The 60,948-nt window shown below is 46.0% G+C and overlaps 1 protein-coding gene and 1 long non-coding RNA gene across 3 annotated transcripts; both read right to left on the bottom strand.

The window, feature by feature from the left end:
- Positions 1-19,842: 19,842 nt before the first annotated feature.
- On the bottom strand, positions 19,843-32,011 carry LOC135578679 (uncharacterized). 2 transcript variants are annotated; one of them, XR_010470707.1, is made up of 3 exons: positions 30,203-32,011; positions 22,570-25,296; positions 19,843-21,908 (listed from the first exon to the last, which is right to left on the bottom strand). It is a non-coding gene; the product is annotated as an uncharacterized LOC135578679 (long non-coding RNA). The 2 variants fall into 2 exon arrangements; XR_010470706.1 differs by having other exon boundaries at positions 31,851-32,010.
- Positions 32,012-39,228: 7,217 nt separating this feature from the next.
- Positions 39,229-59,724, bottom strand: RRM2B (ribonucleotide reductase regulatory TP53 inducible subunit M2B). The gene is made up of 9 exons (XM_065054161.1): positions 59,568-59,724; positions 54,704-54,859; positions 52,990-53,106; positions 51,899-52,032; positions 49,658-49,752; positions 47,231-47,364; positions 43,398-43,502; positions 42,874-42,987; positions 39,229-41,548 (listed from the first exon to the last, which is right to left on the bottom strand). Exons 1-9 carry the CDS (start codon positions 59,619-59,621, stop codon positions 41,396-41,398), a joined length of 1,062 nt encoding a protein of 353 aa, XP_064910233.1. The 5' UTR covers positions 59,622-59,724; the 3' UTR covers positions 39,229-41,395.
- Positions 59,725-60,948: the final 1,224 nt, after the last annotated feature.

Consider the following 60,948-nt stretch of genomic DNA (forward strand, 5'->3'; position numbering starts at 1 on the left):
AATGTTCTGCAGCTCACACTAATCGATCAAAGCCAAATCTTTCAATTTGACCACAAAATACAAAACTTTCCTACCTGTCCCTCTCATTTCTCCTCTTCGGATGTCTTGGTGTGTTAACTTTCAGTCTTTTCCTGCTAGTTTCTTTGTATTAACTAAAGCAGGTATTTTGTTTTTTTAAGACAGCCTAAGCAATGGGTTGCAGATACAGCTCTTGTGTCTGCGTATTTATTATTGCAAGGAGAAGCTGTATACTCAGGGGCATTCCTTTTGTTGCTGGCAACATAATAACATTTGCTTAATTGTGTTTTATTAATGTTAATATACCCAGGGGCTCAGACCCTGCCTGCACATTTTTGTAAATTGAATTAAAGGAAAAATGAATCAGAGTTAAAAGACAGCTGATTAATTTTATTCACTTGCTTAAGGGGGTTCAAGCCAAATGGTCTCCACATCTATTTTTCTCTAGAGAACAGACTTTGTAGCCACGGGGCTAAGAGGAACTTGTCAGTAAGCCATTCTCATTGCCATGTGTCAAGGAGAGCTATTTAAAGCATTAAAAGGAGTGGACATTAGGGAGAGGTGCTCACCCCCTGCTTTGTACAAATGGCAAGGTTATACAGATGCTGTCTCTCTTGCCTGCTCCTGAGATCAGAGGGTTTTCATAAAGCATTTTTTAATGAAGCCTTCAGAACACCCCCCGGAGCATGCTGCTCTAGACAGGCAAGGACACAGGCACAGCACAAACCCATGAAAAAGGGACATTTCAATCCACAGAAAATCGACCTTGTTAGCAGATCTGCCTCAACATCTACTGTAATTTAAAAGCCATTATTGTACCGTTTAGTAGTCTTTCAGCTGGTCATGGTAGAAATCAGTTCTTGAGACAGATTTCTCATTTGGAAATAAACGCAATTAGTTAGAGAAGCCTCTGCTGGATGTATATTTATACAAAGCCTGGGCTGAAATACCAGTATGAATGCAGGGCTGCTCAGTAGAAAACCCACTTTATTTACCAGTTATTCAGAAGAGTCTGGTCTGAAGAGACTCTGTATACAACTGTGTCAGACATTTTTGGCAATCCTCCTTTGATTGATTTCTTCACCTCTTATTCAAAATTGGAAAGTCAGGAAAAATAGCAAGGCAAAAATCTCAAAGAAAGATGTTTGAAACATATGCAAAAGTGGATGGCTTGAGCTCCTCCATCTAAGCAGGAGGCCCAGCAGAGGTCCTCATCATGGCTGGAATGTTATGTCAGGATCAACATCTGAACATTTTTCCATCTGTTTTGTCAGCAAAAGAGTTGGGAAGGAAAATGCCTAATTTGTAAGGGAAGGATTTCCACTCTATCAGGCTCCATCGCCATGAGGTGGGCTAGAGAAGGCTCATAGTCAGCATAGACCATCTCCACCCACATGGCCATGGCCAGTGCCCTCTGTAAAGTGCCACTCAGGTCATCTCGCACTTCACCTCTTGGTTAATGCTGGCACCTCGCCCACCCATCTTCCCACAGCTTAAGACATATGGATAATGAAAATGACCCAGGAGGAGGAAATGCAGAGAGTAAAGGAAACTATTAGTAGGCTCTCCAGATAACCTGTGAGCCTTTTTGTAGGATTTTTCACATCCTGCGTTGCAGATAAACAAGACTTACATGCCACCAGGTCTTGCATGTTGCATGCACTGGGCAAATGCTGCCTACATCGCAGCCTGAGAGATACCTTCATGTGCCACAGGCATAATGAGAAAAGCTGTCCACCAAGTCAACGGACATGTTAAAATATGGGAAACTTGTGGCACAGCTCTACAGCTAGGGCTGGCAAGATCCTCCCTTTTAGTTTCCTTTGTGCACGTCTCACCAACACAACATCCTCCTGGAGTTTTTCACAACACTCGGAGATTCATGGTGTCTACCAAGCCCCAAATAAGGTCTCTGGTCACTAGTAGGTTATGGGTTCGCACACCATCGTGGGCATCCACACTATACCATGGGTATCTCACACATCCAGAAGTATATGATATTAGACAAACTGCAGCCCAAGGCACTTCATTTTGGGCTTCCCTCCAAGCTTTGCCTCTTCTCTTTCACAGTTGTATCTCTATCGCAAAGACAATGCTCAGTTTTATGCTCCTCAGAGTGATCTCCACCAGCACAAGCAGGGGTCAGGGTCACTTGACAAAACTGTTTTATTCGCAGTGGTACTCTGACATTTAATCAGAGCTTTGTTTTCCCTTCGTTGTGAAGAAAACAAATTAAAATGGAGGAATAACAGCCTCTGAATGAAAGAAAAATGCAACTATCACCCATGTTCCTCTCCTTGCAGGATGAAAATCCCCCGAGCACATCACTGCTGGATGGGGAGCAGACCTTCTCCGCCTGCCCCTTGGCCTGCTGCAGGCAGCAGCATGGAGACCTCACAGGGGCCAGCCTTGCAGGGCTCTGAAACCCACAGAAATGTGTGGGATTTGAGGGTGGCTCATACATCCATGTGCTTCTTCCAGGAGGCACCAATGCTTTTCAATACTATTCCATGCTCCAGGCTGGGGGAGGCAGGAGTGGAAGTCGGGGAAGGAGTACTCTGCAGAGGTCACCTCCTATTCATAATTTACTTTATGCCCATTGTCACTAATGCAGTTGTTTTCCTCCATAATATAAAATGCAGAATAAAGACTTATAAGGATAAAAATCCCATTTTCAAAGGTACATCAGAGGCAGTCACTTTTCAGCGAGCACTGCAAAGGAGACAGCTCTGGGCCAGCTGGGCTACCCTCCAGGGCTCCTGGCTGGTGGGCCACGTGGAGCCAGGCTGCCAGTGGACACTGCTCCTTTGACCTCTGTGAGGGATGCTCTTTCTCGCACTCCAGCTGAGCTTGGCCCGTGGTGCCCAACGCCCCACAGGAGCCCACCAGTGGCCTGAGAGAACTTCCCAGGCCCCACTGGAGACCCCTGAGGTGAGGCCTCACTTCTGTAGTTGCCTTGTCAGAAAGAGAGAAATAGCTGTCATTTAAAAATAGGAAAGGAGTTTCTACTAGGCTAGGCACACATCTCTCATTTGCTTGTTTAAATTGCCTCCAGCTGAAGAGGCAGTCCCCTGACATCTCTCAAGAGATAGGAACTTTGTGCTAAGAAGGCCACGTCAGCTGTGGCAGTATTCAAAATGATGTTTTAAAACTAACAGAGATATACTGTCTAATAGGAACAGCCTGAAGCACTCCCACTGCAAAGGAAAAAATGTGTCGTGACGGGTCTACCGTGCACACTTACAATACTAATGTTCCTCAAAGAAAGTGCAAAGCATACACATGCTCACAAGGAATCTGACTCGTCTGCCTAGCACTGCCACAGTCTTCATCAGATCGCACCAGAGCAGTCTTCAGAAGGGACTATCTCATACTTGAGAGATGTTGCTTACAGCAAAGGCTGACAAAATCAAAACAATCAGCAAAACAACTGCCTCCCTAAATTTACATTAACTGAACTGCAATCTTGACAGTGAGTTTTCCAGTCTCACAAGACCACATTCTTTGCAGTTGAGTGCTGTGGAGCTCTCATCCAGAGATACCTCTCTCAGCCAGTACCATCAGTCCAACACATTGTTGCTCCATTAGAAGAACAGAGAAATAGTACAAGATCCAGCTTTAGATGTGCGTGTCTGTGTGACCCCCTAGCAGCATCTCTAATAAAAGTTAAAGAATACGTCCTTGAGGCCCACAAGAACTACAAACAGACTACTAGTTTCCTTCAACTGAAGTACCAAGGTGTACATGTGATCTGGGAGATTATCTGTACTGTAACCGTCATGTGCTTATCACATTAATAATCCACCGTAACATGTGATCTCATAAATTCCTTGGGAAAAACAGTCAGTCTACTCTAGAAAGCACCTCATCTGCTTTGGTATTCTGAGACAATAATATTCTGAAAATATATTTTACCATTATTTTTAAGAATAGGTGTCAAAACTAGATTTTACTTTTATCAATAAAATCTAGGCTCTAGTAAAAATAGTATGGCCCTCACTAAGTAACTATGTACATGCATATTTTAACAGGTCAGTTATGCCAGTAACTAAATTGAAATACAACTATAATTAATGACAAAACATGTTTAGGTTTTCAAAATTTTGCAGACTCAAGAGAACTTCTTAATATCGTTATGAATAAGCCATTGATTTTATTGACTACAGCATATTCTGATGGCTTTCTTCCAGAAACTGGTAAGAAGGAATATCATAGGTCAGGAATAGTTCTCACTGCTTGGTTAAATGTGAGAGTCTAGTTCATGCTTGTCACTGGAAAACGTGTCTTCTACACATTATTAGCGCTCACACTGACCTGTGCTGGCTGTTGGAGGAGAACCCTTCTCACTCTGAAACAGTCTTGACCTTGTACAGGAGTGGTGGCTGACATGAAACAATATGAGTTCTTCTACTTATGCTTCACCACTCTCTTGGAATCAAAATCCTATGTCATCCTCTTCCCTGAAAAATCACTCCTAGGAGGAGATTAATGTTATGGCAAAGAATTAATTTACCTACTTCAGACTTGTCAGTCTCAAGACTGACAAAACATTTTCTAGGGTTGGAGACACACTTATTCAGCTCCAGGATTTACTCCTTGTTTTCCTCAAGACCTACACAGCTTTCAGAAAGCCCCTCATCATAGAGTGATCGTAGCTTCAGGACATCCTGGGTTTCTGTCCAGGCTCAAGCCTTTCCCACTCCACCAAGAATTACCTGTGATGCAACAACTCAGTGCATTATCAGAGTTATAGAGTTTACATTCTTCTTTGCAATGTTATTGGCAGCCTTCACCTGTCTTCAAATACTAGTCTTTCTTTGGCATGCCAAGACGGAGCCTTTGTCTGGCCAGAAAACAGAAAATTTTAATAATTGTTCCAATACTTCATCCATTACGAGGAAACAGTCTCAGCCCTCTGGCACTGTGGGGTTCTAAATTGTTTGTGTGCCTGTTTTGGCCCTGTTACATACCATTCAGCCATACGCATTGGCAATCACAGTTCGCACAAAGACATACAGAAGAACGATGAAAATGGTTCATTACCAGTAGGAGAAAGAGCCTGGGCAGGCTGCTGGCCAAGGAGCACGGGACAGGGAGCACAGACAGGGAGGAGAGACAACCCCTGCTGCTGCTGCTGCTGGGGTGTGCAGGTGAACCTGTGCACCATCTGCAGACACAAAGAAAGGTTGTCACCTAAATTCCACGGCTCAGGCAGGGTATAGCTGGAAACAGAGTCTGGACCTTTCAGCAATGCCTTATCTAAGCTACTAGCCTGTTTTGCATCCCAGACCTGCCAAGTGCTGAATGCTCTCTGCACTTTCTGACCCGCCATATGCTTTGGCACTCAAAAAGAGAACAGCGTATCAACAGCATGAAGACAAAACTGCATTACATATCTGCCAGTCATAAATGTCAACCTTGCGAAATGTTGAGTACCTGTAATTTGCCCTGTATTTAACTGGATCCATGGAAATTCAACATGTCCCTTTAAAGATGTAATAAACCATCAGACAAGTACTTAAATGGACAAATCCAATGTGTTAGTTGGTACCCCAGCTGCTGGTGTTCCACTTAGCTGATGTTCTGAGTATATTGCTCTGTCCTGCTTCTGTAATGCTAATCTGCTGCAGAATACTCCATCTGAAAGTGGGAATTTGGGCCTTTAATGAAATCAGATTGCTTTTTCCAGACATTATCTGAAAAACTCTGATTCCATTGTAAGAACAAGAACCACTGGAAGAAAGCATTTTCACCAAAAAATTTTTTACATGTAGGATTTTCTCCATGAGCTCTGCTCAGGCAAAATAATTCTGTGCTCCATGTAGTAACTATTGTGTAAAAAAATAGGGTTTATCTAATAGATTTGTAAAGGTAGGTATAAAAGCACAGCTGGAGATATCTAACACCACAGCTCTGCGACATGAGGCCATCCACCCCAGCAGGGCACTGAGTGATGCCAAGAGTCATCATCCTTAACTGTTTCATTAATGGTTACAAAGGGAGTGAGGTGTCATTTGGATATCAAAAACAGACAATATTTGCAAGAGAGAACCACAAGGTATTATCAGATGCTTGGAACTGAAAATGCTCAACGGAGACACAGACGTGGAGAGCATCAGGGTCAGAGAAAGGGTAACGTTTTCCACCACACCTACAGCTCTATCCCACAGTAGTTGTCAGTAAAGGCTTGGCCTGTTCTGACAGCACGTAGTTATCCAAAATAGGTTTCTCAAAATTATTATGGCAGAGAACAGCAAAATCCCACCCTGGGAAGAGTTTTGAGTCTCATAAGAACAACCACTGCTACACACATGCATGCCAACATGAAAGTGTAGATGGGGATGGCAGATCATCATCCATGTAAACAAGGTCATAGGCAGGCAGGCCGTCACACTGAGGGTTTCATCTAGCCCAGCTGATGAAAGAGGAACACAATGCAGTGGACAGACCAGTGTATTCATGCTTTGATATGCTGAACTGCAAGCTTCTGGCAATTCAGAAGGCACTTCTGTTGCTTTTCACAGCCTAAGTCACCTCTGTATTTACCGCTGCGTGCTACACGTGTCACTATTCCTACTTCAGCCAGGGTTAAAACCAGAACCATGAAAGAGAAAGAGGTCATTTCCCACTACACACTAAATGTCTGCAGTTAAAAGCTTATGAAACAATTAATAGGTCACTGGTTCCAAGAACAGCTCCAGATCTGACATACACAAACCCTTCCTGATTGTAGCCCTCTGATTCCTGTCAACTCCTGCCCATCATTAAGGAAAAAAAGCCTCCAGACTACAGTTTTCACAAGTCTTTATTGATTTAATAGGATAAATAAATGGTTTTGGTAGGTGCCTTAGGAAGCAGAACTGAATGACAGAGTGATGCTTATGTATGTTAATGAAAAAGCCACCCAAAGGAGAAGTGAAATAAGCCATTGAATGCATTGCCACTCACTCCTTCCCATCATCTTTCAGTTGTGATCTTCTGATCAAGTGTGGCACAGAAGAGGGAATACCTCATGTTCATAATATCAATCTGATTGTTCAGTCCCTGAATCAAATTGATTCTGTTGTACAGAAGAGACGGGGACCCTCACTGGGCAGGTTTCCGACTGGGGTACAGATGGAGCTCAGCTCCTGCCTGGTTTGTCTCGGTGTCACAGGGCAAGGGGACAGGTGGCACATCGCCTCTCCACGCAGACTCTCCCCTTCCCTGCTCTGAAGCAGTGACCCTGGCAGTCAGGCAAGATGCTCTGTTCCTCCCAAAGATACTTTTCACATTTCCTCCCAGCTGAACAATACACCATATGAAATGGCCATAGAGAATGAACTAGTTAGCACCTACAGCGTACTCTGCTGCTCAAAAATAACACATACCCAGGCAGATGTGTATTCTGCTGCGAGGCTTCCTGGAAGGTAACTTTCTTCTGCTTGAACTATGTGTTCAGACAGGTGTAATTCTGATCAGATTCTCAATTTTAGGTAAGATATTAATCAGGATCCTTCTCTAATTTTTTTTTCTTATACTTAAGTGAGGAACCATGATTTGATCTTTTTCTATGTCATGATTATTAATAATATTTTCCTTTCAACCTCTCTACCCCATGTTCACATACATATATTTGCAAAAGAACATGACATCTTTATTCTTTGCTATGGTGGCACACTACCAACAGCAAAAGGAAGCTTTTTCTTGCATTTCCTCTTTCACTTAAAAACCCCCCAAAATCATCCAGAAATCATAACTTTCCTTTTCTCCTTTGTGTTCAAAAGTGTCAGAACAACAACTATATCTGTGGGGCAGTGGAACTCTGTGATGGCAAACAGGCAGAAAATAGTATTTTGGACCCTTCAAATTGAAAGCCCCAGTCCCCATCAGTACTGAAGGTTAAACAGCTTTGAGAATCACTTGGCATCTACTGTAACTTAAAATACTCCATATAGCAAGATGTTAATTAACTTTTCAAAATATACTACCTTGCAAGCTCTGCTCTGTCATTGTCAGCTAAGGACGGCTTCCTGCCTGGCCCTGGGGACTGCAGGCAAGGGAGGAAGGGAGGAAGCTGCCTGCGAGCAAACAGCAGTGCCAGAGCCAAGGTGAGGAGTCAGGCGGCTGCAGTTCCAGCGCACATAGAATGGTTTGGGTGGGAATGGACCTTCAAAGGGCATCTAGTCCCACCCCCTGCAATGAGCAGGAACACCTTCAACCAGATCAGGTTGCTCAGAGCCCTGTCCAGCCTGGACTTGAATGTCACCAGAGATGGGGCATCTAACACCTCTCTGGGCAAACTGTGCCAGTGTTTCACCACCCTCACAGTAGAAAGGTTTCACTATTTCTTCTTCACATCTAGCCTGAATCTCCCCTCTTTTAGTTTAAACCAATCACCCCTTGTCCTATCACAACAAGCCCTGCTAAAAAGTCTGTCCCCATCTTTATTATAAGTCCCCTTTAAGTACTGAAAGGCTGCAATAAGGTCTCCCTGGAGCCTTCTCTTCTCCAGGTTCAACAACCCCAACGCTGTCAGCCTGTCCTAACAGCAGAGCTGTTCTAGCCCTCTGATCATTTTTGTGGCCTCCTCTGGCCCCTCTCCAACAGGTCCATGTCTTTCCTGTGCTGAGAGCTTCAGAAATGGATTCAGGACGCCATGTGGGGTCTCACCAGAGCACAGTAGAGGGGCAGAATCACCTCCCTCAACATGCTGGCCACACTGCTGCTGATGCAGCCCAGGATACAGCTGGTCTGTTGGGCCATCTCAACCTGTTGTTCAATCCTGCTATGTGATACTGGGAGACACCAGGGCAGAGATCAAACCAGTGGATGCTTCTGAAGCATGTGATGGAGGAAAAGCAGGAGGCAGTGGGAGGTAGGAGAAAGACGGGAAAGAGGAGAGAGGCACTGGTGGCTTAATTTCCCCCTTCTCCAAACACGGTTCTGTGGGCAGCAGATGTGCAACACGAGAAAATACCTTAGGCACCTCAGTGCTGGGTGAAGTTAAATTGCCAAGAAAAAGTGAAATGAGGAAAATTAGGTGGGTAGGAAGATGTACCTGGGGAGCAGAAGAGAAGAGGTAGATGTTTGGTGTGAAGACAGAGGGGTCTGTGGCGATGAGCACTGCCTGTCCCACAGTTGCCTGGGCTCCCACTACTGTTACAGCTAAGGATGCGCATGTGCATGGTGCCAGACCAGAGGCTGCAAGAGACAGACTTTGTTGGCTTATTTAGTGTTGAGCATGGGGGAAGGGCTGGTCCTTTTTTTTAGTCATATATGTTCATCCAGCACAGGAAAACAAATAATTTGTCGGAATTCTGGGTCAGCAAGTGAGTAGTTGCACTTCACTGTTAGCTCTGCCTTTTGCATTCCTGCCTACAGCTGTTAATACTATGATGCTTTTACATTATTCATACATTGGTAGGTGCAGAGGTTGAACTTGAAAATAAAGAAGCTAGGAAAGAAAAAGTATTTTTCAAGTTGGCTTCAGAAATATTTTTGTTTAAAATTTTTGTACAGAAGCTTTCTCGTCATTGGGGAGAAAAAAACAATCACACTTTAGAAAACAGTAAGTCACAGTTCAGAGACCCATACACAGATACTTAGATAACATGCAACATGACATTTTAGAATCCAGTCAGCATCCACTCCAAGAAAAAACTGCTGAATACAAAAGTCATGTGTGACAGGATACAATCACTACCTATAGGCAGCCATTGATATTTTTAGTAGTAACTAATGAAAGTCTACCCTTGATGCTACCTCACAGAACAGTCTCCTTATCTAGCCTCAGAGGCATGAGGACCGCAGCTGTCAGGATGCTGCCAAGGCAATTTGCTTGACACAGAGTGAATGTTACACGCCTGCGTGCACAAACACACATGCACCCAAAGAGCTCGCTGGGAGCCCAGGCTTAGCTGCAATTAGGAACAGGAGCAGATTTGCTTGAAATATCTTTATCTTGATGGAAGGATTTAACAGTTTCAACATATCTTCACTACTTTTTTTATCATGCCCTCACACAGATCCTGCTACTGGTCCATCTAGTCCATTAGCCTTTGTCCAGCAAGGTCAACACCAGAGATCATCTCTCAAATGGGCAGCTAGGGGACACCCTGCCCAAAGGGACACTTCCAGAGCTGCAGCAGCTGGTGCAAGGACAAAACCCACAAGAGCTTGGAATTAACAAAATGCAGGCACGTTCACGTACATGTGTGTCGAAACAGGGCAGCGTTTGCTGTGATTTCATAACAACTATTCACGAAAATAATCCAGGCTTCATTTAGGAAGAAAACAAGAGAGCAAAGGGATACCCCAGGACTTCGCTACTCCTTCCCACTTCTCTTCCTTCCTGCTTCTCTTCCTTCCCGCTGTACAGCCCACACTTTGTGGATAGTGTATATAAACCTGAATAAAAAAATACAGACATTTTTCATCAGCAACGCTACAAGTACACAACCAGGTTTGGATCTGTATTTCCCATTATTATTTGGCTATATAATGTATCGTCACATTCCTTTTCACGAAAGCTGGATGCAGTTTGCCTCTCCCTGTGAATTGTTCTTCCATGAACCTTTACTACGTCCTTCTTGTGCAACTCACATTTGAGAAGACCCATTTTCTTCCACAGAAATTTCTCCAACCTTTTAAATAACTTTCATAAGGTCTATTGCAAAAATACCTGAAAATTTTGGTAAGTTTTTTTGGACTACCAGAACTGACTGTAGTATTCAGATGAAGGTATCCCACGAATTTATGGGCTGGTATGATGATCTGGAAGTTTTTTTCACTCTCTAGCATGGCATTTTGCTTACTTTTTTAACCTTGGTTTCACATTTATGGCTAGACCAGATCCAGTTCTATTAGTGGGAGTATTTATAAACTACAGAAGTGACCAAAGTTCCTCCATGGTTATTATTGTTGAGATGGAGTAGAGATAAGGAACCACAATACTCCTTTTGGGACAGTCAGACTGTCATTGCCCTTCCTCCCAGGAGAAGTCCTACATGCCTTCTCCTTTTATCAGAACACCATGATCAGCCATGATCACCCAAAACCTGAATACAAAAGGGGTAAGTTCAGCAGCACAGATGATTGATAGCCAGTTTCTGCTACCTTCAAAAGACAAGAAAAGTCACATTTGGAGTGCAACCTCTGTCACAGACTCCTGCAGCTGCTTCTGCTTAAGAAACAAGGTGAGGAAACACTCATTGTATGGACTCTACCATCCAATGCTCTTTTTTTATGATGCTAGGGTACTGCAGTGATGGACACCTCAGAAATAAAACAAAAATATTATTTTAGAATAAGAAATTACAGAAAGACTCTTAAATCAACTGCTGAATGTACAACATGACAATAGCGCTTCAAGTAAGACTGAAGGAAGAAGTTTCATGTTGAAAGACATAGACAATTAATCCAGTTAAAAACACTGAAATTAAATTGCTTTCAAAATTACATTTTTTTTAAAACCTACATATACTAACAAAGGCTTTTGAGCAATAGGAAAGATATATGTGAAGTTAATGATAATTGTGCTTCATAACTATTCAGAAAATATATGTTTTCTTTTATTTTGTTAGAATGTTGCTAGAAACTGAAAATCAAAATAACCTTCAGATATTTTATTTTCCTGTTTTCCAGATTTTAGATTAAAAAAAATCACAACCACATGACAATCTTTGCAGACATATGCAAGTTTACACTAAATCATCAAAATTAATAGACATTTCTCTTTAATAACATTTTTACTTAACTGATGTTTTGATGGGACTTGCAAATAAAATACCCACTAATTGCCAAGAGCTTAAGCCTGCTCGAGAATAATCAGTGAAATTCAGAGGTCAGCAAGAGGAACACTTGGTGTCCCATCTGCATGTGTCAGAAATGAATCTGTGAGTTTAGCAACTGGTATGACTCTCTAACAACTTCTAGTGAGAGGGGCTGACAGAGATATAAGCCTTGTAGAAAGCCTAAAGTGCTTCACCTTCCTTGAGAGACTGTATTTAGAAGATTCAAGCTGTCAAGGTAAAATTTGAAACTTTTACATTGGGGTAGACAGGACTTACAGCATCAGGAATATTGAAATGTCAGGATTTGAGCACAAATGAACAAGGACAAGGGTGTTTATGTTAGAAAATCACTTGAATAATTTATTGCAGTTTTTTGAAATTTTGGAGTAAAACTGTAAATGTTTCTTATGTTATCGGGTAGTCTTGTTAAAGTGATGAATGCCTTGCAATCTGATTAAAATGACAGCAATTTATACTTCTTAGCATGACTCAGGATCACTTCATATTTTAGCCTGGAAACACAAAGCAGTTTTCATAAAAAACAGCAGGAGCAATACCAAAGATGTTTCCTGTGTTGACTCTTTACAAGAGTTCAATCAAAGATTTAATGAAAAACAGTGGGAACAGGTAAAATTTCATATTCAAATATACCATTATTTATTCAGAAAAAAACAGATCTAAAAACTCGATACGAAGTAGCAGGTAGCTATAATTGGCAAAAAAGTATCTAAAACCCATCTCCCTCTGCTAAGATGTTCAAAAATCAGATGCATACATCAGTCTGAATTAGCCACACATTGCTAGGGACTGGGCTGAAATACTAATGGACACAACATCCCCTGCCTTTGATTCAGGTGACCATTTCAAGTTTAACTCCAGTCTATCCACAGGTTTTAATAAGGTCTGCTACCACATGCCAAAATTACCAGTTTCCCTATCCTCGCCACTACCAGCCACATTCACTGCAGTGCCGCAACAAGGATCCCTGTTTTGGTGGCAGGCCAAACTCATTAGTGGATTGAAACCTTCCAGTAGATCCTGCTTCTAGGTTTGCCTAAAAGCCAATGAACATTTTCTGTGGAGAGCTGCAGTTTTCCATTAGCACTTCAATGCTACTGAAGTTCCCACTGAGACTTCATGTCCACTCCATCTGAAACAACAACCAGAAGGCAAAAGACCACAAGACACTTGCACAGGTTTATATGAAGTAGCATTTCATCTTTAGCAATCAGGATAAGGTATCGGGAAGAGCTATAAAGGGTAGAGGTCAAGACAGATGGAGGAAAAGTCAAGAAAACCAGGAACAGGAGGAAGAAGCTACCCTGCACAGAAAACAGAGTGCTTTGCAGGTGCCTTCCTCAAGGGAACACATATCTCCAAGGCAAAATTCATGACCCCCTAACTGTGCTGCTGAATATTGGTGCACATCTCCAGTAGAATTATCTTGTGCTTAGCTTCCCATTCCAAATGTATCCAACATGATGTCCAGTTAAACTGCACCTTACTGGGTGTTTTTTATATAAACAGCATCAGAGTTAGGCTTTCATTTTTCTGTTTTTCTGAAGTAATAGCCCAGAGCAGCCTATTTTCTCCTGCAAGTAGGACCTCTCAGAGCCGTCTTCCACCATGCTTCCGTCCTGCATCCTCCATCCACCTCCCACAGCCTACTCTCTCTTCTCAGTCTGTCTCCTGGCAATAAATCATTCACCATGTCAACCTGTGAAACCATCTTGCAAACGATGAGCAGAGCTGGACTTAGTGTCACGCTGGAAAGTGGTAATTAGTGCCATCACCTCCCACAGACATCAGTGGAGATGCTGGAAGAAGTGGTGCTGCCACGGGCTGGCGGAGGCACAGGGTGCTTTGCTTCCTCTGTTGCTGGCTTTCTGATGTGGTGCCCTGAGCACCCCCTGTAGTGGCAGAAATGACTGACCATACACAAGCTACCACACTGCACAGAGACAGCCAGAGCTTCCATTACATTGAAGTAGAAGATATCTATAAAACCAGTGGTTGGTGGCCTGTTTTGCAAAAAACACCAGAGGAGATGCACATGGGATGTGGTGAGCAAGCGTGGCAGGAGCAGCCAGCGACAGATCGCTCAATGTGTGGAAAAACAGGACAACAACAATGAAAATAAAGAACAAGCAGATGGAGGAAAGAGGAGAACATTGAGAAATTGCCTGAAATGAAAGACATCAAAGCAAACAAAACTAATGTTAATTTATTAGAGGAAGGTAAGGAGAAAAAGAGGAGAGAGTACACAACTGCGAGAGGAAGCTAACAGCACAAATTGTCAGGAACAAGCAGAAAAGAGTGGAAAGATATAAGACATAAAGATAGGGAACAAGGAAGAATGTAGGAGAAAGCAATGAGTGTGTGGTGCAAAGAGAAAATAGCCTGAATATAGGAGCCATGGACCAGAACAATGTGGGAACAGGTGCTCCAGCTGGGATAATCTCAGCTCTCCTGGAGACCAGATAAATTGTCATGTATGGAGGGAGGGAAGGTGGGCAGAAAAACTGTGTGATAGAGACAAGTCAGTCTATCTCATGGCATGGTAACCTTGAGAAGCATTTCCAAGAAAAAAATGTGTGGAGTGTAGGAGAGAAATAACTTACATTTACAAAACCATGACACATGCTATGAGCCCGGCAGTAAAAGAAGCATCTTATGTGAGTAAACATCAGCCTGTTTAACATCTGCGCTGCTCTGGTACTTTAGATCTCAATGAAAACAGGAACCAAGTCCATACTGGCCATTGCAGTGTAAAACACTCTGATTTTATTGACTGCTGTTTTTCAGGTACCCAGGAGCAAAAAGTCTCCAGCAAGCATAATCTTTTCCACAGAGACGGTCAAGGAAATGCACCAACTGAACAGAAATTACAGGCCAGGACCCCTGAATTTGGGGACTGATTCAGCAGTTAAGTTGCCGTGTTTGGCAGCTCCTCCAAACAGATAGAGTTTAGTATCTCTTCCATGGCATGAAAATCTCCTACAGTGGAAAGGCCTTTTGGGCACAAGAAAACCTTGGAAAATGTTCACACCAAATATTAGACTGATGAGAACTGCATCCTGAGATGATGAGTGAAGACCAGGAAGACAGCCAGGAGGTTGGCCTGTTCCAATTGCAACATGTAGGCAAGGGTCTTTACCATCACTCTGCACCTTGGTCCATATCGCACTTGTTCTTCAACATCAAACACCTCTTCCATGCAGCAGAAGGAAGAGGACCATAGCTGCAGGACCAAGTGGCAGGTATGAGGCTGAGGCTTGGTGACAAGGACTGGTCATGAGGCAGCAGGGCCAAGCAGCAGGACTGGGCAGCGGGAAGAGGGATGTCATGGCACAGGCTGTTGAACAGTGATGAGCATCTGGCTGTGGAGCTGCACCTCAGAGCCTGGTACACCACATCCTAGTAGGACTTTCAAAAAACTTGTGTCTATGGCAGGGGATGGGTTGGTCTTACTTAGTTGTTTGCAGTTCTCCCTTTGTATCAGGGCACAGTGGACCACTGAACAAGGACAGAACCTGATAATGCCAACAGGAGTTCTGGCATTTGCAGTGGTGTCAGTGGGAAACCAGCCTGGATGTTGCTCTGTGACAGACCTCTGCTATACCAGTGGCTGGCCTAGGAAGGCTACCTTTCACTGCTGACCCCCCAGAGGAAGATACACCAGAATCACTCGGTGTTAGCAGCTGTGTTTTCAGAGCTCTGGATCTTCCAGGCAGATGAGATAGGCCTGCGTATCTTGTTTGCTTATCAAGTGCATTACCCAAGAGTTGCTCATCTGGGTGTGGATTTCAAAACAAATGTTTGCAAGATCAGATAGCTCCAAGATATTTATCTGAAGTTCTGCTTCTGTCAGCTGTACTATGTCTTTTTTTTTCTTTTGTTTTACCTATCCAGTTCCTGAGATGGATGTATCTGACTCAGAGCAGTGAGTAGGGCTGTTTTTTTTCCCACAGTGCTCTTGTTGTTACACACGTAATAGGGTCCAAAGTGAGCAGACAGCTCTAGCAGACATCGTAAATCAAGCTCTTCTCAACCCACAGCAGCTCAGATGGTAAGATGCTGATGATCAGTCCAATCAGCCATATCCAAGAAGGAGAGTTCACATTGGAAGACGTGCAGAAAAAGAGCTACCAGAATTGTCAGGAGAGATTGAGAGAGATTTCCTTGTTCAGCTTAAGCAAAATCTGAGAGGTGATAGAGTAGCTTTTTATAAATATCCCTGGAGGAAGTGGAATACCAGGGAGTGGAAAGAGCTGTTTGAATTGAAAGACAGTTTTGTCACAAGAACAAATCGTTATAAATTGGCCACAAATGGATCTAGGATGGGAATTGGGTTTTTAACCACTGGAGGGATGGGGATCTGGAAACAGCAAGACTGTGAGCAGTGGACTGAGGCAAAGAACCTAATCTCATAGCCTGCATGGTTAGGAATATCACTTCTGTCCTTAATTCATCCCAACAATTTAAATTCAAGGAAACTGGGAAGGGGAAGACAAAGCTCTCCCTCTAAATCAGTTGGGGGAAAAAGCCTATCCTCAGACAATATAAATGAAATTAATCTCTGACAAATGGCATGCACTGACAACTCCTCTGTCACAAGGCAGAACTGAAGGAGGCTGTGACCATCTGTTCTTCATGCCCGTGGGAGCATGAAGAGACATGAGATGCAGGCATTTCCCCAGTGGGCACTGCTGTACAAAAACCCAGCCAGAGCCATATGAGACAGTCAGGCACCTTCCACTCACTTTCAAAGCAAAACAGAAACAGCTTCGAAAAACCTGCACATGAAGTGGAAAGCAGGTAACTCTCACTCCCTTTACCCACGGTGTTAAGTCTTTGAAACAGAAAATGCTTGTGAGACACCCAGAGTAGGACTGGCAGGCATGGCTGTGGTTTGCCCAGTTGCACAGAGTGTGGCCATGTCACCGCGATGAGCCCCGAGCTGACCAGAGCCTCAGGACAGACCTGCCTCACCTGTGCTTTGAACAGAGACACCGCAACACCTCTGACATCTCGGGGGATGACTCACCACAAGGCAAAATAACAAATCAGAACCAGGGAAACAGTTGCTGTGTGTAAACAAAAAATAACAACAAATAAAAAACAAGAATTGCTGGAGGAAAAACGTTGAATAAGTAAGATGAGAAGACAAATCTCTCCCAGCTCATTCTGGCCTCGTGGAGGAAGAACCTTGTTTTCTCTCCATTAGCTTTTAGTCCACATGGTCCCTTAAGAAGGTCCCTCGATTCCATAATCTCAGATGCTGACTTGTGGGTCTGCTCTGCCTCGAAGTCCCCCACTCCATGCACACACAGTGATTCCCTGCTCCTCCCTCCTCTCTGCCTGGCCCAAAACACCCCATGCTTCTCCCAGCTGAGCCACCTCTTCCCAGCCCCAGGCATGGAAACTTGACCTGTTCAGCCAGGCTGAGGTAAACAGACACTCCTCTCTGCTGCCCTGCCAGGCCTTCTTAAGTAAAATGTGTAGTACACACTGTCCACAGACAGGTGAGGACATTCCTAACCTGTTTGTCACTCAGATTTATTAACACAAGGACTTGTCCCATGGGCACACAATCTTCCTAAATCAAAGAAACTGAAAGGGTAATGTCAAATAATATGATTTCAGATTAAGAACTTGTTTGACATCTGTTGCATTTAAATATTTTTTCTTCATAATTGCATTCATAATTTCAGAATTAACTATTCTTGCAAAGTTTTTTCACCCCAAGAATAATAAGCTTACATGAAGATACTGATTACTGCTTCCAATCCTTCTGCCAACTGTTCTTGAATTTGCCTTCATTCTTTGTAAATATTTGAAGGGCAGCTATCTCTTTGTAAAGAAAACACTAGGCTTTCCCGGTTTGCCTTGGCTAGGATAACTGTGTTTGTGAATGTAGCTAAACTTCTGTTTTCTGACTATAAAATACCCTCAATATTCGTCCTTCTGCTGATAAACACGTTTTTCTGTACTGGGAAGGACAACAGAAAGAAAATGCCAAAAAAACAACCCACTACAAAGAAGCATCTTTTGCAATATTTCTTAAGTTTCTTATCACTTGCATTATTTTCATTCATTCCTACACCAAAAAGCAACACTGTGTAATTCTGAAGTTGGCAGGAACTGTGCCTGAAGGGTCACAATATGTCTTACCAAACTGGGATGATGACTCTTGATGTATAGCTCCCCATCCGCATTCCAGAAAGACTTGCACAACGGGGAATCCGCCTTAAAAGCAGAGTTTGAAAGCTTACGTGTGTTCTTCCTTCATTCCCCAGAGCCTGACAATGCCCTGGCTGCTCCAACAGCTATTTGTGGTTGATATGAAATTTTAATGCTACTTCCAGCATTGCTATGCAGTGACCACTGTCTGCAGACAGCTAATAAAATCAAGAAACCTACATCAGGCTTGACCTCCTTCATCAAACCACCCTAAATCCAACAGAGAATGGACCCAGTGACCCAGTGGCATGGCATGAGGGACTGAGTATCATGGACTGGACCAGAACGAAGTCCCCATGCAGACCAGGCTGCTTGTTTTGCTCTGCTTTCTGCGAGAAGCACAGGCTCTGCCTGCGATGGGGAGGAACACAAGGGACCCAGATGGTGTGCCCATGTTTGATGCTTCAGGGGAGGAAAGTTCCTGGTTTCAGGTTGGTGCATCCCAAACCATGGAGTCCTATGCCAAGCCCCAGAGCTCTCTGCCCATGCAGCCACCCTGAGCTCCTCCAGCCACGGTCACTTGGGCTGTGTAGACAAGCTGGTGACTTAAAAGGATCAGAAGTTTTGTGAAACATCCTTGAATAGTGTAGGATGTCTGCTGTGAGCTAGAAAATGAATCGGTTCATCTGCTCAGCTTCCACAGCTACCACTTTGCAGAGTCCTTTAGAAAAACAACCCACCATGCTGGGACACCTCCCTGCTGCTCTTTGTAGTAACATACTAGATGTTAAAAGCTTGATTGTGTTAATTCTGGATGTTCCTGTTCTCTTGGAGAACAAAATTGAGTGCCCCATAAGTTGCAGAAAGTATCCTTAAAAGACATGAAATGACAACAGTTCAGTATCATCGGGCAGAGTTCCAGAGATGGTCACACCACAAACATTTCTACAGCTGTCTCTCTGTGCATCTCTCTATGTATCCATGGACAAGATCATAACTAGAGTGTCAGTGACGGATCCGTGTTTGTTCACGTCAGCCTCCAAAGTAGAATAACTACTGCAGCTACATACAGTGCCCTCCTAAAACATCATCAAAACCTGGATGACTTTTATGATGAACAATATATCTAGGGAGAGGGGAACCCAGTTTCTCTCTGGATACTTCCTCTGTAAGATGTAGCGCACCTGTATGTTATTTACATGTTCGACAGCTGAATGTTCCAGGGCTGTTGTGTGGACCCACGATAACCTTAGGAAGAGCCTCAAGCTGACTAACCAAAGCATGGAGAGGAGTCATTCAAGTGTGCAATTTGGTATCTGTGCTTCTCTTGGTAGGATCTCAATTTCTGCACACCTCTGGGAGCAATCCTTTCTCCCCAGAGTCCCCAGGCTGGGAAACATCACCTCTGAATTCTTCCCCAGAGTAGAACATCTCTCTTTCAGTCCTGAATAGAGCTGTGATTTTATTATGCTCTTTCTGGTAGCGTATTGTACCAAGTGAGACAAAAAAGGTTTCATTGGAAGCATCAGATTATCAACATTCTCAGCTGGGTAATCCATTAGGGCATTTCTGTCACCTCTAACAGTGTTCTGCTGCTCCGTACTTGGGTTGTCTGATCAGAGGCTGCAAAACATTAGTGTTTCAAATGGACCTGCTATTTTCAGCCAGTAATGCACCTATCAATCTCTCTTCTATGCTTTTACCTTGCCTTCCACTTTCAGCAAATCCAGTAGCATCTGCGGTTAACACCCACTGGGTTCTGTAATCACTTCTTGAGTGGCGTTCCACTGAAAATGCTGAACAGAAAATGTCCTTGTAAATATTTTAAAAGGGAAAAAGTAGAGTCTACACAAACAGACATGTGGAGCAATAAAGGCTTTTTTATTTTCTTAATCATTACAGTCATAATTAATTTGTAAGTGCAGAGAATGGTCAACATTAGGAGCTAGTTTCGTATGGAATGACCTTTAATTAACAGTACTGGATTTAGTTTTCCAAGTTCCACTCCATCTTTTCTAGCAACCAAATACATATGGGCTAAAGAAAAAAAAAACCTCAGACACAGTACAGCAGTCATTAAATTTTATTGTAGTAGCTTTGAGTGGTTACCATCTAGGGAAGTGGAGATGCTTAATCTAAGAACTGAAATTAATTTGTTTTATATTATACTTCAAACTGGAAAACTACTTTGCCGTACTAAGATTATTATCACATTCCCAGAGCACATATATATGTCACTTTCTGGAAGTCAAAGTTGGAACTGTAAACCACAAAAATCCAGTATTGCTACCACAACTTTTATTACAGGCACATATCTTTATATTCTAGCTATTACTGTTACACCATTAGTTTGTTACTTCCTAAACATCTGCTGTGTGTTCAAGATACAAAAGAAGATGAGGTGTCTGCCTTGGAGGGGCTATACATTTAGGCAGATAATAAATCACACTGGGAATAGAAAGGAAGCATATTTAAGTCTTGTGATGAGGGGAAAGACTGCCTTGCTGTATTTTAGTTACTCTGTTATAATCCACTAGTATAAAAACTATCTTGCATCAAAAGTTAACAGAGGGAGCTATTCCAGAATGCCTTTGAGAAATGGTTATTCATAAATAGGCAGCATGTTAGTTCACTTCTGCAAGCTGCCTCTCGCTTTCTGTGTGTATCTATGTGTATATCTATGCGCATATCTGTGTGTATATGAAAGGAGAATAAGACTTCTTTGTTCACCCGGGACATCCAGAAAGAACAGGAACTGAGTCTAGGAGCCAAAACTTGAACACAAAAGACCAATAACACTCTGCATGTTCTTTAGCTGAAAGCCGATATGTAAGTATTTTTAATTCCTGTACCGAATATCAAGGCTCATGTGTGATGACAGGAGATTTAAAATAAGATTCTGAGCTGGAAGCATGTAAATGTCACAAGGGCTTTAAAAGTGCTGCTCCTCGTCGTGAGGCAGGTAACAGTTAAATGTTTTTTTCCTGTAGTGATTAAGACTTCTCTCTGTCACCCACCTTTATGTAATCCTACTGCTACCCGAGGGGGGCTGCCAGCACAGAACTTCACATAATCACTGCTACAATGCTGGGAAAGTGAATCTGAGGTGTGTGGGCAGAACTGCTATGGAAAGCGTGTAACACAGACACACCGAAGGAGCCGTCACAGGGAGGCAGAGGCGGGTTAATGCAACCAGCACCCCAGAACCCCACAAAGTGCTGGTGAAATCACCTTCTGGCTTCTGCAGCACGGGAAGGCACGTACGATGCTGCAAAGGGCACTTCTTTGCAGTTAAGGTCTGCTTTTAATAACAGCTATTTGTCAAACCAAGAGGAAAGTAAATTGCAAGTAATTTGCATTAGGCTGGAGTTGGGAGAAAAGTTTCACCTACCCAGATGGAGTTATATAAGGCTTGGGTTTTTTCCAGATCATTTGCCAGCTCCAGAAAACAAGTATTATTTAGAAAGGTCTTATTAGCCTTCATTATTAACTTGAGGGCGTTAGATCCTGGGACCACAGTGCCACACAGCCCATGCACCTCCTAAGAGTGCTGCCCAAGTCCTCATCCCCCAAATCAGTGGAAAGGGGTGGCCAAGGATGACTGTTCCACCCACTTCAGGTGGCACATGCTTTAGCTGTGCAACAGCCCCCCAACAGGTCCCCTAGCAGTTTCATTGCTCTTACTTAACAGCAGGGGTCTGATCTGCCTTGCAGCAAAGGTCTCCTCTTGTGTGTCACCTGCTACTTGCAACCCTCAGGAGCACATCAAGATGCATCCTCATAAAGCTTCACGACATCCATCAGGGAGGTTTGCAGTGTCACATTTGCTGTGAAGAAGGATGTCGTCCTGCCCATGGCTATGCCAAAATCCTTCCTTCATTCCCCTCGGCCCGCTACAGAGTTGTTTCGCGTTCCAGCAGAGAAAGGCTTCACCTGTAAGGATGTTGTTATGACAACACTGACATATTTTGAAGCTGGCAAAGCAGCTGTGTGGCAGTTTTCACTTCCCACCTTTCTAAACATTCTCCTTCACTTTTTCGTTCTACCTTAGAGCCAAGGTATGCCGGGTTTCTCAATGACACCTTGTGAGGAGGGAAGCCACAGCCAAGGTGAGCAGGTCTGCCCCATTCCTGGCATGAGTTCTGGTGAAGTGGGCATGATCCACAGCCCACATGTCCATCCCAACACCCCATGCACAGAGATCCTCCCTCCCCTTCATGTTCCACCACAGGAAGAGTTACAGCTTGGCTCCTTCTGCTCCTGTGTGTAACCCCTGTGAAGCAGCTTTCCAGTGGGGCTGGAGAGACCTGCCAGAGAGCGCTGTGACCAAGGAACACTTTAAATCTGGAGCCAAAGCTGACCTCTAAAGGTTTTTATCGCTGCATGTGATGTGCTCAGTAGACTTCAAACTACCACGAGAACTTCTGTGGTTATTTGTCATGTTTGCTTCTCAAGGAAGACAATTTACATTTCTTAAAATGCTGTGGCATAAAGTGTAAATACTCTTAACATTTCCCCTATTATACTGTAATTTTTGCTGTGCATGTCTGAGCATTTTGAGATCTGGTTCTGACCAATGACATTAAGTTCTTACCATGGAACATAGTGGGCTGGGAAGAGCCTGTTTGCGGGTTGTATGTGATGTCTCTGTCATGGACAACAGCAGGTCCTGGAGCTCAGCAGCTACTGAAGGTAGATCACCTTGGGAACATCAAGCTGGAAGAAGAGAGGGAACAGAAGGAAAGCAGAAAAGCTTCTGAAAGCAAAATGAAGAGGCTCAAGGACAGGGTGAGAGTAGGAAAGTAGGGAGGTTTGGGGAGAGGGTCATAGCACAGAAAAGAGAGAGCAGAGCAGGCAAATCATGTTCTGCTTGTCAACCCATCCAGAGACTGAGGGACTTCCAAGAGAAGGACAAGCTGTACCTGCGGGGCACTGAACTGGGGAGAATGTCTTGCTCTGGGTGCTCAATATGCTCTGCCTTCCCAGGAAAGCAACCTCCACAGGTTCAGAAGGTCTGCACAAAGTTGCTTCCTCTGCTCACAATTAGTCTGGCTGCAAAATCTGTTTGAGTGGGGATTTGTCTTCCTTCGTTATCATTTTACCTCCTTTTAGGACTGAATTTTCAGGAGGGGAGGACACCAGGCTAACAATAAATGGTCACTAATCTTGATGATACCCTATTCAAGGGAAAGAGAGAATGTGGTCATGGAGTGGCCTGGGTTCTGAGCCCTACACAGGTAGAAACTGCACATTCTTCCATCAGTCTGGAGCTGATTTATGTTCCTGCAGTTTCTTTCTCCATTCATTACAAAAGCCTCTAAAAAGAAAAAAAAAATAGAAAATGAGTGTTTATGCTTCTCAGTGTGAAAAATCCTCTCTGGCTAAAGGTCAGTGCTGCAAGCAATGGTGACTACAGAGAGGTGCCATGTAGACCGCATGCAGGACTGGTCTGTTAGCAGGCACTCCATGTCTGCTGTCAGGCTCCAACAGCAGCACCCCAGCCCTCCAGGTCAAGCCTAAGCATTCTTCGTTAGTCTTAGCTTTGGCTTGTTTTGAGAATACAAAAATCTGTCTTGATCCAGAGGCTTGGGACACTTCTGAGTGTGCTTTCATCTGCAAACCAAGCAGCAAGAGTTCATGCATTAGTGTGACTTTACAGGAAAACTCTCAGTTAGGTCTGTTCCGTATGTGCTAATTATAATTGGAACTCGCATCTCTGCTAAACTTCAAGTTAGACCTCAAGCAATGATAATGAGGTAAGTACAGAAAACCATTAACAGAGCCAGGAGCTACAGAATATGCAGCCTTTTTTTATACACGGAGTGAGCCATGTGTGTCCAAGTCCCACAGTTAAAACATAAGCACACAAACTGTGCGTGAAAGGGAAGAGAAAAAAATGCAGGTTTACTGAGGAAAAAAAAGAGAAAAAGAAGAGGCCTACAGGTTTTGGGTGGAGCTCTATTTTCTCCCCCCTCCTCCCATGCCAGCTGTGCTCTGGGTGGAAGGACAGAGGAGCTGGTGACACCGTGCAACCTGCATTGCCCTTCAGCCCCTGTCCCCACTGCATCCCTGTCAGCACCTGAAGAAGTCATGGCAGGAGGATGCTGGAAAGCAAAGAATGAATCTGAGGATACAGAGAACTAATAGTACCAGTAAATCCTGGAAAGAACGAGGTAAATACTTAATGCAAAGCACAGGGCTGCCTCCCACCCTCAGCAACTGTATCACACATTATATTGTCTTTATTCATTACTCAGGAGCTATGACATGCAGTAATCTACTTCTTCAGCTTCATTTATGATTTACATGACAGAATCTTATCAAAATAGAACTACCAAGACTGCAAAACAAAGACTTAATTAAAGCTGAGTGTTTCTAATTAAATCCAGCAGGATGAGCATGTTACAATGAATGTCATTTCCAATAGTGTCCCTAAAAATGACAAAACAAAGAGGCTGCAAGGGGCACACCCCATGGAGCACCACCACACATGTTCACATGGTGACTTCCCCGACATCTTCAAAAGCTGCTGGCAAACCACCAGCAGCCTGGCTCCTGGAACAGCATCCCTGAGCCACCACCGCAGCACAGTGGCAATTGTCACAGCTGACACTGTTTAGCAAGAGAAACTGGGTGAAGCAAAAGAGGAAGAAAGAGAAATTAATCTGGGGATGTCTGGCAGCTCCACCTGAATTCAGCAAGGATCTTTTAAAAAAGAAAAATCTGGTTCTCTTTGCGAGGAATTGATGGCTGAGTCAGCATTAGGAAGAATGAGTTAGTGGTCAGTAGGTGATAGCAGCAGTGTGGTAATTTCTGTCTGAAACACCCTAAATGCCCTCAACCCCCAAACAGAACCTCAACAGAGGGCACTAGAAGCTGCTTTCCCTCCCCAGTAAATCACCGATTTTGGAGAAAAGCAGACCAAGGCACCAGGTGCTCCCATAATACCAGCCCTGGCATTAGGACACTTGTAATTATAAAGAAACTCATTCCAGGCAGTTTGACTTTCAGATTCCTTTTTGTCCTCTCTCCCTGTTTAATTTTTTGTCTTTTTCATTGTTTTGGATGGAAATACCCCACCTTTTTCTTCTGTGCCAAAGCTGCTTCTGGTAGCGACCACCAGAGCTCTTGTCTCGAGTGTTGTGGCTGTAGCCCGTGGTGCAGAGCACTGCCGATGCTGGTGGAAGAGGCCAGCTATCCTGAGCAACACGATCTCCAACACTGATCCCCAAGCCTCGTGACTTGTAATGTGTCAAATACTGATGGGCATGGCCGGAAGGCTGGGAAGAACTGCTGAGGCTGCAGGGTTCTCCAACACAACCTACAAGGAAAGGCAAGAGCACCAAGGCTGGTCAGCTTGTTCAGAATATTCTTCAAACATAAAAAGTACAGTGGTAATGAGTTGACTTCTTAACATGTTTTTTTGCCTTCTTAGTGAGGAGAAAGTAAAGGGATTTTTTAAAAGGGTATGGAGGAAGGTTTGCACTAGGCCAGCTAGTGGTGAAGCATTGGACTTCACTGCCCAGGGTGATGGTGTGATCCAGCACTGGAAGCTGCATTATCCTGCTAGGAACAGGCTTGACTATGGTGTCAGGATTGACAGAAGTATGATTCATCCTGCCTTGGCCAAGAAGAATGATTGGGGCAATCTCCTAAGGCCTCTAGCAGTTCTATTCTTCCATGCCTCACAACTGTTACTCTTTCTGCTCCTTTTGCCCAATTAAAATAGTGAGTCCTACTCATCACTGTTCACCTTAAGCTTCTGTATTTCTCCATGCTGTATCCGAACTGCACTATAACCAAGCCTCAGCTGATAACAAATATGCCAGCATACCAGTGGGACATGATGACTCTATGCTGATTTATGCTGTATTTGTACTGCAGAAAAGACTTGCAGCAAGATATTTATAGGAAGTCCATATGTAGAAGAATATTGTTCCACACTGGAAACAGATTGCAGTCCAGAGCTGAAGAAAACATGGAGAAACAGTCTTTATTCACATATCCTATAGCATAATCACCCATAAGGCTGTCAAAGGAGGCTAAACCCTTTTTTTGGTTTTGGCAATCTGTAGGCAGCGACACTGTGCATTGCTACCAGGAAGGCAGGATTTGACTCACAATGGAGCCTGAGGTCAGCAGGGGATGGGAACGTGGGTGCGAACAGGGCTACTTTCTTCAGTTCCCATGATCCTCTCCCCAAAACATGCTGATCCACGGCCTTTAACAGCCATGGCAAATCTGAGGAAGCGGTAACACATTTTGGCATGCCCTCACAGAATTACAGAGTGGCTGGAGTGGGAAGGGACCTCAGGAGGTCATCTGGTCCAAGCCACCTACTCAACCAGGGCCACCCAGTGCAGGCTGCCCTGCACCATGTCCAGCTGAGCTCTTGTTTCTCACATCTTTATTAATAAAACATTTGTTGTTGTTGTTAAGTCTGAGTAAGGTGCTAAACCAATCAAAACATCTGTGGAAGATGTGTGGTGATGAAGATTTAACAAGATCAAAGAGAAAATGCCATAAATACTTTTTTTTTTTTAATCCCAGTCATATAGAATATTCCAGAAATCATCTGATAGGCTGCAAATGAAACAAAAAAGGCACAAACACATATGCAAGTACATAAAATACAATGGAGGGTGCCTTAAATCATATTCAAAACTGACTTTCATTAAGCAGCAACTGAAAACACCATTGATGCAACACTGCAAGTGCTGGGCCTCAGTTTCCCTCAATTGGGTTTGGCCATTTTTTCACCTTTACCTTGCTCCAGACTGCTCTTTTTCAGACCAACAGGCTACATCTGGAAATCACAAGAGTGTCAAGGCACTTTCCCTCAGCTTGTCCTCATTGTCTGGGATGTTAAATTCTTTTAAGACACCCTGGCAGGATCTTCACCTAAACCACACCATGGTCTCCTAAATAAGCGTCACACCTCGGGAGCTAGTGCTGTGGATGCAGCCCCACACCGGAGTGAGATGCCAACAGTGCGGGTCTGGGCTGGCCCATGCCACTTGATCTCGGAGCAGAAAACAGCCATGGGCACATTTAATTTACTAGTGTAGATGTGGACTGAAGGTCTAAGTTGGAATGGATGAGCTTCACAAAGACAACGGGACTTACAAAGGAACACAGTGGATCACAGGGATGAAAAGGTGAGAATTTCTGTGCTTATTTGCCCTGAGCAGTTAATCACAGCATGTTTCCAGAAAATCACATATAACTTTCAAGACAAAAGAGTTCATGCAGTAAGCAAGTTTTGTGGGACATCATGTGAAGCAAACCTTGAAAGCTCCAAAAAATACATTCTTTATGCCACAAAGACCTGGTATGCAAACTATTTACTTTGTGCTGATGCATTTGAAGAGCTTCCCAATGGCCACGGGAAGGGGCTGGTACCAGAGCCCCTGCGGTGCCAGTGAACCTTGGCTCTCAGCTAAACAGCTCCAGCTTCACGCCACCACCCTGCAGCAGCAGTGACTGCCTGTGCTATATGTGCACAAGCTGGTGATGTAGCCAAAACCAAAATTACACACTGTATAATTTCTTTTAGGAGACACAAACCTGCTCTCAATGAAAATTTAATGTTCTGTGACTCACAACTCCACTGAAGTTTATAGAACTCTTCATAGCGGTGACATTTATTAGCAAAGTAACAGGTACAACCTCAGTTATTTAGACTCAGCTAGAATTATCTTAATGAGTCTTCTCAGTTGACCCGGTTAGAATTATCTTAATGAGTCCTCTTGTTAGGAGTTCTTAAATAATCTTATCTTCTCTATACAACAAGAGCAGTTCACACTTACAGACCAAAATAGGTCTCAATCAACCCACAAATTCCAATTATAGACTTTGTGGCTTTGGACACTGCCTTGAGACGAAGCTATTGAATGTTTTATTAGCAAATTGCAGTGATAACCCTACAGTTTTGTTCAAAACCATTTCCTTGTATGTATTTATTTTCCACCATGTTATTTCCTTTAAAATACAAGGTGTAATTTTCTCTCCTCTTTCACAGTCCAAGACTGTTTATCTTTCCTTTCATCTATTTGCACCTCAGAATATTGCTGAAAACAAAAACCTTTTTTTTTTTTCCAGATAGTAATTGACAGAGAATAGCTTTAATTTAATACAACCACAGTAGCATTAGTTATGGGCAAGACAGCCTTAGCAGTGACATGTTCTTAACCAGTACGTTTGCTACAGACTCAGTAGAAACGTGACAAAACCGGGGAAGCTCAAATTTAATCCTATGAAATTGTGTCTAAGACCCTTCTTACTGAACCTTTCTAAATTTCCTGCAAGGAACTCACATTCAGACCAACACTAGACTGCTGAATTGTATTTCTGGACACTTCCAAAGAACCTGGATATCTCTGCCGTATTTTACCCAAGAGGTTACGTTTCAATTAAAACAGGTTTACTTGAAAATTCTTCTTTTTAGTCTGTTGTCAGTAAGATAGCTCAGAAATAACTTAGGTAAAATGAATAATATAGATAAACATTTTTGCTCAGGTTAACTAAAAGATGTTCCTTTAGACATATGTTCTTTTACAAATACGTAAAAATTCTGTGGCTTTTCAAGAAAGATGCTGAAGGGAATGACTTTGCTTGTCCCACGATTTGTGCACTATGTTTTTATACCAACCTCAAAAAGAAGGAACTCTTGGAAGACGAACCATAACAACTTTGAAATTTGTTTCACATGTGTAGAAAATTTATTTGAAGCCTGATGAGAAATTAAATTATGGATGTTAATGCAATTCCATCTTGTTATCCAGTACACAGAGTTCTTCTAAACTTAATAAAACACAGGTATTGAATTTTTTAAAATGGATGTTATTTATTAACAACTAAATTGAGATTTTGCTTTAAGTTACAGTGAAGTGGCTCTGCTACCTTAAAACCCATAATGACAAGAACTACAGCTCTGTATGCATTTTATTTTATTTTATTTTATTTTATTTTAATTTATTTTATTTTATTTTATTTTATTATCTTATTTTATTTTATTTTACCATAATATATTTTCACATGGCTTGGTCTATGTAGATGGTAACGAAGATGACTCAAAAAGCAGAACTAAACTGTCTTGTCCCCAGCCTAAAGGCTGTGAGGAAATGATGAGCTGAAGCAGCCAGTTTCTAACAGTGAGAGACTCCTCTGTTGGTCAACAGCTTCCACTTACCTGAGAACCATTTCAATTGACCAAAGTAAATACACTGCTGCAAACATCCCAACAACGTCAGAACCTCTGTGCGTGCCCACGGTGTCCTCCAGGGTTTGCTTCACCAGGCAGTAATACCAGAGGGAGCGAGTGGGATTGGGAAGGAAAAGGAACACGCAGCACTAGTAAAGACATTGTTTGGAAAAAGGATATTTTGGAAGAAAAGAAGGCACGCTGAGACTGTAATAACAACCATCTGAGAATTCAAATACATAACTACAACATTATAATTTTGTGAAATGACCCTGTAGTGACACACATGATCTTTTAAAAAAGCCTTGTACTGGATTTTCACAATCGAATGGAAGCTCCGCATGAAAGAAATAAAGTCCTCCCAGGAACACCCCCAGCACCCATGGCCTTCTCCCCCAGCTTGCACTGGTCTAGCGAAAGGTAGCCAGGTCCTAGCTGATGTCACTTGTATGCACTTTTTCTCCTTTGATAGCATACTCACATCTCCACCTTCCAAGGGGATGGGAGGACTTGGAGCTTTTGAAATAGAGAAAGCTGACCCATCGCATGCAGAGGGTGTACCAACTCCCCTCCCAGCCCCGGACAAGCAACCCAGAAGACAGAAGCCACTGAAGCCACTCTGCCAAAATGTAGGGAAGAAGATCGCGGAGATCAAGATCAAGAAGAACTGCATCTAACACCATAGCGTGACACACACTCAGCATGCGAAAAAAATCAGTTACAAAGTGGGCTTCCTGGTGCTCAAGTCTATGCAACCTTAAAATAAGTTCTCTGAACACTTTCCACTGTGCAGAGGCAAATCTTCCCGAGCAGTGGGTCTAACAGACCAGATAAGGCAGATATGACAGAGCTAATGAACTGAGATGTTCAGCAGCTAACTGGAGAGAGAGACATAGCCTGGAATGACCCAGGTGAGCGCTGTACTGCAAAAAGAGATTTCATGCTTTTTTTCTTTCTTTCTTGAAAAACAACCTTTGCATTGCATGGCAAACAGGACGAACCCTTCTCCTGAGCAATTACCTACCTCCCAAGCAAAGCCATAAGACACATATAGTAGAAAGAGACTTCCTCCAGGTGCAGCTCCCTGAGAGACATGAGACTGCATTCAAGATCCAGTGCTCCTCAGAAGTGGCTTGCAGCTGCGGATCTATCAAGGGGTTGCTGAAAGGTTAACTGTGACAGCTTTGGAATCATCATCACGAACCACTTCTGGTTTTGGAGGTTCTTCATTGTGAACTGATACATTTTGACACAAGATGTTCATCATCTGCTCTGATTTCCAGCATGACTTAGAACAAAAATTGCAGCCGGGAGGTCTCAAGTCAAGTCCGATATCATGTGGTTACACCTGAGTTGTTCCTCAGGAAGACACTTTCACAGGTTTAAAGACAAGATTTGGTACTGAGCCAATGCCAGACATATGGGAGGTATATCTCCATGTACACAGGGGATGAAACAACTTCAAGAACTGTCCTGCAGCCACCTGCAGTGTTTAACCATCAGCATGCTCGCAGCATGGATACAGCCCCTGCCAGCCCCCTCCCAGCTGGTGCTCTGGTACAACCCAGAGACCAGCATGGACCAGAGCCTGCTCCCGGCAGAGACCAACAAGTCCTACCACCACGGCTTGTGGGGCTGTCTCATGCCCACAGAAGAACAGAAGGACAATGAGCATACTAAACAAACTGTGGCAATGCAGCGGCTGCAGAGCATCCGCAGCTGTGGTTACCTGTTACACTTAATACCTGCAGCTTCTCAATGTGCTTGAGAAACCTTTCATGATTCACTTCCAGAGCTTTTAACACAAAAAGTGAATGACTGAACCATTGCCTCATTTCACTTTCAGGAATAGAAGAAGTTCGCTCAGGGGGCCTCAAGAACTCAGAAAGACCCAAAAATGCAACAGCTTCTTCTTCTGGCTTCAAGTGCTGAACACAGGTCTTTCAGCAAACCCAGAGGATTTATACAGCCAAATTCGTTGTGCATCCCTCAGAGTCCCAATCTCCATCACGTTTTTGGAGGACTCCTTAGTTTTGGGCTACAGTCCTGTACAATGCACGTGGTCTGGGGCTGCAGTCTGGATGTTACTCAGAAGTCCAGGAGAAGGATCTTGTGTATCCCAAAGGAACGTACATTAATGAAGTGCAACCTTCCCCTAATTTCCTCACATTACAAGTTCCAAGAATTTTATTCATCAACGGATGTAATATACAGCAAGAGCCTAAACTCACGGGGCTGACACTCTGCAGGTTTGGAAGAGTGCTGTACGGATGTGAGGAAGGTGCAAATTAAAGTAGGTCACATCAAGTTGATTCTAATTTACTTCTTCTGGTGCCTGCAAAGTTGGCTTCCATTTCAGTTTCTACCTCAAGCACCCCAGCCCATAACTTACAATGATTAGGCTCCTAGTGCAAGATTCATGTCAACAAGCAAGTAGAAATACAAATGCAGTTTGAGTGCATTACTGTAGGACTCTGTCCATCGGAGATGTACTACCTTATCGCCCGGTGTCACTGCAAAGCAAAAAGTGGATGGTAAAATGCCCCAGTGCAATGGCATCAGTACCCATCTGGTCCTCAGTGGTCTGTCTGGGCAGAAACTGAGCACTTTTCTTCAAGGGAATAATTCAGCGGCCCCAAAGCAAGAAAGACAGCAAGAAGTAAGGACAGTACCTCCTCCAGGGGCCACCAGGACGAGGGGGTGGTTTCCATCCCGGGCAGGAGCAGGGAGCCCTGCTCGAGGGGGTGAGGGAAGGAGACGCCAGGTTTCCTGGTGGCATTTCCCTCCTGTGGGCACAACTCATCGCTGGCTGTGCCAGCCTCTGAGCAGGAGGAGCCGCCAGCACCCCGGAGCAGCTGGCAACCACCTCCGCGCTGGAGGGAGACAGGCCAGCATCCCTGGGAAAAATAACCCATCAATCACTAACGGAGAGTCACAGGAGATGCTCCTACTATGTAGGAGTAGATGCCAGAGAACAGCTGAGCAGGGGGCTGGGGTTTATTTTTAATTTTGTAAAGTAAAATTGCCTTCCGTATGATCCTCTCATTCTTCCTCTCACAGCACATGTAAAGATGCTAAATGGCACATGCAGGTCCCAGCAGACTAAGCCACAGGACAGAGCTGCTGCAGATCTCAGCACTTGCTGTATCTGCCTCACAGATGCATCTGCACTTCCCAGAGACAACATCTTCCTCACACCAAGTGGAAACACACCAGTCACGAAGCCACCAGGTAGCCATGCAGGCACTGCCAGCCCACGCTGCTTGCCTCTATGAAACCTGGGATCACGTTTCAATCCTGGAAAGTTTAGTGGCTAATCTACAAGAACTCTCCAATACAGCTTATGAGCCTGTCAGTGCTCCCTGCCATGAAGTGGCCCCAGGAGCTGAGAATAACACGCGTGAGATTTACCACAAACCTTGTAACTAAGGAGCATGGGGCTATGGCACAGGCCCCACCAAGGGGGCTGCAGAGAAGGGTCGCTGCAAGTGCAGGGAGGCTGAGCCCATTCCCACAAACATCATCTGCTGCCTCCAGCCCAACCTGCCATGGCTGCCCTTGGGCCAGAGGAGTTGGCAGCTGGCCTGCCCCGCAGAGATGGACACCCCGCCGGAGGCATCTGCTGCCCCTGGACCAAAATCTCTCACTCTCTCATGGTCTGATGTTCTTGCCTTTCATTGCAAGAACCAGGCAGTTTGGACGAAATTAGGACAGCTGCTGCTGCCAATTAATTAGTTTCAGATAAGGTCTCCGGGGTGGCCATTGGGAAATCAATCAATGCAGTTTAAGCCAGCACTGTGAAGCCCCCCGGCAATCTCCCCCAGAAGGCAGCAGGCTGGAGAGGAGGGCGCTCTGCTGGCTTTGCGGGCCCGGCTGGATCCCCACAGCGCAGCACTGCCAGGGGCCGGTGTGCTGTGCACATGGACTGCAGCTTTGTGGGATTCTGGTTTATACTTTTTCTTTTAACTGGGTGTTTGTTCTGGTCTAGTCTGAAACTCTGCTGGCCCTTAGGAAAGGCAAATACATGGTGCAAACCCCACCTTCATCATAACTTGTTCTCCACCTCACCTGTGTTTATGCAGAAAGAGCAAAGAATGGGACTTTGTAGCTGCTTATCACAGCAAAACCACATTTCCAGCCTCATATCCATCAGGCACTGACTGGGTCCGATGATTCTGGTGGCTCTGCCTGATACTCACCAGTATCCTGGGGGAGGATCTGCCTTCTCATGTTTGAGGTCTATGGAAAGTGCTTCTCACCCAAGCCACAGCCATCCTTCTGCACAAGCAGCATTTGTGTTGAACATCACTGATGCATTTGCAACTGTGGTAAACTTTGGGTTTTTAGCCCCACAAGCAAGAATAAATGTCTGGGGAAAAAAAATTCACTCTCCTGCTCCTGGGAAAAATTGGTCTTTCTGTGTGGCTGATGTGAGAATAACCAGACCCTGTTAATGTGGACCTACACTCAGCAGTAAAAGGGAAATAAATTAGCAGCCATGACACAAAGGAAACAGAAGCAGCACCAATTGCTCTCTGTTTTACAGGCATTGAGTAAGACCATTTGAGCTTAAAATACAATCACCACATGCTAATGCTGCCACTTACATTTAATGGATGTGGGAGAGAAGGAAATTTGCTTATGCAGGTATCACACCACAAAGTACAGCAGTACCAAGAGTATATGTAGATTAATATTGTAAGTGACAGAACAGCTCTAACACACCTGTCAAGAACCTCATGTTTTTAAAACCTGTAAATCTAATGGGCCCAAGGTGAATAAAATCAAACAACGAGGGGAAAAATAAAACAGAAAAAAATCAAGTCAGAGTTAAAAATCTGATTATTTTCCAGTTACACTGAAGAATTCTTATCCAGTGATTTTCTGTTGCAAACAGACATTGCAATAGGCCATGTCCTAGTCTGAAAATGTCTGCATTTACCTCAGTAGCTTCACACAGTGTTTGCCCATGAGTTCTGTCTGGCCTCAGCAGTCTGTTGGGAGCTGTAAAGCATCCCGCCTGTGCCAAATGCATGGAAGGGGCTTTTACCAATGGGATCTTGGAGAAATGAACTAAGAAATGCTTTTTCAAAAATGTTAATCCAAAAATGCGGCACACGCAGTAGTGACTGTAGGATGGAGTAGCTGAAGCCCCCTCCACACACCGTCCCATTAGCCCACGGAGGGATGAGGAAATGGGATGGGGGGAACCACAAAGAGGGAGGCAGCTCTGCCTGGGCTCTTGTAACACCCATCTCTGCAGCAGGCGATTGCACACGCCTTGAATGCGTGTGTAATTTAACTCTATTTTTCTTCAAATTAAAAGAAAATTAAAAGAAAGAACTCACCGGCTGCGATGTATTTGAAAGAAACCTGTCTGCCTTCCTGGAGCCTCATTTAAAGCCCATTCTCCCCTACAGCCCCAGCAACCCAAATTTCCTCCTACCTACACAGCTGAGATGTCCATGAGAGAGGCAGGTGTTGGGGGAGTTTCCATGCACAGGAAGGTGGCTGAAATGTCCCTGGACCCAGCTCTGGTCTGGAGGAGCTGCCTCACTCTCTCAAAGGAGACCCCAAGTCCTGTTCTATGCCATGAGGAGCAGGACACTTCAAAGCAAGTCTCTGCTCGGAAAAAGCTAACCCAGGAGCAAATAAACCAGTAAAGTCCCACAGAGATGCTTTTAAATGCTGGAGACCTAGTAATGAACCCCTCATTCTGGTAGAGAGCCCTGCTTTTTCCAAAGCTGTAAATTATTCCAGTGGCAGGATCTAAAAGCCTCTCCGTCCTGTGTCCACCCATGTTTGCCCACATGCACTGGCCCTGCTGCGGGGACTCAGGGTCTCTCCACCGAGGGGGTTGTGGCGCAGAGCAGAGCGATCTTGGTCCTTTGCTGCCACCACTGCCAAGATCAGAGTGGCACCACGTGAGGGGGCTGACACTCTCAGGCCTCCCCTGGCTCTGCTGAGGGCTCCTTGGGTTTAACGTGAGCAATAAATTTTCCCAGCACTAGTGAATTTCCAGGCTCTCAAAGCTCCTTCTGCCATGACTTCCAGTTGAGTAGATGGTAGCACTATCATTATTATTCAGTAGTATGAACAAATGTTTATTAGTCAATATTTGTGCTGTTCACCATCAGGTTTAGTTCCCCAAAGTGGCGGTGACAGAGCCACCAGAAAAGCGGGTGCAGGACACGAGTGACCACACAAGTCTGACAATCATTTTTGTCACACAACTGCTGGCATCTATGCAAGAAGGAGTGAACCAGCTGTCACTCCCATTGTTAACAGCACATCTTTTGCCTGTCATACTTTTCCTACCCAAGGCATGTCACTGCCTTCAGGAGCCCCCAGCCCTCTCTGAGTGGTCTCAGTGCCCTAGGAGGTAGCAAAGGTGCCACCTCAATCTGCCTTCAATAAGTCATCCATAACTGCCTGTGCAAGCAACAAAACAGTCCATCCCGCCCTAGAGATTCCCCACAGCAGATGCTAGCAAAGGTGACCACCATCAGCATGACATGGGCCCTGGACAGGCCATTTGGTCACAGACCTATAGACATGGCACTGGAGGACAGCCTGGACAACCTTCTGCAGTGTAGTGTCACTGGCTGTGGAAAGGATTCCTGCATTTCCTCGTAACACAACCCGAGCAGAATCTCTTCTGAACCATGGCTGTGGGCTAAGAAACAGCCATGGGCAGCAAAACTTTTCCTGAAGCTCTCAAGTTCAAGTTAGCTTGCAGTGCCAGAGGCTTTCATCAGACGAGTAAAAACTATTTGCACATTGAGACTTGTTCTTAACACGTCTCCCGGATCTGCCAACTGACAAGAAAAAAAACTCCCACCAACTACTCTGCCGTTCATCCTGAGCCTGCAGTGTGATTTTTGGAGCTTCCTCGCTAAAAGGAATAACTTATGGATGACTTGAGACAGGACTTTGTTTGGGTACTTGAAAAAAAGCCCCCGAGACCACACCAGACACATGAGAGCACACACTGCCCTGAGCCTCGGCTGGAAAGGGCAGCTATGGCTCTTACCAGCATCTGCCCCCGGTTTGTCAGCCCCGTGCTTCACCACAGACCTTTCATCTGGTGCCGGGGCTGCATACAGGGCTGCCTGCAGGGCTTAGCAAAAATCAAGTCTAAAACAGGCAGGACTTGAGCTTGAGCCACAGCTGAAAGGTCACAGCATCACCACACCAGCCATCGCGCAGAGCAGGCAGAGAAATAACCATGCAGAGCTGCTTACGGCATCCCAGCAGCTTCGTTTTTCTGCGGAGCCACCGAGTAGGAGCTGTGGCATGACATTTAGCAGGGGCTTGCAGGGACAGGCTTTGGGCAGATGACTCAGCAAGCCATCCAGCAGTCACTGGGCCCAGCACACATTTTTTCTGACATTCACTGGGCCTAAGAGGGACAGGAGCCAAAGTCGGTCCCTGCTGGTGAAGTCATGGAAGCACACAAAATACCTTCCTTTCACCAATCTGTTGATCTCCTTTCACCATCTGCTGGTGATGACCTCCTCCTGCGTCTGCAGCATGCGGCACTTGCTACAGGAACAGGCACCACCAAGGCCCAATGTGGCCAGTCCCCATGGCAGGAATCCACACCTCACCCTTGACGCCAGGCTGATCCATGCAGTTTACTGTGACAGCTCTCCTCCTCAAAATACAAGCTTGCTGGAGATGCTGCAGCAGTTACCTGGGGCCATTTCCAGGGTAACATTAACCAAACTGTGCACTACAGCAAAAAAAAAAAAAGGGATTGATGACACGGATTTGTCTCTGCAAGCCCGCCAGAGGCCCCGCTAGAGCCAACACAGTGATGAATGGTGCAGGCAAAGCAACAGGAGGGCTGGGGGAAGGATGTTTCCTGGGGAAGCTCTTCAGATTTGGGAAGGATCTGCGGTGCACAAGCCCCTGGTCAGCACAGCTCCACAAGAAGCTGCGGTATTGGCAGCACCACTGCCTGCCATAGAAATCTCATGTCTGTCACTCACAAATCCTCTTTTATTTCACTGGAAGGGTCTAAACGCAACAGTGAATTCCCAAGCCTGTCCATGTGGCTACATTCAGCCACTCAAAGACCAAAGTTACTGTTCTTCAAAGCACGCGTGTGTGCTTTGCGCTGGCCAAACACAGCCATGTCTGAGGTTTACCCGTATTTTAAGCTGAAAAAAAACCTTTGCTTAAGATTTCAGATAGCAAAGCCCAGCTCTAGCCTCATGGCGTGGGCAGCCTTGGTTCCTAGAGCCAGATTACATACAATGGGATGGAAGGAGCCTCTGGCTGTGCCGCTGCTGCTGTCTGTGCCAAGGCTGCGAGGAGCACGGCAGGCAGCAGAGCTGCTGGCAAACCAGGAACAGCATCTCTTCACATCAGTATTACAGCGTTCACCTTACCCTTCTGCTCCATGGAGAGCATTTGCCAAAACCTGACCTTCAGAGGCTTCTGCCCTCAACTCTGCTTTTGCATACATGTAGGGTGTCTATGTGTACCAGATGTGTACATCAGTGTGCACATATATAAAGTTTATACATGCACATGCTTATTTCCGCAGAACACAGTGCAGAGGGCAGTACCCAGTCACAGAAGCATCCTCCTGGCAGACATGTACTTAACTACATGTAATATTAACACATCAGCATCTCCAGTCACCGTTTCTCTCCCGGAAGGAGCTCTAGAGAATATAGTGACAGAAACACTAATATTTGCTGACTCAAGGGCTCCACCAGCAGGAAAACCAGCCTGGACCATGCCCTTAGAAGGGCCAGAAGGAAGCTGCTCCCCTGGCAGGCTGGGGAGGACTGGTAGGGAGGCCAGACTTGCTGTTTAAAAACGTTCAAAGCCAAGGATGGGACAAATGGCAGAACTGGATGAGCACAATGTCAGCTGCCCAGGGGCTGGCCGCAGCTCTGGGTGTACTGCCATGCACACACCATCCTCATCTGCTGCAAAAATCTTGCCAGTCCAGCAACATAGCCTCCGGGCTGCCAAGAAACACTAAGAAAGACCTTGTTAATTGCCCTGTCTTACAGCAAGGGCTGGGAGCAGCTGTCTGCTTGTGGCTGTTGCGGATCAGGTCGTGGGTTTTGCTGGGACTCACGTCTGTGTGAATGAGAACAGCAGGAGATACAGAGGCCGTTTTGGATGTTAAAAGGTGGAATTCTACCTGTGAGCCTCAGCTCCCCTTGCAGCCCCTAGAGACAGGTTTCTGCTCAGGCGATCAGTGCAGACATGTCCTTCTCCATGACACAAACCCCTCCAGAAGCACCTTTTCTGTCCTGCTGGCTGTAACGGGAGTCAAGCACCTGCCTTGGGCTCCAAACCAGAGCACACAGACTATGTATTGAAGGGTCGCATCACAATTTTGCCCCCACACACACCCCATCAGGCTTTTCAAGCATTGTGGTCACAGTGTGAGACACACAGACTCAGCTTGTCCACCAGAGCCCTCACGGGCACATGGTTTCTGCCCAAGACCCACAGCTGGTGGAGAAGGTGGTACCTTGTGACCTCCATGCCTGTCTCAGGGAAGCACAAAAGGGCAGCAGGGACAAGACTTTTCACTTGACACCCCTGAGGGTAAAGATGCCACCAGGTGTGAACCTCTGGCAGCTGAGACCCAGCTGCTCGGTGCTTGGCTGCAGGCAGGCCCAGCTGGCCCCAGCTCGGGGGCTGAATCCCATGCTGCTGTGCCCACGCACAGTCAGGGCACCCAACCTGAGGGTGTGATGCCCTTGGTATATCAGATACCACCCACCAAAATTACATTGCTGGAGTGCTGCATCTTTGAATCTAAAGGACTCCCAAGAGATTTTTCCCTGAGCCAGAAAATTCCAGAAAAAAGAGAAGTTTGCTCCCTAGACTGCAAACCCCATTCCCAGGAACAAGGAACAGCAAGTCGAGAGCTCACAAAGCGCAAGACGGCGTATGGAGCACTCGCAACTATCTCCCACAACTCAAAAGCTGTGAATACTGACTTTCTCTGGCACAGCCCAATTTTATCATTTTGGATTTCACAAGAAAGCATGTAACTAAGCAAATAAAGGCATGTTCCTTTCCACATTCAAGTTTTATTGAAACTACACACATATTTTACACACAAATTGAGTGGGAGCTGTTGGACCAGACTTTGGTATCTCATATACATTTACAGAACCTGAGCACATAGCAGTTTCACATTTGAATATTCCATGTACTCTCATCTTAATTCACAACACTCAAAACAAATGCTTTTCAGTACTTTTAGTAACATAAAAATAGGTTCCATTCCTCCAACAATGGACCCATTTAAAACATTTTTGTTTTTACTCCCACCAACACAGTATTTCCAAAAAGCACTGGATTTTCTTTTGGAGTCCATAGTTCTCTTGCAGATGCAGGACATTAGTGAGGGACACCAGTTCCTGCTCTTCTCTGTGTTCCTCAGGTCCCACTTGCCCTCCACAAGTACCTTATGTCAAACAACGCAGGCTCTTCTCTTGAAAAAAAGAAAGGTTCCCTGTTTCCATGTTCATTACATACTCATAATTTCACTGAGACCAAAGAAAAAGAGTCAGTTTTGCTGCTTATTTTTACACCAGGGACAATTGTTCACTAAGAACTACACTAAGGCAGTGGACCTGCTTCATGAAACTCAGGTAGCCAGGGCTCTGGCTGATCTGGGCTGGCAGGGAAATAACACTTATCCCAGCCCATCACCAATAACCCTGGGCTGTCAGCTCATCTCACGCCAGACACGGCAAAAGCAGCAGAGATGTTTGCAACAGTAAGAAAGACTTGTAAAAGCTCTTATACAAATTGCTAAACATTATGAAAAAATGCTAAGGTTTAATAAAGCAGAATCCTTTGACTAGCTCACGTGCACTCAATTCAGCATTGAAAAAAATGAGTATATCTATTTGCAAATAATCCACCTACAACTGAAGAGCATCCATCCCTCTGTCCCGAGTGCCAGTCTGGTAGGTTAGCCATTTGCCAGTTGCTCCATTCTCTGCATGTGGCACCAACAGATTAAAAAAGTTTTCAGGCACACACTGGAACACACCAAAATGCAAAGAGCAGTCTTTTCTAAGATGCTGCTAATCCACACTACTTCAAGATTTGGTTTTGAGCAGGTTAATACTTTCCTACAGATGCTCTCTGTGACAATGGTTTCAATGGTTCACGTGGAATACACAACCTGAAGTACCTTCATACATTACTGGTGCCTCCTTACAGCCCAAGGAGTATGTTTGTAGCACCTCAAGGGACAATCCTTTGGCATGATATGCCTCCCCACCCCATCAGTGCACAAGTGAAAGCAAGAAGGGGAGAATATCAAAATCACCCAGCACGACAGAGGGGAGACAGACAACACCCAGAGCCGGCTGTTCCAGTGACAGACACCGACTGCAACTCGGCACAACCACGGACTGCTTAATAAGGCACTTGTTCAGAGAAACAGGGAAAAACAGGCAGCACAAGCCAAAGAACCACAGGATGTGTTTTTTCTCCACTGTTATCAGGCTTGCCTTTTCAAGGACCACTCAAAGTCCACTGACCTGCTCGATAACAGCTCTAAGCCAAAAGTCATATGTTTCTGATTTAAATTCCTACCGACAGCCATCAGGTTTGCAATCAGAGTAAAAACATTTTCAGATAGAACCCAGGTTAATGGGGAGATCAAACTGTATCCCTGGGTTTAATAAGATTTTATAATTCATACCTTATTAATGTCTTCCCACATTCACTTATTACTCTATCAGCAGCAGAGCGAAAGGGAAGAGCTTTTACTTTAGACAAAAATCTATAAACATGGAAATAGAAACCATGAAAATAATTTATAGCAACATATATACATAGAGTGATACCTCATCTGGTTTTCAGGTTGAAATACTGTAACTTGAGGTAAATATGCAGTTTGCTTGCTTAAAACACTACCAAAGTCTTAAAAAAATAGTAGTATCCAGGTCATTTTTAAAGACAGCAATCACAGCAGAGGAGTCAAAGGAAGCTTAAAAAGGCCATCCTTTTAAAAAGCCATATAAATTTTTTAAAAAGGACCCCCCTTTTTTTTTTAATGACAGACAGAAATATATTCGCTTCTCAGTCAAACAGCATGAAAACCCAGGAAAAAAAATCCCAGTAGACTCGAATTCCAGGAGAGGAAAAGAAAAGAACTTCACAGCAGAAAGAGGGATGGGGAGTGGGAAACAGTCACCATTCATTTGCCAGGTTATCAAAAATCTGCATCCAGAGTGAAGACATTGTCCATTGTTTCTGCCATAACAGCAAAACGTTGATATTCTGAAACCCGCTTCTCAAAGAAATTTGTTTTTCCTTCCAGAGAAATATTCTCCATGAAATCAAAAGGATTTTCTGCATGAAAGACCTGGGGAAAGGAAACACTATTACTCTGGTGATTCTGATAGGGTAACAATGCTTTAAAAACAAACAAACAAACAAACAAAACCATAGAACCACAGAATTACAGAATACCAGGTTGAAAGGAACCTCAAGGATCATCTGGTCCAACCTTTCTTGGCAAAAGCATGGTCTAGACATGATGGCCCAGCACCCTGTCCAGCTGAATCTTAAAAGTGTCTAATGTTGTGGAATCCAACACTTCCCTGAGGAGATTATTCAAATGGCTGACAGTTCTCACTGTGAAAAATCTCCCTCTTGTGTCCAATCAGAACGTCCCCAGGAATAACATGTACCCATTGCCCCTCATCTTTTCCATGTGACTTCTTATCAAAAGGGAGTCTCCATCTTCTTTGCAACCAACCTTTAAATGCTGGAACACAGTGATGAGGTCTACACTAAGCCTTCTTTTCTCAAGGCTGAACAAACCCAGTTCTCTCAGCCTTAGTCCTCTTGTGGTGGCTTCCCAGCCCTTGGATCATCTTTGTGGACCTTCTCTGGACCCTCCTCCAGTCTGTCCATGTCTTTTTTGCATAGTGGAGACCAAAACTGGACACAGTATTCCAGGTGTGGCCTAACAAGTGCTGAGTAGGAGAATTACTTCTTTGTCTCTGCTGGTAAATCACCACCCTGTCACCTCTGCTGCTGGCAGGTCACCTCTGTGAGACACCAACCCTACCACACACCTTATGGCCAAAGCACCTTGCCCAGGGCAGAGCTGGGGTCACAAGGCCATGAAGGTGCAGGGCAGCACGCAGGGGTGCTGGGGAGGGGCCTGGTGTCACCGGTCTCCACAAAGAGGGGCTCCCAGCTCTGCAGGGACAGGCCCCGAGGTGACACAGCACAGGTCACAGCCGCCTAGCCCTGCTGAGCACCCGCGGGGCCCGCTCCGCTGCCACTGGGCAGGGAGCCACCCCTTGTTGTAACATGCTGTAGAATCTACAGACACCTGCCTAAGCAAATTCAGCACTGCCACTCCCCAGGAGTCGTGTCCATAGGGAAGTTCACCAGTGCAAGGTGCTCACTGTCCCTCCAGGACTGCAGCACTCGAGCACTGCACAAATTTCCCATTACAAACCTGCAGAGCAGCTGAAGGGAAACAATGGCCTAAATTGTTCTTGTTCTTTTAAACAGTGAAGCATATATATTAATGCTGTGGTTTTGCCTGTCATTCACACAAAGTGCAAGCACTAAATACGATCTGCTCCCAGGCACATTAAGAGAGTGCTTTGTGCTGACAGCTCTCCTGGGCTGCACCGGCAGGCCAGCATTTCGGGCAATTGCAACTCTTACCTTGGAGAACCCAAGCTCCATTAGCAACCGGTCTGCAACAAATTCAATGTATTGTTTCATCAAAGTGCAATTCATTCCAATCAGACCTACAGGTAATGCCTCTGTTAGAAACTCCTAGAAGTTAAAACACAGATGACATTTAGAGAAATTAAATTTAAGAAAGGAAAAGCAGAGAAGACAGCTATGTTTCACAGCAGCACGATTTGTGAGATTCCAGGCTCCCCAGGCAGTTGTCTGAATAAATAACTTGCATCACTAAACTCAACAAGTGTCTTCTGTTTTCAGTAGTTGTTTGTATCTTCCTTTATTTTTAGCATGTTTTTCTGGAAAAGGCACAAGAATTTTTATTACTGCCCCTCTCATCTGCCTTTCTGCACCCAGCTGTAAGATCCCAAGCCTCAGTGTAAGCTTGAACTCCAAGTTCAACAAAACCCACAGCCCATACTAGCGGCAGCACTAGTGTTTATTTTTGCCTGTAAGACTGGTCCCTGCGCTGCCCACACCTCTGGCCTGACCAGGCTTACCTGCTCAATTTCAACAGCATTAACGATGATCTCATGGACCCGCTCTTCTGATGGTCTGTTCACTAAATAATGGAACATTAGACAAGCAAAATCACAGTGTAGACCCTGAAGTAACAGAGAGCAATGAAAAAAAAAAAGTCAGGTTTTCCCTCCTCCACATAGTTTGCTCTTATTCTGAGGCTGTCTCCAGGTTGAAGCTTCCCAGCCTCCTGCTTCTTGGACAGTCTTAGTGTTACCACGTGTAGCGGGCACTTTTATTTTACTACCCAGTTAGTAACATCTGAAATCCAACACATGCCAGCTATGTCAAAATAACACTCAGCACACATGTTTCTCAGGTAAACATTTTTGAAAGCTGCTCTACCGTGAGAGATCCTATAAGGAGCCCTGCTGGGTCCCTGCCTCCCATGAGAGATGCTTTTGCAGAAAGACTCCTACATCAAGACCTTCAAAACTACCTGCCAGTTAACAAAGACTGTTCACCTGCTCTCCTTTTCAAGATACCTGTAGAGAAATACTCATTTTAAATTCTTTTAGTGGCATTTCTTCCTTTGCTTCTCCTCATCACATTTTCAGAAAGGAAGATTCAGATCAGAGTCACCAAATCCGAGATTAACAAGTCATCTCTCCACACAACGTACAGCTACTGTGAGGAATTTGCTACCACAACATTCATAAATTTGTAATACTTAAGGCTAGCATGCCCCAACTCAACCCACCTCCACATTTCACCCGGCTGTTCTGCACAGAGACCAGTAAATTGTATTTATTCCCAAGCAAGATTTCCAGAAAAGTCTCCAGCCAGGGTAAGACAACATCAGGAGACGAGCAATCCTGCACAGTCTGATGGCGGTACCAGACAGCTGCTCCAAGAGGTGCCTCGGTTTCCATCTGAGCTTGCCTGGCTACAGCTTGAGCCTCTGACTTCAGGCATACCCACTGCTGTGCTGCCATCACTTCTCAACAGCCAGGTGCTGATTGCAGCCTTCACATCTACTGTGAAAACCAGCCAGAAGGATTTGGCAGGCCATGGGCTGTGAGATAACCCAATGCTATTGTTAACAAGGGTCAAAACAAAACAAAGAAGCAAAAACTCTTTTGGAAAGGCTACAAAATCCTTGTGCTTCAGGTCATGAAACAGCCCTGAAACAAAATAACGTGGGAAATACCTCCCCTCTGCAGACAGTACTAGCTGCTGCTGCAGGGCTTCTCGCGGTCTTGTCCAAGGCAACATCACCAGTAGGGTGCAGGACATGCCTGGCTTCTCACCCAAACCAGTGTGTGCCACTGACAGGTGCTCCCAGCAGCTTTGCACATTCAAGAATCAGAGATGCATCAGCTCAAAGAACAGCCTCAGAAAAGAGTCTTGCAGCTCAAAAACCATACTGAGAATTAACCATTTATCTGTTCAGGTGCATCAGAAAACAGTTTGGGTAGTTTTCCATTGTAGATTCTTTTTACTGCCACTGGTTTTGTAACAGCATTTCCTGGTTTTCAGTGCAGGTGCTGTGTGTACCAAGCCTCACCCTTCGTAACAGCTCTGCAGTTGGAATTATGCCAGTGAGGCTCAAGAAAAATTCAGTCTTTTGCTGCTCAGCTCAGCAGAGAAGTAGAGTTACACTGCTGTACAGAGGAACTTACACCTTATTCACCTGCAAGTGATCCTTCCAACAAACAAATACTTCTTCACTTGAATGGATCAGTTCATGATGACTCACAAAAACAGAAGGCGCAAGGAAGGTCAAGGCTGAAGAACTGCTTGGTTTTGCTTACTGATCATATCACTTTCTTCAAAGGTGTCTCTTAATTAAAGGCATCTTGTACGATGCCCCCTTTCAAATCAGTTTATCTAATCCATGGAGATCTCCATTATGATAAAGGTCTTTACTCTTTTAGACCGACTCTGGTAAGATCAAGCCACTAGCTTGTTTATACTGCACACAAAACTGGCCTTTCCGCTTTCCCAGTGCTGACAGTGCCGTAAGTTGCGTGGTGCCCCGCAGACAGGCCGGGCCGTACAGACCTGCTGCCAGCTGGCCGGCAGTGGTGCAGGGAGCAGTGAAAGGAAAGGGCACTTGTCAGCACATGGCCTGTCATAGCTGGCGTGCTGACATGCAACCCCCCAGGCACATCACACCTGACGCTAAGAAGGACTCCCCTGACTGACTCCCCTCCAGTGCACACCTGTAGCTGCTCTCTCACAGCAGATCACAAAACAGATTCATAGAATCATTTTGGTTGGGAAAGACCCTCAAGACCATTGAGTCCAAACGTTAACCCAACACTGCCACTAAACCATGTCCCCAAGAACCTCATCTACGTGTCTTTCAAACACTTCCAGGGATGGTGACTCAACCACTTCCCTGGGCAGCCTGTTCCAATGCGTGACAACCCCTTCCGTGAAGAAATATTTCCTAATGTCCAATCTGAACCTTTCCTGGTGCAACTTGAGGCCACTTCCTCTTGTCCCATCACTTGCTAAACAGGAGAAGAGGCGAACACCCACCTCACTACAACCTCCCTTCAGCTAGTTGTAGAGAGAGATAAGGTCTCCCCTCAGCTTCCTTTTCTCTGGGCCGAACAGCCCCAGTTCCCTCAGCTGCTCCTTATCAGACTTGTGCTCCAGACCCCTCACCAACTTCATTGCCCCTCTCTGAACTCTCTCCAGCACCTCAGTGCCTTGTCTGTAGTGAGGGGCTCAAAACTGAACACAGGATTTGAGGTGTGGCCTCACCAGTGGGAGCACAGGGGGATGGTTGCTGCCCTCATCCTATTGCTGTGCAGTAACACAAGAACATGGAGAGGAACTGTATCTGCTGCTTCTGCAGCAACCTGCCACAGCCAGCCACCCAACAGACACAGAACGCCACCTGCAAGTTCTGGACTCACAGCTAGGGGCAGATGGGGAGTGGTACAAGGCGGTCACTTGAACCTGACTGAAGCAGCTAAGGCAGGGCAAGGCTCAGACTCGCATCCTAGCTGGGTCCTTGCCCAAGCCAGCCTCCACTGCAGTTACAGACCACGTAATTCCCCACCAGTCCTTGGGCAGCCAGGCCTTTGCTGCCCTTCACGGCACACGGAAACAAACATTCTCTTCAGTCCAAAAAGTCCATCTTTTTGATCACACTATGCATTGGGCTATTGCCTATATTTATGTTTACTCCCTTCAAAAATCGGTATTTCTACTGAGGGACATAGCAGGACCTAGGCTTTAAACTCACTAGTAACTTATATCTAGAAGTCTGTTTCTTTCCCCTTTCTGCAAATATTGTGGAAATAGCCTGCTCCTTTGCAGGACTCCAACCTTCCCACATGTCAGCAGTTACAGATCCTCCACCAGGCTGCAGAAACAGGGTCGGGCACTGCTCTGGGGGATGGATGTCTCTTCTCTCTGCTGCCTAGGAGGTGATGTTAAAGCAGATGCAGAAGGCTTACTGCAGAGAAGCTTCAGGGAGCATGGCCTGCAGTTACCAGACAGGTAACCAGGACCTCTGTCCTACCAGGACAGCGGACCTTCCCCGAAAAATCCTGCTGCTGACACTGTATAGCAGAGAACCTACTTACTTCTACCACTCCCTTGGCCTTCAGCACTGTCCACACTAAAAAGGCTCTGTCCTACCCAGAAATGCATCTCCTACTCACTGCTGGATTCTCTTTTTCACTGGTTCCTACCCAAACACTGCTTTCTACTCTCTTCACCTTCCCTCCAACCCTCCCTGCCACCAGAGGTGGGCTGCTCTGGCAAGACTATGGGGTCTTTATGAATATAACTCTACCTTTCCCTTAGACTCTCACTTTCCTTCCCAGACAGTAAGTAGAACATCCCACATTACCTCATCTCTGCTAATAAGTTCATTGGAGAAAGTCAATCCAGGCATCAGGCCCCTCTTCTTCAGCCAAAATATAGCAGCAAAGGAACCCGAAAAGAAGATGCCTTCGACTGCAGCAAAGGCAACAACTCTCTCCCCTGTTTAACAGAACACATTTTCAGTTAGGCACAAAACAGTGTATTGCTCATCAGCAAGAGGCACCATTTGCATCAGACAGACGGATGCTGGAGAGGAGCAATCCCCTCTGCAGCACCAGGTGCTGTGTCTGACCACATCTTTCCACAGAGTCTGAGACACGCAGGGTCTACACAGGCAACAGCACTGAACCACTGGCAGCCCCTGCAGGACTGAAGAACCAGGGCAGTGCTGAAACTGCCACAGGCCAGAAGGGAAAGAATGGAATTGTCCAAAGTGGTCAAGACATTAGTACTCCTTTGTCTCTTTCTCCTAAAAGGAAAGAAAATGGCTGCGCAACTAATAAAACTGAGAGAAGAGCCAATCTCCAATATATTAAACAAAAAACCCTGCACCTCAGTTTCTGCTTGTTGAGAATCTACAGAAAACCATATTCTTAAAAGAGTGGAAGAACACAGAATACAATTCATCAGGACACAAAGACCCATTTATGTCATCCCACCTGTTATCCAAGGAAAGCACAACATTATTGGTCCCAGCTCTCCCTGTTCTCTACAGGAACGTATTTCTTCAGACGACAAGACCATTTGACTGCTTGGTGAAGACATGTTATTCCAGGTACTCTATTTTAAACAACTTCACAAGATCTTTGGGTATATCCTAAACACGAAGAGCTTTTGCTCATTCCTCTTCCCAGAGAGGACTGCATAGAATTTTGTTTAAAAAATAAAATAACCCCAAAATAGCTTGACATCCCACTTCTCCACAAGATGCAAATGCCATCTGCTGGCTCATCTGAAGAAATTCAAGTCCGGTAAAAAACACAAAGAGCAACACGAACTTATAAGCATCACAAAAGTTACTAAGGAAAGAACTTGTCTGGCAACACTTAAATAGGTTACTTCTAGAGAGGAGTAGAGGAAGGCTGCTCATACAACGTAGGTTTAATGAAGCAAAAGACTGAATATCGATATGATTTTTACTACTTTCCACCTGACTAGCTATCATACAAATGAGTTATGCTAAAACAAAAATCGCCTGGGAGGCTGAGAGTCCACAGAACAGATCCAGCAATTGAACCCTCAGCATAAGAAATCAACCAGATCTGCAGAGACCTTGTTCTAGGCCAGGTCCCCACACTGGAAGGAAATGCCAAGCAAACAAGCCAGTCACTTTCATATACCATATCTCATAATACTTAACTGTAAGACCTGGGCCCCCCCAAATGTTTTAAACTTGGGAAGCTTTCTCAGTAAGATGAAAGAACAGAAGAGCAGAAAAGTACTTGACAAAAACCTGGATAGGATGCATGAAGTTTGGGGGCAGAGGGTGGGGGGAACATTGCTTTTTGACTCAGGGAACCTTCTGATTCTTGGCAAACCCCACACTGTTGGGAGCTGAATGAAGGAGGTGAAGAAGGGCCTCCACAAACAGCAAACAGAGCCAGACTGGGGAGGCAGCAGGATGCTCCAAGATAGGAGAACCTACAGCAGCAAACAGAACCTCACTCAAACAAGATCTGTGAACAACAGATGCTGCAAAAGAATGATACTCTGACTTTTTTTTTTGTTTCTCTGTCTGTATCTCTCCATCTCCTACACTTTCTCTAAGTACAGAGGATGTTTGGTTTAGAAAATTGACCAGAGTCTGTGCATTAGCCATTCCAGATACAACATTTCCTTCAGCATCAAGACTGTGAGCTGAATGAAGAACATTGGAAAGGATGCCATGCACCATGCTGATGGAAGCTGAGCCAGTGTCCCAGCTCTGAAATGAGATACAAAAACTAGAAACCTGGTCCCACAGAAAACCAGTAACACCAAAGACAGATTGTTCTTAAATCTTTTTTGCCCAGGCTCAGTCACGCTGTTACAAAAAAAAGGCTAACACCACACACAAACGTGCCTATTGAACATAAACACAGAAAAACCTGGACTTGCAAGATTTCAGCTGCCCAGTTCTGAACACTGGAGTACCAAATAGGAGCCAACCAGAAGAAATAATCAGAACTTCTACAAGCAAAAACTGAAGAAACTAGGGTTGTTCGGTATAAAGACAAAAAAAGATAAACCCACAAGCGTTCCTCGTAACATGATTCTAGTGGGCACTGCCATTACTATATTGCTTTAGCTAAAGATAAAAAACATACACAGCTCACCAGAAGTTACTTGTAGTTCTTTAGGTAAACCAGAGACCCACAAGCCACTACACCTCCTGTGGAGAATTTAATTTCACATTCCAGAGGATTAGTTTATGACATGTGCAACAGAAACAAGCTTTTAAGAAACTACACACCAAAAGTGGATTCTCTGTCTTCAATCCACTTCAGAGCCCAGTCTGCTTTCTTCTTGACACATGGCATTGTTTCAATAGCATTAAATAAGAAATCCCTATAGAAGAAAAAAAAAAAAAAAAAAAAAAAGATAAAACATCAAAATAACAAGAAGTGATTTATATAAATTTGCCCCGGCTGTCCCCATTGGCTCCACCAGGCAGAGGAACCCATTAGGTTAGGTTCCGAACTAACCTACATCAGAGACCCTTCGCAACCCAAATGGGTGATATCCCCTGATAACACAGGCAGACGGAGGCAGAGATGCAGAATGTGACAAACCCCAGGTCTCAGAGGAGGTGGGCTGCAGAGATGGGAAGTGAATTCAAGCATCCCACCCCAGAAGTGCCCACCTACTAGACCATGCTGTCTCTCAGACTTCAAGCCAGACAGCAGCCGCTTCCTCCCCACCGAGCTAAAGCTCATCTTGCCCAGCCCCACAAAGGAACTGGACTATTCCCAGGAGCTCAGGCTCTGTTCCCATGCCAAACACCTGAGAGGAAACCTTGCAGTCCTCCCACTGTCACTACACAGGAGCCACCACGGAAAACCAAGCTCTGCCTGACCATCACCACGGTGGAGTCTCTGCGGGAAAGTGCTTCTTTGCAAATCTGTTACCACGGGGACTAGGAAGTTCTCCAGACAAAGGTGACGGGGCTCTCCAAAGAGCCCAATACTTTAAAAGCAAGCAGACCAAATTGTATGAAAAATCACCAATAACAAAAAAGCTGAAAAGACGCAATACGTTGATTAGCATATGCTAGAAACACCAGTTGGCCCAGGAGCACTCAATTTCCCAAGGCAGATCTTTTGCTGATGTGAGAGTAAGTGGCTCAGGAGCACAATAACCACAAGGAGCTTGTCTAACCTTTAACAACACTTCACTTAGTCTGCACTTCCTGCAATCAAAGATTTATACAAATATTAACTAATCTTCCAACACTCCCACAAAAGGCTTGGTCTGTAATACCATTTCGGGGGTCAGGCATGTGTTGTGTATTGACAAGGGTCGTGGCTGGAAATATTGTGGTGAAACTAGTTCAGCCAGCCACAGGAGGTGACACATTCAGTGCAGGAGGAACTGCGATTTACATATCAACGACAAGCTACAGACCAGGCTGGCTGACTGGCACTGGAGGTGGAGGATGTGCTGGAGGGCACATAGCCCCATCTTCTGGTATGCCCAGCTTGGCAAACAAAGGGGAAAAGCTGAGACCCTTCAACGTGGCCCAGGACTTGTCCAGACTTGTCGATTTTTGCAATCACCCCTTCCCCCGCCCCAGACTTTCCTTTACCCGAGAGCTACAAAAAAGCTCACCAAATCCAGCACTGGTAGGGAATCCAGCACCCTGAGGACCCTCAGCCTACCAGCCTCACCGAGGGAATCCAGCACCCTGAGGACTCTTCAGCCCACCAGCCTCGCCTTGGGAACTGAACCAGACATCGGAGGACGCTGCACTCCTGAGCTGCAAACCCCAGCATCCTTGCCATGGAACACCGAGGCCGTACATCATCGTACAAGTCCTGTCATCCACACTGTGGGGCCGTAAGAGACTGGATCCCTCACTCTTTTCTTTGTTCCTTTCTCTCTGCTCTTTCCTTCTCTCCTTTTTTCTATACCCCAATTTCTTTGTCTCTTCTGTGATATATTACTCTCTTTCTCTCTCTTATACCTTAGTTTTCCTTCCCTCTCTACCACTCCCTTTCTCTCTTTGCCTTGTGAACATAAGTGTAACATCACTTTAAGCTCTGCTGTTGGGTTCTGGTTAAATTTCATATTATAGCTACTAATGGTTGCCAATACATCACCCGTAGTAGGACTTTTGCTGTTAATGTGTTGATACGTTCTGTTATACTTTTGCCAAGTCACTATTCGCTGTAACTGGTATTCCAACATGTACTTTTAATAAACTCATAATTGAACTGGACCTCGGGAGTGATTGTCTGTCATTCACTTCACATAACCACACAGAATTAACCCAGAGTTAACCCACACCTGGTCTCATCTGTTGAGTCAGGGCGCGTGTTGCGTTTAGAGTTAACTCATCCCTCATCCCGTCTGTTGGAAAAGGACAGCACGTGGCCTTGAACGCCTTAAGGAACCGTCCCCAACTCCCCCAGTAAGTCAGTACGAAACACAAGACAGCTGCTGCTGGACTACGTGACAGATTTCACGTGGGTCTGTAATGTATCCAGAAGTTTACCTTTTCTCAGGATCTTTGATGTAGGTGTCTATGAGCAAGCTGTACATCTCTGAGTGAACGTTCTCAATGAGAATCTGAAAGCCATAGAAACAACGAGCTTCTGGGATCTGCACCTCCTGACTAAAACGTGCCACCTAATAAAACCAGAAAGCATGGCAATGAGAACAGCAAAAACAGTCCTGCTTGACAGCACCCTAAGCTTAATGGGGGAGACAACAGATCTCTGCCACAGAGAAAGGATGGGAACAGCTCTGCCCTACTTTATTAACAGATATGTCAATAGGACAGGTGTGGGGCAGAAGGAAATAAAGCAAGCTAGCCAGAAGTAAATGTCTGCTGGGTGTCTTGGATAGAGAGCTGCAGTGAAGCATGAGGGCACATGTACACAGGAGAACAGCAAAATACTGCAATAGCAAACACTTCATATTGAACAAAGCCTCAAATCTTTTGTTCATCATTAAAAAAAACCAACAGTATGACATAAGATGTGTTCATGCAATACATACACATACACCATGACATATTCTACACATTTTAGACATTCAAGATCTAAACTAGGCATTTGCAGAAAGATACCAGTGATAACCTGTAGTGAGACATTCGGCAGCCCAGAACTGATTTCAGCAGAAAGATTTCTCCACCTTTTTAGCAGCACCCACCTGCAGCCCTAAAAGGCTCTAGGATGCCATTCAGCAAGAGCAAAATGGACTTTACTGAAATGAAGAATACAGAACATGGCACAGCACAATCCCTTCCTACTTCTCATCTAACACAAGTACTGGAAGAAGCACAGGGTTGTATTAATTAATTGAAAAATGTGGATCACCACAGACAGGCAGAAGGGTGAGCTTAAAAACTATGTCCAAGAGTGATGCAATCTGGAGTCCCGTTGACCACAGCTGACCCAATTTAACTCAGACACCAGCCCCAGCAGAACAAGCTGCTTATTCCCCATGGCAAAGGTGAGATGATGGGAAGGAAACAAGGTAGGCGTTTAATAAACTTAGGCATTAATTTGAGAAAATAAAAATGAAAAGCCAATAAGCAAATAAAATCAGTAAGCATTCAAGCCTGCTGTAAAGCTCTCTCACCAGGTTTTCATTTACAATTCCATCACTGGCTGCAAAAAATGCCAGAATATGAGAGATAAAGTATTTTTCATCTGCTTTCAGCTTGTTCCAGTGAGGAAGGTCCTTCGACAAATCAACCTAATTAAAAGAGAAAAGAAAAACGTTATTGCCCTTTTGAGTTTGCCATTCTGTATGAACAGAACCGGCCTAGTCAAATGACAGGCACAGTTTTGGCATTTGCTCTCAAATCTTTACATGTAGAGTATTTAAATATATGTGACTGCAAAAGACAATAGGCACACTGCCATACTGTCGTCTCTCTCTGAAACAGTAACATCACGTGTTTGCTTCACAGTTTACATTTTTGTAATTTGGAATAAAAATCAGTGTATATCGAATTATAAATCAATCACAGTTTGAAAAGCATTAGTATCTTCTTGTCATGAATATGAACATGCACCAATACGCAGAGCTCACTCTGAGACACTTAAACTCTACTTGAAATAAATACTGATACTCCAAGAAACCTATATGCAGGTGTGTGAAAAGATGGACTGAGGGGACTTCTGCCTTTGGCAGGTGTTCAGCCTCCATCTCAACAAAGAACGGCTCAGGGCAACTGCTCTCGGCTATCAGACTGAATTCTAGCCATGGCAGAAAACCACAATTTCCTTTGCATAGGCCTTTGTTTGTTTTTTTGTTTGGAGGGAGGGAAGTCTGAACCACAGCAGAAGTAGGGCCAGGTGTGAAAAACATAACAGGCCTAAAAACTTATATATGTATGTACGTGTATGCCTATATAAACATGTTCACATATATGTGTGTATATATACATACACAGACCAGTTTTACAGTTAACTTGCCAGTTCAATTGGAAATGCACGGACAGGTGGTAGGACAGTGTAAGGAGGAACCAGTAACATGGTAAATGGGCAATGCTGATCAGGCAGGAGTTTAAATGCCTTTTCTTAAACGGCTTAATCAACTTCTGCAGCAGGGCAGCAAGCCTCCCAGGCAGGCATAGAATAACACTTCTACAGACAGCTGCTCCTCGCCATCCCAGAGTGCTTTCTGGCCTATTTAGAGCCTGCCAGTGCTTTCAGCTCACCCCTCTGCAACTGCACATCACTGCTCACAAATGAGCAAAGGCTGCAGAAGCTTCGAGTTGCAACAACCAGCTCAGCTGGCAGGCAGTCTCTCCAGATCAGTGCAGTGTTCAGAACCCTCCGCTGCTACAAGTGTCGTGAGCTGAGTACTGCTCAGGTCTGGCTAACCAGCAGCCTCGGGGAAAAACTTACAGCTTCCACTATAACACAGTGCAAGCATCTGACCAGGGCTATCAGGAGTCAATTAGAAGCATTTTTAGCAAATGTCCCCGATTATGACCATCTTTCTGGAAAACAGGTGCCTAACACTGAAGAACAGCATTCACATGAAATTGCCCAGAACATCTTACATGGGCAGGTATGAAGAGATATCTGACCATACACAAGTGTCCCAGGATACAATTCCACCCTGTCCTAAACCAAACACCTGAACCAGCTCCACTGAATCATCCCATGGAAGCAGCTTTCTTTCCACTGCCCACAAAGGGAGTGCTGTGCTGGTGCAGGCACCTCATGTTTGATGCAATCCTCCAACCCTCACACCGTGGACACCAGCAGCAGAGCTGGGAAGGAAGCACCAGGACCCCAGTCTGAGCACCTTGTGCCAACCCCCTCACCCCAGGGCTCACCTCTTCTGCTGTCCAAAAAGAGGCCTGAGCCTGTTTATACATTTTCCATATGTCTGGGTACTGGATGGGGAAGATGACAAACCGGCGGGGATTTTTTCTGAGAAGAGGCTCCTCGTCAGGGTCCAAGCCATTTTCAGCCACATTTGGAGAGGGGCTCTGAAGATAAAGCAAAGTTCTGATTAAGTTTGCTGTTACTTATTCTTCCTCTTCCCCATATCCCAAAGGTGTGGTTCAAAAGCTACCTGCGTCACGCACTCACCTGTTCCCCCAGGGCGGATGCACCACCTGTCCCTGGCATCCCTGCCCCCTCGCCCTCCATCTGTGCGGGGATGGCTCTGCTGCCTGTCTGCCCAGCTCTGCCGCCTGTCTGTCTGCCCAGCTCTGCCCGGCACCGCTTGCACCAACCACTCCCTCCCAGCTGCACCGGTACCGGGAAGTGCCCGACACCTGCATGCCAAACAAAGGCTTTCTGCAGTGCAAGAGGGAAACCTGCCCCAGAAGGTGTCCCCGGCTGCTGCGGTACTGCAGGTGGGGAGATGTGTGCGAGGCCACTGCACGCTGCTGCCGGCCCGCACCCAGCACAGTTTCCCAAGGATCACTGTGCAGGTCACCTCCAAATCACTCGCTTCACATCAAGCCACTGGGCCTGCACGGGCTTTCTTAAAAATGCCATGAGATCAAAGGAACTGATCTCGCCTGGTAGAGGAACAGCCTACGTTACAGCAAGTCCCCACACAGAGGTTTGTGTTTCAATCCTGTGGTGAGCAGCAGTTTGGAGGCTGCTCTCTAGGCTGTCCCTCCAATGCTAACACAAAGCTCTGTGCCTCTTTCCAACAGCAGCCAGCAGTAAAACCCCTGCATGGAGTCACCCATCCCCACCCCGCTCCCTCTGCACAAGACCTGGAGAACGCCCGGGCACAGCTTGTCCTCAGAGAGCCACCAGCCCGGCTGACATCTGGGAGACAGGCCATGGCAGAGCAGCACAGAGAGGACACCCCACGAGCAAGCCCTTCACCTCGCCTCCAGCCAGGGACATCGGCTCCTGGGATCACCACCCAGCACCATCCCTGCCAGGCACGTCGCCAAGCACCTACTGGAGACAACCGTGGTGAAGAGCTGTCAGGACACCTTGCTGCGGCCTCTCCAGAAGGGCTGGTGACTCACACCAGCCACAAATTTAGCCTGCAGGACACCATTCTGGGTCAGTTCTGAGGCCCCACTGACACTGCTGTAGAGGATAACTAACCACAGGAAGTATATGAGGTATTAGATAAAATACAGCACGGAAGGGGAACAAAAGGTTTTGAATATCATTGCTTCTGTTCTGCTAAGGAGGTGCCAAAGTCCTTTTCCTACCCAGTCTGCTTGTAACCATTTACATAATAAAAAGCAATCCTTTACTTCCATTTGGAAAAATACCCTCAAACCAATAATTCTACTCTCATTTAAAAAAGCAAACAAAAGCAAAACGCATATGCACATTGCATAGCTGGCATAGGTTCCGCAGATTCCCAAAGAAAACACATCAGGAAGCACATTCTGGGTTACAATTTTTCCACTTTATTATATTTTAAATGTTACTCAATTACATGAGACAACTTGGCCAGCATCATCTTGCAGAGTCTCTGCTGAAGGCCGCAAGAGTGCAAGACCTTTTGTATTTCCTGGGACACAGAGACGATTGCAGTCAGCCCCTGGAAATGCCACAGGGGAGAATTCGGGCCCGGCAGGGACAGCACCCTGCCTTACACACCTTCTCAGGGCCTGGACACAGCCAGCATCCCCATCTGCTTCTGCACCAGCTGTCATCCTGAAAAAGGAATGACTGCAGAAGCCTTCCTTGATAGCTCAGCATTTTCCTGGGCAAAACCCTTCTATTCTGCGTGGTGACTATCCCCAATTATTTATTTTAGCCTAACAAGGTGGCCTAGCAGTTGCTAGCCTCATCCTTGATGTCCCTGAGCTATTCAAAAGCGAGCATGCAGGGCTCATAACACAGGGAGATAACTTGGAAAACACTTGTGGTGTAGAGAAGTGAAGCAGAGCACAGGAAGAGGAAAATTCCAGCATGGCAGGAAAACTGGAGGCAACACTGAGACAAGGAGAACCTGTCATTTTTCCAGAAGCCTCTAACTCCAATAGCTGCCACACCACAGGATACAGAGAGAGGGATCAACACACCAGAAATACTGCCCGTGCACAGTGAGACAGAAAGCAAGAGCAGAAGAAAAGACCTGTGTATGCTCTGGAGAGCCCTGATGGCAGGAGAGCAGAAAGACGACTTCCAGGAGCCAAAGACTCCAAGTGGTGGCACAACCCCGCCAAGGACCACCACACCAAACTCAAAAACGGTAGATTTTTTTAAGAATAAATAGGTGAGGGGTTTTTAACTTCACAAAAAGGAAGGGTCAGCCCACAGAGACTATGCCATACTGCAACCTGCCCCTCAACCCACCTCCCACCTTTGTTAACCCCTTCTGGGGTGGGGAGGAGATTCACAGGCAGGCAGACAGCTCCTGGCCACAAGGCAGTCCTGTCTCTCTCCCTTTTGATTTCCACTCCTCTTCACCAAAGTTTTACCAGACTAATACTTGTTACCTAGTCTGTTTGTTAATGCAGTACACATCTTGGTACCTCTCAGCTGAAAATTAATGGAAGATCCTTTTCTAACTGCATTTCAGATAAACGGCACATTCTGATTTTGCTGCTGGGGCTTCAGAGCAGCCACCGCCTTGCACTGAAGGAGCCCAACGCGTTCCCAGCCCTGCAGCCTGGCAGCAGTACGGGCAGCTGGAGAAGCTAACAGACACCAGGCCAATACACCTCCTGCTCTCAATTTGCACCCTGAATCTTCTCCTTGATCCTATGATAGTGCATTAAACAGTCAATACCTGCCATAATAGCAAAGAGCATCCAGTTTATAATGCAAACGTGCTACTTTCTGTTCAGGCAATGTAAGTCAAATGCATAGAAGAGTTGAGGCTGGCAGGGCACTGCCCAACTCCTGCTCTAGCAGCATCAGCCAGAGCAGACTGCCCAGGACCACATTCAACCGAGGTTTCAGTATCTCCAAGGATGGAGACTACATAGCCTCTGTGAACACCTGTGCCAGCATTTCACCACCTTCACAATATCAAAATATCTTATGTGCAAATGTAACCACCTGTGTTTCAGTGTGTACCCATTGCCTTTGGTCCCATTACAGGGCAACACTGTAAGAGCCTGGCTCCATCTCCTTTATTCCCCCCACGAGGTATTTACACACACTGACGAGATCCCCCAGAGCCTTCCCAAGGCTGGACAGCCCCAGCACTCATGGCCTCTCTTCATATGACAGATGGTCCAGCCTCTTAATCATCAGCCCCTTCCTGGACACACTCCAATACATCGTATCCTAGTTATTCTGCAACTGCTAGACATGAACTCTTCTGGTGATGACAATAAGCTAACAGACAACAAAGGCTGCCTAAGTGGTACTGAAGTTCTTTCCATTACTTTCAAATTTAGGAAACAACATATATACACACATACAACCACCGTGCCATGACAACAGCTGTTGGGCTCCATGTGCAAGAGCCTCAGTTACATGCCCTATATCAGCTGTAGCCAGGGAAAAAGCTAAAGGCACTGGCCGGGCCAGCACTGGGATGTGGCACATGCCACGTCACGGTGTGTGATCACGAGCCCTTCCACACCCCAGTAACAGGCTGCTCGTGCATCCCAGGAGCTCCCACAGGCTTCAGGTCAGCCCTGGGCAGCCCAGGCCAGCAGCGAGACTGGGCAGGTCACCAGCACTCCAGCAGAGACGGCTCCAGTGCACTGCAGCTGAGGATCACACCACCTGTGTGTTCTGCAGCCTGAGCTGAAGCACAGGACTAGTGCTTGCCTCTGGCAGATCTGAGAGACCACTTCTTCATTGTAGGTACAGCATGTTACGGTTCACAGACAGAAACATTGAGGGTTTTTAGGCTTGTATTGAACACAGCACATCCTAGCTTTTGCAAACTTGAGTACTGCAGAGACACAAAGGTTTGGGAAGACCAGGTGGGCTTCTCTGCCATAAAGATCTTTAACCTTCACACACCTCAGCCTGGCTTTGTAGAGTCATCCTGGAGAGAACCCAGAACAGAGCTCAGACATCTCCCAGGCTCCCCGGCACTACCGGAGGCCGCACAGGGCTGCGCTCTCCTGGTGCGCAGGGGCTGGGATGCCAGGACCACCCCACTCCACCCTTGCCGGCCTTCACGGCTGCTCGGGGCAGAGGGGATGAGCTCTGCCCTCCCAGTCCAGATAGTCGCAGCTCTTTAAGCCCAGACCCCACAGCGTGGCAGGGTGTAATGATTATACAACTGAAGCACTTAGTTGATCAGGGCCCTGTGCTGCCGGTGCCGCACACCAAGCGGTCACCCCGGCCCGGCTGCGGGTGTTTACCCATCACACCGCCCTCGCAGTGCTGCCCGCGGTCACGCTGCCCAAGGGTTCGACCCGCCCCAGCGGGACAAGGACACCAGGGCGACCCTGTGCCCTCTCCAGGGCCGCCCAAAGCGCCGGCACCGAGCCCTGCCAGTAGATCCCCAGGCCGGTCGGGGTGAAGCCACCGCGGCCGGGACCCCCCCGTGCCCTCCCGCGCTGCCCGGGGCGGGCCTGTCCCGGCGGGGAGGCAGCACCAGCCACCGGCTCCCCGGCACTACCGGCACTACCGGAGACCGCAACGCCCGGCCGGAGGCGGCGGCTCGGGCAGGGCCCGGCGGGGCAGGTGCCTGCAAGGCCGGAGCCACGACCGCGGTCAGGGCTGCGCTGCCGCCGCCCGCAGACACCGCACGCCCGCGACAGCACTCCCGGGCGGGCCCGGCCCCGGCCTTACCCGCTCCGGGCCGGCCGCCTCCTGCAGAACCGCTCGCCCCTGGCGCTCGCCCATGGCCGGCGGCGACTGGGCCGTGAGTGGGCGGTGGCGGTTGAAGGAGGAACGGCCGCTGCTCCTCCCCGGGGCGGGGCGGGGCGGGCGGACAACGGCGGCGGCCCCGGGCGCAGCGGTAAGGACCTGAGGGCGGCGCGGCCCAGCCTGGCCCGGCCCCGGGCACGGGGAGCCGGCTGCTGAGCAGGAGCCGCCCCCGCAGCGTTGGGCTCCCGGCGGCGAAGGGCTCTGCGGTCCCCGGGCTCCAGCGGGAGCGGGAAAGAAGCCGGTGCTCAGAACCGCTCTCCGGGCTGTGCCCGCCGGCCCGGTGCCCCGGCCTGCTGCTGTCGGGACGGATGGAGACAGAAAACAGCTAATACAGACCTCAAAACACCCTCCAGTAATTGCACAATAGTTGTAGCGCTTGGAGGTTCTTGCAGCACCTGTGAGTGCAAACAACACGACTATAAGTACCACCGACATTTGTTTCTGTCACTTCTTGCGAGCAGAAAGATTTCATCCGGAGCTGGGAATGGGCAGAGTTCAGCAGTTTCCTCTTCTTTCCTCATCCCAAAGCTGGCTCGGCTCTCAGACCCCTTTCCTGTACACATGTGTGTCATTTACCAAAACAATCAAGTAGTCCATAGGAAAACCAGAAGAAAAGTCCCACCTAGTGGGTGCAGCGTGGTTTGTCATGAAGACCTGAAATCAAAGACACAAATCTAAAAGCAAATGCCATCGAGCAAGAACTAGATGTTTTTCAGCACCAAGACAGCCAGGCAGCACAGAAGCAGGACTGAGCCGCTCTTCAGAGGCCAAGAGAAATGCCAGAGCCCAGGTGGTCCCCTCAGGAAGAGAAGGACCCAGAGGCCTAGTGTTCCTCGGTGGAGACAAGTCCATGGACACTGAGCACCCTCCCCGCGACCAGGCAAAGCGCCAGCCAAACATCCCCAACCACCCCTCAGCCAGGCAAGGAACACAGGACGGGCTGCGAGGGAGTCTGGTATCCTTTTCTAGAAGGGTAACCTTTGGTTACTTAGTTCTCTGTCATTAAGAATTTTGGATATATATATATATATATATATATATATATATATACACTTAAGGCACCTGGCCACCACAGAGAGACTGAGACCTCCTCTCTCCCTGTTTCCCAAGCGTGGGCAGTGGGAGCTGGGCCAGCTGGGCTCCTCTGGACCGTATCTGCCTCCTGCGGCTTTTTTAAGTCTTATGAGAGAAGCTCAAACCTCACAAGGGCAGGGGCGAGGGAAGTTCACTGGTGAGACCTGTGCAGCACGGGTGACCATGCTGGTCCTAAGCATGAGAACAGCCTTGGTTTTCTTGCATGGAG

This window comes from Columba livia, chromosome 2 (genome assembly GCF_036013475.1).
Source record: "Columba livia isolate bColLiv1 breed racing homer chromosome 2, bColLiv1.pat.W.v2, whole genome shotgun sequence".
NCBI classification, from domain to species: domain Eukaryota; kingdom Metazoa; phylum Chordata; class Aves; order Columbiformes; family Columbidae; genus Columba; species Columba livia.

Coding starts and splice junctions, on each gene's coding strand:
- RRM2B (XM_065054161.1), bottom strand. CDS start 59,621: ATGGGCGAGCGCCAGGGGCGAGCGGTTCTGCAGGAGGCGGCCGGCCCG. Junction 49,753..51,898: donor ATCAAAGATCCTGAGAAAAG/GTAAACTTCTGG, acceptor TTTCTTCTATAG/GGATTTCTTATTTAATGCTA. Junction 43,503..47,230: donor AACTTATTAGCAGAGATGAG/GTAATGTGGGAT, acceptor CTGTTACTTCAG/GGTCTACACTGTGATTTTGC.